The 53,336-nt window shown below is 41.1% G+C and overlaps 2 protein-coding genes across 2 annotated transcripts; one reads left to right on the top strand and one right to left on the bottom strand.

Moving 5' to 3' along the window:
• The first annotated feature begins 667 nt into the window (after nt 1-667).
• Nucleotides 668-13,145, top strand: GSG1L2 (GSG1 like 2). Its single transcript, XM_075169737.1, has 5 exons — nt 668-1,007; nt 2,591-2,638; nt 5,066-5,218; nt 7,857-7,968; nt 12,890-13,145. The coding sequence occupies exons 1-5, from the start codon at nt 698-700 to the stop codon at nt 13,143-13,145; spliced, it is 879 nt and encodes a 292-aa protein (XP_075025838.1). The 5' UTR covers nt 668-697.
• Nucleotides 13,146-20,531: 7,386 nt separating this feature from the next.
• DHRS7C (dehydrogenase/reductase 7C) lies at nt 20,532-33,037 on the bottom strand. Its single transcript, XM_075170102.1, has 7 exons — nt 32,899-33,037; nt 32,278-32,433; nt 28,172-28,284; nt 26,101-26,311; nt 25,450-25,542; nt 23,489-23,644; nt 20,532-22,974 (listed from the first exon to the last, which is right to left on the bottom strand). Exons 2-7 carry the CDS (start codon nt 32,429-32,431, stop codon nt 22,766-22,768), a joined length of 936 nt encoding a protein of 311 aa, XP_075026203.1. The 5' UTR covers nt 32,432-32,433; nt 32,899-33,037; the 3' UTR covers nt 20,532-22,765.
• Between the last annotated feature and the right edge of the window lie 20,299 nt (nt 33,038-53,336).

Raw genomic sequence — 53,336 nt, 5'->3', positions numbered from 1 at the left:
TCTATTATGTGTTCATGGAGGCAGACTGGACAGTGCCCAGAAGCCCATCAATAGCAGTGTCATATAACTTATGACTTTCATTTGTCACTGGTGGAACTTCAAACAGGTGCAATCACCTTCCCAGTGGTCTCGGGAAGTGCTGTAATGCTGTGAAATGCTCTAACTTAGCAACTGATTTTATCTCCTTAAGAATTTCTTTATAGTAAGATTCACAACTGTATTCAATTTAATCAGTGTTCAGTATAACAGGAGCATTCAGAACCGCAAGATTTTATTTATTTCTTAGCTGAGAAATGGAGAAGTTCCATCAGTCTGACTCTGCCTACTCAAGGTAAATATGCATATTTTGTTTGTATAAATAAAACTTTTTTGATCGCATACTGGTGTACTTCCAATGCTTCTGTGTTCTGTGTATCTTTACTCATGGGGCAAACTATAATTTATTGTCCCACCTCCTCATATTTTTTTCACAAGACATTACTGCCAAACAACACTGTCTTATATCCTTAATCTCTCCTACCACATGATTTCTGGTCATGTCCATATCCCTGCTTTCTGTCTTAACTACTAAGCTGGTACAATTTTCTGAGAGGAATGAAGAATGATGGTGAATACAGGCAGGTATTTCACCAGGCGGATATATACATAGCTTTGTAAAAGGTTGTTTCTAGAAGAATTGATAGTGCAATCCTGAAGGATGCCAGTTTCAGTCCCAGTTGAAGACAGACGGCAGAGAGCCTCAGCAGCATTTTCTCTTAGTTTTCTCTCTTTAGTCTTCTCTATTACAGCGTTCAGTAGCAGTTACTGGTGTGAAGGAATGAGAAAAGTTGCCAAACCTTTCTGTACAGGACAGAGCAAAGGGGATCACTGCATCCGCTTTAATAGCCCTGATGCCAACAACAGCAATGCTGTGCAGTATATTTGGGAGACAGGAGATGACAAGTTCATTGACCGAAAGTTTCATGCTGGGATTTGGTATTCCTGTGAAGAAATTGTAAGTGAAGAAGGTGAGTAAACCCATGTAAATTTACTTAAGAAAATAATCAGAGTTCTTCCTACTTATTTGGTGTCACCTTCCTCTTTGCTGCAATATTATGTATGTATTTTAAAGGAAAAAATGTCCTTAAAATGTTGCTCTTCTCTGGGAAGGGGAATCTTAGAGGATACTATCTAGTTGATTCCTTAAAAAATTCCTAATAAATTCTGCAAAGAACTTTAGAGTGACAGGTTGTAGTACAGATGAAGTTTTTTTTTTTTTTATTCTTCTAACCAGAGTAGCAAGTTAAGTTACTTTAACAGGAAAGTGTTTTAATTTTCTGATGTTTTTAGTCCCTTAGGCAAAAAGGAACATATTTGCCTTAAATGATTGCCTATGATCCCCTATGGCAACGTAAAAAGCACAATGTGATTTTTTTTGTTTTAAAAATCATTTGAGCAATTAAATCTGTGAGACCTAACTTACTTCATGGATTTCCTCTTAAGCACAGGTATTTCTATTTTCTTACTGTGATCTCACCTTTCATAAATCAAAGCAGAATAAGATTATTTTCACCCTGCTAAAACATAATTTGGAGACTTACTAGTCATGAGTAGTGGCATTTAATTAAGTTTCACTCTGCGTATGTAAATGTCAGTAGAATGAAATTAGCTTGCGATTAAAGAAAGCTTCTAGTTAATTTTGCATCTTAGTATAAGGGAATTGCTTAGCTGGTATAGGGCATTTATTGTAAATACAAATCAACACTAAGTTTTTCCCGTTATTGTCCTGATCAATGACAACTAGAACAAAACTTCAGAGAAATCAAACCAGCTGTCATCTGTGCTATAAAATGCAAGTATTTTCACAGTCACCTGTTCTGAAAGCCTAGTTCTACCAGAAGGTCTTATAAGTTATGCAATTTTAAGAGAGTAAATGTTGAAAATCAGAGCAAAATTCATCTCCAAAAGACATCTTTCAGGTGGTGATAGCTATGGATACTAGGGTTGTTTAATTTGTGCATCTGCTAAGGCAGTTCTTGTTTTCCAACTTGGTGCAGTTAGTAGCTGAAAAAAAAAACACCCTGTATTTTCAGAGCAGAGCAGAATTAATTCCAAAAGCTTTGTTTACAGCATCTGTGTGGGGGTCAGGAGGTCACATGAGTTTGAAAATCAAAGCTTACAGAAAGAAATTGGAATCAAGCTTAGAAGAAATCTGCGTGAGCAGCAGCCTTGTTGCTGTAAGGAGAGCGGGTCTTCCTTCACAGGGAAGATGATATACAGTCTTTCAAAGGAATTGATCATTTTCCCATTCTGGCTTTCACAGCTACAACCTTTTGGAAATCAATTCATAGCCTTTCTCTAAGTCTCCCAGACTCCGGTTCTGCCTTGAAAAAGTCTGGAAAGATTCTCTAGCTAAGTCCCAGGAGTGGGTCGATATACCAGGGACTCTGTGTGTACAAACATACATCAGAAATAGTTTCTCCTGATCATCTCAGTTTGTACTTTTATGATAGATTTTGCATTTTCTGCTTTCTATTAATCTATTTCTTTAGATCATTACAGAATACAAAATAATCCTGAATTTTATTTTAAAATAAATTTTTTTTTTTAGGTGAGAAATGTAGAAGCTTCATCAGCCTGACTCCAGCTGCTGATCGAGGTAGATATGCATGTTTTGTCTGTGTAAATAAAACTTTCCTGATCGCATTTACCAATACAAATATTCTGTACTTTGACATAAAAAATGCTTGCTTTAACCCCACACAGTTTTTTGTCTTTTATTTACTTTTTCAACTTCAAAATGAAGTCCATATGACTTAAAATATGAATCTATGTCTTTTGAAAACATTCCATTTGAATAAAATTTTTTTTTAAAATTACTTTGATGTGGGTACTGGAAGTCAAGTTTTATAAGTTTTTGTCCCCTCTCTCCTCATACCTCCATATTCACAGAGTCAGGAATTTTGTGGCTTGCACCATACGGCCTGGGAGGGACCTGCAGAGGGACAGGCAGTGTGTGAACAAGGACAGGCAGTATGCTAAGGGGACTTGGGGGAGTCGTGTTGTGGACCAAACCAACCTTGATGACAGTCTGAATCCCCTCCCTGTACCTTACACAGAGCTATAAGGAGGCATTTCCATTCTCCTGAAAGCAGAGAGTTTCCCTCTTTCTTCCAAAGAATGGTTCATGTTCCTATAAAACATGCCTGCAGATGCTGTTAAGCACTCCCCCTCCAATGTAAACCCTATTACTGATGTGGTTAGACCAATCACTTTGCAAGTGACTGATCCAGAAAAAAGAGTCTTCCTTCTTCCCCAGGGGGTTGAAGTTGCATATCCAGGATACCTGGACTGGAGTACTTTCAGCCCTCCGGGGAAGAAGACAGACTCAGTATCTGAAGGCTACTCCTCTTTCCCTCTATTGCAGCTTGTCACTGTGCACAAATACAGGATTTTTATAGCATGAGAAAAAAATATAAATGAGATGTGTTCTTAGTCACACAGACGTGGTCCTCAGAAAGAAGAGGTGGATTATGGGCCCTGCCCTGAGAGCTCCTCACACCTGAAACCACTGGTGGACATAGTGCTGAAACTAACTCTGTGAACAGCATCGGCAAAAGCCACAGGCATCTGCAGGTTAGATCAAGACACATAAGACAGCATCTAGGTACCTGATAATTACTGAGAAGCTATCCCAGGGTAGTGAAATCCTGTGTGGAAACAGACTGTTGTCCTGCTGAGGAGAAGAGCAAGTTTGTGTTCTGCCCATGCATATGGCTGCTGCATGCACAAAACTCAGGATGCATCAGGCTCACCCTGCTGAATTTATCATCCCTAGGCATCATACACAGGGATTATCACAGTTGTGCAGTGCATATGTAATGATGGCTCACTTATCAGAAATGTTAAGATGCAAGCTCTCGTAGCTGGAGCAGCCAATACTGTTGGGCAACATAACATCTGAAGTTCCTGAACAAAATCAGAATTTCTTACTGAGACAAAGATTTGTTGGAGAAATAAACCTTGCCCAGGAACACCTACACATAGCCTGGCCCAAGAATTTAATGTCTAAATGGCCTTTGAATCAGAGAAGTCCCACAGACACTGTCAAAGCCTGCAGTAGGGGATATTTACCACACAAACATTGTTTACTGCTATATGTAGTGTTTAGTAATCAATTACATGTCTTAGCAATGTTTCTGGTTTTAAGTTATGATTGTTAGTATATACCTTCACATGAAATCACTATTTGAATCTACAACCAGGTGTCTCAGGACATACTTATTTGTTTTTAACAAGGTTTGGGAAGGTTGTTGGCCAGTTCTTGCTATGATCTGGACACAAGAAGACCTCCTGCTCCTGACTGTGGGACATCAGCATGCTAATAGTAAAACAGCAGGCTGAGAAACTTTAATGGGAAGATTAACTTCTTGCATAAGATGTAATTAACAGATATCCACAAAGAGATGAATTAGCAGATAACAAGAGAAACGAATCTCAGTGAAACCTGGAGCGTGTCTGGGCTCATCAAGGCTTCTCTGTCCAAAAAATCAAGATCCTGTTTGTGAAAAACTAAGCCCACAGGGAAGGTTTTATTTAATGACTAGACCTTCAGGCGGTGAGGCTGTGTCTGTGGCCTTGCAGTTTATTAGCTGGGTAACATAGTCTTCTGTTTTGGTACACTTCTTTCTGGACTCAGCAACTGTGATGTCAACAACTAGAAAATTGGATAGTAATTCTTCTTTTTATATTAACTTTGGTTCATGGTAATTTTAGGGTGGCTACTGAGTATATAACCATACTGTTCCACCTTGTACTCTAAGCTTCTTAAGTGTATAGCAGGAATGTGCAAGTGGTCTTCCACTAAATGGCCAAATCAGTAGAGGGAATTATAATTTAGGGTGTCCATTGACCTTGAAGTCCTCCTATAGATGTTATAATAGCATCCTCACAGCCTTTGAACTTTTGTTTAATGTTGAAGAAGAAGAAATGGTGACAGAAAGAAGAAGAAGAAAGAAGAAGAAAGTAGTGGTGAAAATACTAAATGACTGCTTATAATATCAGTGCTATTGATTTGATTTTCCAGGGGTTTTATGGCTGTCTATTGTAGCAGAGCTTCTACACATCATTTTGCTTCTGACCGGAGCCATTCTTATGTCAGTAGAAATGTGCTACTACAGTACTGTCATTGATGGGCTAAAGATCAACGCCTTTTCTGCAGTAGTCACCGTATTAGCAGGTACAGTTAAGGATTTTGATTTATTACATCCAGAAAATGAAACATTGATAGACTTCCAGCTGAAAATTAATAACAGTGTTCAAGTTTCAAAACTATTACAATACCTATTTAAGTATATGCAATATCATTTATTATGAGTAATATGATTATTTTTATATTTTATATTTATAGTTTTCACTATTTTTTACTTCATTATTTTAATTTTATAATTTTTAATTTCATTGTCAGGTTGGTTGTCAAAGATAAAAAAGTAACATACTCTTCCAAGTCACTTGTTTTTTTTTTTTCCAACATGCTAAGTATAAAATTAGCACTAGCCAAATTAAAAGAGAACTTTTAAGAGGGAATAAAATGTAATTGGATAACTGTTAGTAGAGAATCGTCATCAAAATTGTCTTTCATTTTCTGCATATTACTTCTTAATCCAGTGCTATTTAATCATAGGATCCTAGGCAAATTCAGTTTGGAAGAAACTTCAGAGGGTCCCTAGTCCAATCTGAGGAATCTGGTCTTAATTCAGCGTTGACTGTGTGTTGAGCAGGAGGTTGGACCAGGAGACTTCTGAAGGTGTCTTACAGCCTGAAGTACTCTGTGATTCTGTCTATATTATAGAATTATTACTGAATAATGTTGCAGTAAAAACAACAATTATGGGTAACATGAACAATGTTTCATAGAGTTATTAATTTTAGAGCCAGAAGCAATTGTACTGTTTATTTACTATAAATTCTTGTGGAACACATGCCGCTGTGCTTCGTATGGTCAGGATTGTTTAGAGTCCAAAGTGATTTATACTTGGTGAAAGCTTATCTTTCAGAATGGCACCTAATTGCAAGTCAAATGCAAATTAAAATTCAGCTACTGGAAACAGTGTGAAAACACACAATTAAAAAAAACCCGTTACAGTATTTAACCATTGAAAAAAAACCACATTAAAGCTAGTGTTTGATTTCTCAGTTCCTTCAGTCTTTAGCTTAGACTGAATAAAATCCTAAAATGTATGTCCTAACTTGTGCAGAACATGGTGACTTAAAAGAAGAATCACAGTGTGAAATTTTCTGACTATAGGTATGTAGGTTTATAATGTCCCACATGCAACTTGACTCTACAGAAATTATTATTCTAATTTGTGAGTGTATTCTCTTAAATACATGTGCACTGCTATGAAACACACATTCTTGATACCACTGTCCTGTTGCCCTCAGTGGCCTTTGATGAAAATGAACATTGGCAGGCATTCATATGACTATGCTTGCCTTTTATATCTATATTAGTTAAATTTTCACCATTTCTCCGGCACCAAACTGCCCTGATGCCACTGCTGAAATGTTGAGCCTGACTCAGAATTTAATCCTTGTACAAGAGCTAAGAGGAGAACTCCAGCATAGGAACTCATGTCCACACTCCAGTTATATGCGTTTCTGTGCAGCCAGACTGAAGGATTCAGGACGGACATTCATGCAACTCAGAAATGGCTATGACATACCACCTCTCTGGTGAGAGATAGGCAATTGGTCTCCATTCTCTAATAGCCACATCAACAGTCAAACAACTTTCTCCAAACAGTTTATTAAGGAATATGCTATCAGGGTGCCAGCTAACTATAAAGCCTCTTGGCTCTGTGCTACATAAAAGGGCTTTCCTAATTGCCTATTGATGGTGTTTCAGGCAATACCAGTATTTCAGGGAAGACCATTTCCCAGTGATTACTGAAGCCAGGTCATTGTCATCCCTGACTTGTTATGCCCAAGGATGTGTGTCCTAGAGATACTGTGTGCTAGCTAACAGTTTTGTAAGAATTCATGAAACAGACCTATTTTAGGAACAACTAACAAATTGGGTCTTGTGAGTTTGGTGGGGGACTGTCTGCTCTGAGAAGCTAATGCATTTTACACAGTGGGATAGTTGATACTGCAAGGGTATTTATGGATTTGTAAATGAAGCTGGAAACAAAAAAAAAAGATGTTCACAGGGAAGTTCACTACTGGAAGATAAAATATTATGGGAAAACAAATACCCTTAGGATTAGGCAGCAGCCTAGTAGCAATTTTGAAAATTAAATTATTATATATAAACCCCTTTCATAATCTAAACTTTCAGTGCTTTTTAAGGGCCATTAAGTGTTTGTTCACTTTTTCATTCACCTACATAATGTTGATAAATCTGGCCGCATTTGAGGCACTGGAAAAGGGCATATGACTGCATGCCTTTGAAAAATCTTTCCACTGAATGATAGGAATGAACACGTCCTGTGCAATGCAATTGAGCGATACTTTGTTATAATGGCTGATCCCTGCTCAGGGTTAAATTGCTAAGAAGTTTTCAGAGGATGAGAGCCAATCAACTTGTTGCCTTTTAAGATCTATGGGCTGCGTGTCCCTCTCTGGAGGGGACATGCTCTCCTAGATTCCTCTAGCATACAATAGGTGTCAAGGAACTGTATTAGTGATTGTATTGGCAAATATGTGACACATAAATACACTTAGATTATAACGTCCAGTATTTTTGAGTAATTTATAGAATTTAGATACTTCATAAAATATTCTTCAGGAGCTCAGGGGACAACTGCAAAAAGTTGACAAAGAAGAATGTCCTCAATTTGCATTTTCTAATGTTCTTATGATATTATATTTTTTAGGTCTTCTGGGCATGGTTGCTCACATGATGTATACAACTGTATTTCAAATGACTGTAAATCTCGGTCCTGAAGACTGGAGACCTCACACATGGGATTATGGCTGGTCCTATTGGTACCTATTGGTTTATATTTGGTTCTTCCATTATATTTCAGTCACTTCACCCTATGTTCAAGGAATGTAGACCTAATTTATAAGGAATGGGTTTACCTTATTTCACTCCTGGGGATGCAGTTCAGTAACCAGCTGTTTTTCTCTAAATTCAGTTGTCTTAGATTATTGCATAGAATGTATAAGCTTGTCAGTTTTGCATTTGTCATCCTTTAGATGGTACAGAGACCTCCAACTGCTCTGCATGAAGCAGAGATTCTTCTCCATGCACATCAGACCCAGATTTAGTACCCTCATCTCCCAGGACAACTGCCTTGCATAAGTTGTTTAAAACTCTTCCAGCTTTAGCCATTTAGGATTAATTTTTCCTGATATGCTCCACATTGTTGTATCTGGAACATTTCAGACAAAGTGGTTCAAATTTTTGAAAACAGGGTTAGGTAAAAACACATTATCTTGGCCCTATGTATAATTGCAACATATCCTCTGAGGAGATCTAGTGAATTTATTAAGAAAGAGAATTTTTGCTATAGGGATGTGTCTTTGAAAATCCATAAAATCGGATCAATAGCAAGCATTTGAATGTTCAGGTGCTGGAAACTGCTGCTATTTCTCCAACTGTGACTAAGAAAAAGGATAGGAACATCTGTATTGGGTTAAATCAAAAGTCAATCAGGACCAATATTTTGGGTCAGCAGAGCAGAGCTCAGGCTGATTGTCTCCTTCATATGTGCTCTGACAGCTGAGATCACAGCTCATTGTCACTCATTCTTGTTGCTCTTCCCATTTTTATTGTACCGTTATTGAACAAAAGCTTATAGCTGCATGCAGTTTTTACAATGCAGACTCGCTAGGGATTTTTGCAGTGAAATAGGGGTTTCTTTTGTCTTTTGTTCTGTTACTTTTCACCTTCTTAATAACTCAAATATAATTTGAAGGTCACTGTACATTTGCTCTGCATCTTTCCAGGAGTCTGTTTCCCAAGCAGCAGCAGTTTGTTTGAAGCTATTGTTATGTGTATAAATGGAGATGTTTCTCTGGTGCTTTCAGAGCACTGAAGATGGGCCTGGTCAGTACTCCCAAGCTGGAGACAAATGGTGTATCTTATCCTGTTTGTCCAGCAGATGAGGTGGCCCAGCACCCATATGTCACTCACTTGCTCAAAGTGGAAAGGGTGTTCCCCCTTCTGTCAGGAAGAACAGGTCTGAGAAGGTCCAATACCAAGTATCCAGACAACACCCTGGACAATGTCGAGGGGCTACTTGGATACCCTCAATGGGTATCATAGGAGCTGTACAGGATCCTCAAATAGTGTTTTCTTCTCTCCTTTCAGACTTAGATACTTTTTGCTTTTTTGATTCTCACTGCTTCCATTCATTCATGGTTTTGTTCTTGCAATAATAATTTGGTTTCCCTGGCTTGGGGCTCTGATCTCTTTTCTGGGAGGTCTTTCCATTTCTTTCATGAATGGGATTAGGTCTAGTTTTACTCTAAAATCAGTAAGAAGAGTGGTTAGTGGAAAAAAAGGGGAGTGCTCCTTCATTACTTCCCCTTTCCTGTGGGAATGGAAACAGAAAACTGCAGACTGGTACTGAGGAGCTTGTTCCCTCCTTTCTATCCCACTGGGAGGAGAAGAAAAATACCCAAATCACTGTCACTATTGCTGTTACTGACACAACTGCATTGAGGCCATTATCGCCAGCATCATCATATTCATCACTGATGTTATCGCTGCTGCCACTACAGCCAGCCATCTCCTGAGCACCTGGACTAATGACCTGCACCATGTGGCATGCACTCAGGAATTGAGGATTTCATGGCTGCCCTCTAATGATTCAGCCTGGGCCACTGAATGCCCAAATAAATGCTTCTACCAACACAAGACTTTCCAAGCCATCTGTACCTGCATACAGGAAGACATTGAGGAGGATGGTCTGCCTTTTTTCTAATCAATTGTATGCTCCATTTTTCTATCAAGATTCACTTTCTTCTTTCCTTTTCTCACCCTAAATGGCAGCTACATTAGCAATCTAAAAATAAAGCTAGCCGTACATACAGGTGCCTCACTCCCTCCTACCAGCCTCCTCCTGCTTCTCCCTTGGTTTCTTTCCTCTTATCTCCTTTCATATGTAATGTTGTCTCTCTTCTGATAATCTACATTTGTACCTCTCTTCCTGTTGTATGAACCCTCATCTTCGGCCTCCCTTAGCTGCTCTCCCATTGACTGCATGGGAGAATCTCATCTGATGGTAAGAGAGGAAGGATGCTGAAGCTATTTGTCTTTTCCAAGAGGAAAGAGAACAGATGCCAAAACAAGGAGCATTAATGATTATGTCTCCCTGACACTCCCTTCCTAATTACCTCAGCACCCACCTGTGGCCAACAATGTCACCAAGACCATGACAGGGGCATGGGCAGGCAGAGGCACAGGCAAAGACTTTGCTACTTTTTCATTGGGACTTACAATCATCTCCTAGTAGCCAAAGAAAACAAAGAATTGGGCCCATGGCAGCAGCTTTTCATCCCAATCACCAGACCTAGTAGAGCAGCTAATCATGCAAGAACTACTGAGCCTGTGTCATGGATCTTCTACCTGCCACAGTTCCCCCTCTGTCCTCACATCCAGTTGTTGTGGGCAGGGTTTTTCTTCCACCTGGCCCAAGAAGCATGAAGACCTTTCTTCTTCTTTTACAGTGCTGGAATTGCTAATGATGGGTAGACTCACTCTGTGGTATCCCTGAACGTCTCTTCAAGAAATCCCTCCATGTTTTTCTTTTCTCTTCTTCAGCAGCTTTCCTGGAGGTTGAAAGATGTTTCTATTATTGGTGAATCTCTCACTCTCCTTGTGTTTCTCAGATTGAGGCATCCTCACATCAAGAGACAACATTTTCTCTCTAAAGAGCTGCCCTGTGCTAAATTGCCATAACACACCTCATATGGGATACTTCATGCAGTAAAGGGAAAACCCATAATCCAACTGAGCTTCTGTCTGCATTTCTCTTATGCAGATGAATGACTGGTTGCTTTAGTTTGCTTCCTTGTTGAGTCAACCTGTTTGATTTCCCCTTTTGTCATTTGTCTCTGGGCAGAATTCAAATTGAATGCTCTCCTTGAAGCTAAATTTCCACTGCAGCCAAACTGCCCTTTATTCTCTGGCTCTCTCAGTGACAAGACTTTGCTCACTTCCTTCCTCAGTTCTCTCTAGTCAGATAGGGGACTCCCTGTTTTTTCCAAATTTTTAATGGAAAAGCAAAATTTCTGCAAAAACTTTGAGGAATCACACTGACAACCTTCTTGTATTGTCAAAGGAAACCATTTATTTCTGTCTTTTGTTTTTTCTCTTTTAACACAGTATTGGTCTACAAGAGAACCTGTTCATAAGAGATTAATTTCTTTAAGCCTTTGCTAAGAGGCCTTTATAGAAGCTTTCTTGAAATAATTTTCTTACCCTTATGTCACTGAGTCCTTCAAAGGGCTTCAACAGATGGATTAGGAAAAACATTTTTAACAAAAGAATAATATAATAATTTCATAATATCAGTTTCATAATATCAGTTGTATCAATTTGTCTACTAATGCTACTATGCTTCAATTATTCAGCCAAAAATGCCTACTACATAAGTCAGGACTACTGCAGACCTGCCACTTTTATCTCATTCCAGAGGTTGAATCTTCAATTCTTCTCTACCATGGTTAGTTTAGTCCACAGGTTACATACCACCATAGGTAGGCCTGTTGTCCCATTCTTGCTCCATTCGCATGGGGAAGTAAATCTATCTGCTTCTGGTGATTTTCCCCTATTTTTGCTATCTCTTTGTCTCTATCTCTTGCCTCTCTTCTGCAGCTCCCCACATCTGAGAGTTAGTCAGAGTGTAGTTTGACTGACTTTAGGAGCAAAAATAGCTTAAGCTGCTCCCCTTCTTCCTGCTTCTAGGAGCCCTTCACATCTACGTGCCATAGTCCACCACCCTCAAATTGTGCCAACACATCCAGTTGTCTGATCACTCTGGAAACCAATCCCAGCTAAAAATAACGCAGAAAAAAAAAGAAAAAAAAAAAGGGAAAAAAAAAAGAGGAGTTATTTAAAAACCTAAATGAGTTTGTTGAACTACGGCAAGGATGCGGGAACAAACAGTTCTGAGGGAGAGGAGAGATAAGCAGAAGTTTCTTAAACTAATTTCTCCACCAAAGCACAAGTTTCGTTAGATAATCATGACCTTGCCATGTTAAGGAAGGCTCCGATGAGTAAGTTCCTTCACTGTGAACTCCAATTCATTCCACTGTAGCCATATTTTTACATGCTACTTTTACACTTCCAGCATGCATTGCCCACTCAGTAGTCTGCAAGTTTCACACATTTTTAGCAAATTGTACCTCAACATCATTTTTTAGTTGTCTTCTTACAGTTTTACTTTTAACATTTCAGAGTTGATGTCCTTTTCTTTCTATTTAGTCATGACCTGTGTTTTCTCAGAAAAGCATTTCAGTGCTCTGAGCCTGATTTAGTCAGCTATTTAATTGCCTTTTCTTTTCTCTTTAACCTATTTAGATAATTGGCACACATTTTTCTTAGTGTCACTTGTGAGATTTGTAGTCTCAATAACTGCATCTTTTGATTTTTTATGCATACTCATTTTTTTATAGTTCCTCTTTCTGATATTAAGCTCCAAGTAGAGAAATTGGAGGTAAGTTTCATTAAACAAGAATGTTAAATGTGAATATTATAACCAATAAGTAGAGGTCAACTACGTAAATCAGGTATGTGGATGGTCATTAATCAAGAATCTTCTTCCTCCCCACCATGCTCCTTTTTCCCTAACACACACCAATACAATCACATGTATGCAGTATTTTCAAAAATAAAATTGAAGGACTTGGATATGAAAGTGTTCTGCTAATTTCTGATAAACCTTTTTGTTTATAGCCTCGCATGGGCTTCCTTCGCTTGCTGTATGGCTGCAGCTGTCACCACTATTAACAAATATACAAAAACTATTTTGGAATTCAAGCACAAAAGAAAAACGCTGGAAAGGAGTTTAAAGGTTAAATACAAGTTTCCTGATCATACAGCTCCAGAGAAAGCTTGCAATCTGTATGTGAACTCTTTTCACAACAGTACAGAGGACCCTGCACACCCAATAAAAGGCTTGCATCACCTGGCCACTATTTCAGTTCTGTAAATTTGAACTGTATCTCAAGGCATCTTGTAAATCATAATACTATATCAGAATGAAACAGTATTAATTAATAAAAATGTATATTTGTGTAGCATTAGTTATTTTTCTTAATAAAGAAATGATATTTCCACGGATGTTTCAAGGAAGTCTTAGTATTGGAAAAGCAGATTCAGGTGTCTCAGGTTGTCAGTTCACAAAAAGACAGTGACACAGGTCCTCCACCGCTTTGATTTTCAAGCAGTCTCTAATGGTAATATAAAGTGTGTGAGTTTGTTAGAATTTCAGAGCATTATGGATTTCCACCCTAATTCTTTATTGAAAAGACTGTAAAAAATCCCATCCCAAACCCAAAACTCTCAAAGAGCAGGGCAGCAAATAAGGCAGCCCACATGCATGGCTTGAATAATTTGTTTGTTATTAAAGGTACAATCTCTCCAGGAAAATTTGTGTATTACAGCTTATGATTCAAGAGTTTCACCATATGCATAGTGGTAGGATTTGCTGTGAAAGAAAGGCTAATAAAGGGAAGAGGCTTTCAATGTAAATACTACTCATTTAAAATGGCTAGGAAGGCAATTAGAAATCTGGAAGATACATGGTTGTAGACAGCACACAACTTACCGATTAAATTCTCTAGGTATCATTCTGACAACAGTGTCAGAAAGAATCAAAATTTGATTTGTGATTATTATACATGAAGAATAATCTACAATCTCATTAAAGATGGGAAAGTAGAAATTGTTATGATACTCATAGATCAGGAATATGCAGCTGCTCCACTCTGAGGATCAGTGTGGAACTTCCCTATGGAACTGAACCATGTGTGCCTACTCTGTTGGACATCAGTTTTTCTTCATTGTTTTATGAATCCTCCTGCTAATGAGCCCACTAGGAAACGCACTTGTGAACGCTGGGTGGCAGAGGCCTTACACAGTCTACCGAGCAGCTCTGGGCTTTAGAAAAATTGCTATACATTTTTTTCAGGCAAAACAATCCTAACATAAATATAGTCTGAGCTTGTTTTACCAGCAGGATCCATAGTAGGTCAGTTTATGGCCAGTGATAAGGTGGAGCTGATAATAGAGTAGCACAATTAAAAACAACTATCTCAGAAGGAAACCATGAGCCAGTAGTGGCAAGAGAGGAAAATTGAGAGACAATAAGGTGAGATAACAAAGCAACACGTAAGTCTCCTCAGAACTGAGGTGGTAGATGGTGGGAAACCCACCAAGGGGTGGCAAGCACATGTGCCCAGCCTCCATCTGCTGTCTAACTGGCCCTTGGGAGTGCTGTGACCTCAGGCTGGATGCAGGCAGGGGCCTCAGACACTGCTTGGACTGTTGCTGGCTGCTGGTGCTTGCAGTTTGTGCAACAGCTGGGGGCTCTGCTTCTAGTTCTTCTGGGAGAAAGTTCAAGGCTCCTCAGATCCAGGTTACAGGTGGGAAAAGCTGACTCCCGATCAGGGATTTTCAAGCACTCATGCAGCTAGTGCTAGAGAGAGAGCTATGTGACTGCTGGACTGCAAGCCTAGGACCCAGAGCATCGTTCTTCAAAGCAGCAGAAACTCTGCTGAAGGCAATATGTCAGCACTCAGCATTGGTGGTGACATGTCAGTGGGCATTGCCCCAAGCACCAACTGGAGCAACCGTCCCAGGCACAGCAGAGGTCTTGGCCCAGACTGGGCTCCCAAGGAAGGATGCAACTCTCTCCATCTGGGGCTGCAGGGAGTGCCTGGGGCCACTTGCTGAAGTTGGAGCAGGTGAAGGCAGCATCCTCATCTGTAGAAGGTGTGCTGTGACTGAGAGGCTCTACTAAAGTTAAGGAGCTGTGGGAGAAGGTGAGAAGGCTGCATAGCACAAGGGATGATGAAAAAGAGATTGACAAAATCTTCACAGAGACCTGAACCCCCATAATGCACAGAAGGAAAAGCAGCCAGAGTCTATGCTCACTGGAGACTCCCAGGACCAGGAACACTGGATGTTGTGGCTTCTGGCAAGAGGAGGACGACTGTTTCTCCATTGGCAGCTCTTGCAACTGCAGAACAGTTTTGGTCTCTGTCAGCAGGCAAGAGGCTACAAGCTCTGTCTGGGGAGCATTCAGAGCCAGCAGAGCCTGAAACATGCAGCAGAACCAGGGGAGCATGGCAACTGACAGTAGTGGGAGACTCTGTCCTTCAGGGGTTGGAGGCCACTATCTGGTGACCTCACTTCCTATCCAGGGATGTTTGCTGATTGTTGGTGACTTAGATCTGAGGTGTTTCAGTCTGTCCAGCCCTCAGACTATGATTCCATGCTGATTATCCATGTGGACACCAATGATACTATCAGGGAGACCTTGAACATGTCAAGAGTGACTATATGACTCTGGGGGTGAAGGTGTAGGACATGAGGGCCCAGGTGGCGTTCTCATTGATCCTGCAAGGACAAGGCTTGGGAGTAGGGCATGGATCCTGTGGGCCAACACTTGATTGTGCACAGCTGGTCCTGGTGACAGGGGTTTGGTTTTGACAACTGTAGGTGTCTCTAAGAGAATGAGGAACTGCTGCGGAGAAACAGGGTCCATTTGGCAAAGCTGGACAAAAGCATCTTTGTGATCGGGCTGGCCAACCTGTTGAGAAATACTTTAAACTAGGAATAATGGAGGACAGAGATTTTGTCATAAGGTATATATAACAGTGATGGAAAGCAAAAGGTACAAGGTGACAGGACAAAATGAGACCTCAGGAATGATAAAACAGGGTGAAGAAAAACCCACCTCAAGTGTACATATACAAATGCAAACAGCCTGGGAAACAAGTGGGAGGAACTAGATCTCCACATGCAGTTGACGAGCTGCAATATTATTGGAATAAGAGATGTGGTTGCACAATTGGACTGTTGTGATTGCTGAAGATTAACTCTGTGGATAAGGACTTGGGGATCTTGTGGAACTGAGACCACAGCAAGCTGAAAATATGCCTGGCAGAAAGAAAGCCAACAGCATCTTGGGCTGTATTAACAGGAGCATACCCAGTAGATCCAGGAAGGGATTATTCCTCACCACTTAGCATTCATTAGATGACATATAGAATACTGTATCCAGTTTTGGGCTTCACAACACAGGAAACACAGGAACAAAGTGGATTAAGTTCAGCAGTTGGCCACCAAGATGGTAAGGGGGCTGGAGCACATGTGATATGAGAAGAGGCTGACACTTTTTCTGCCTGCAGAGGAGACTTCAGAGGGACCTGAAGCCCTCCAATATCTACAAAGTCTAGCAGTCTTCTAGTTTCTACAAGAAGATTATTTATCACATGGAGCCAGGCTTTTCACACTGGTGTGTGGTAGGAGAATGAGAGACTCTGGCCATAGGTTCAGATAGGAGAAGCTTGGACTGGATATAAGGAGAAACTTTCCCATCGTTAGGACTGTCAAGCAGTGAAACAGGCTGCCCAGAACAGGCTGCACAGTCTTCCTACTTGGAGGTTTTCAAGACCTGACTAGGTAAAGCCCTGAGCAACCTGGTCTTACCTCATAGCTGATAGGAGGGTAGACCAAAGACCTCCTGAGGTACCTTCCCACCTGAGATATTCTACAATCCTTCCCCTGCTGCCTCCCAAAAATTGAATCTCATATTTGGAAATATTTGAAATCTCTTTTTTCTGTTCCCTTTAGTACTGATTGCTTCTTTCTGTATACTTCAAATACTGAATGAACCTTTATTTTCAAGGTTCAAGTTTTGCCCCTCTACCCAATAGCGGAAATTCCTTTTCATCAGCCTGTATTTTCCTGCAATTAACTGTGGGGTCCTGTCCTATAACAGCATCATAATTTCTTCATGCTTTTCACATCCTGTGGAGATAAGATAAATTATATGCAGTCTGCTAGCTTTATATTTTATTAATTTATGGTCATTGTGCACCATCACTTCATTCACACGAACTTTAGAAAGAACAATTGCCATAGTATTCTCCTTATTAGTTTGGCATTTAACCTATTCCCAGCTTCTAAACACTCATGAACACCTGAAAAACAAACAAACAAACAAATAAATAAATGTAAAGTGGCATCTCTGAATAGTGACTGGGGTAGACTGTGTCCTGTCAGCTGACACCTTATTGCATAGAGCACTGTGGAACTCACTAAAGGATGTCAGTCAGGCATTTATACCCAAAGTCATCTCCCGGTACCTTCAGCGGGGTTTGTTTGATTATATGTTTCACTCTGCCTAACTTGCCTGCAGTTTCATTAATTTTCAGCATTTTCAGCATTTGGTATTCACCCAAATTTTCCCATCCAGTGGGAAAACTGACAGAATCACATTCTCTGGCTGGGGGAATATCAAAAATATCTTGGCTGGAGACCAACTGCAAGACTCACCTATACCTATAGACTCACACAGAATTATAGAGTAATTTAAGTTAGAAGGTACCTCTGGAGATTTCTGGTCCAACTTCCCCTCTCAAAGCCAGACCTATTAGATGATGTTGCTCAGAGCCTTAAGCAGTTGAGTTTTGAATATATTCAAGAAGTGACATTTCCTGACCTCATTGGCAACCTGTCCCAATGCTTGACTACTGTAATTGTGGAAAAAATAGTTCCTAATATCTATTCAGAATTTCATGTGTTCCGATTTGTGTCGATTACCTTTTTTTCTTCCACTGTGCACGTCTGCGAAGAGTTTGGTTCCATCTTCTCTATACCATCCCACTAAGTAGCTGTAGACAGCAATAAGATTTCCCCTTTCATCTTTAGAAAAGTCTGTCTTTATTCATTACAGTATACCCAGTATTCTGAAACTGTCACCTTCTGTTCTGCAGATGAAGAAAGCAGTTGCTAGAAAGTTTGGTATCCACTCCAGTAAAAGTAGTCTCAATCCCTTGATCAGAACACAAGATCTTGATTCCTTCCACTTGTTTCACATATTTCTTTGTGATAGAGATGTTTCAAACATCTTTACTTATAGAGGAATTATTCCTGATTCCATCTGATTTTCTGGTTTTCTTCCTTTATAGTAACTGGGGTCTCTTTGCGATAGATTTTTACCCATATCATGTTGTTCCTGGGTGTCACTGATGAATTTCCACCTCATTCAGGAACATACTTGGTTGGTGCCTACAAGGTCTTTAAAAGATCGAATTTAAGCGCCTCAACTTTTTTTCCTAGCCTGCAGTTTATAAAGACAGACTGGTAGTCTCTACCGTATGCTCTTTCCTCAGGATTGTTTCTCACAGTGGTTTGCACTCATGTAAAGTACTGTATGTGGACAAGAGCTTTTAAATAACTGTGCAATAGGACCCCCATCCTGATCAATTCTTAAATCTCAGATGGTCTGTTTTTTTCACATGCTAACCATTCAAGAAGATATGTCTTCTGCTAGATGTCTGGTAAACAAATTCACCTGATGAAATGCAAGACGACTTATCCCTATTTGCAACCTATGATTTCACATTCTGGCCCTTATTTTAACTTTTGACTCCCAGTTTGTAGACATTGATAATGCTGGGGTAAGTCCTGGAACCACATTATTTGAAAGCAAGCAAAAAAAAAAAAAAAAAAAAAGCTTATCAAATACTGTGGCATTTTTATTCCCATTCATTTGATCCAATCAATCTTGATGAACATGGCATCTCAGTAAACTTCAGATGGCTATGGCACAGATACACAGATCTGCAGTTTTGCTGGTTACCTAGAGTCCAGTGAAAGTTAATGAGAGATATAGGCACTTCTAGGATGCAATTCATGTTATCCTAAGCTGTATGTCAGATAAATCACAGGTTACAGGCACCTGTTTCTTTCCACTGCTTAAGATGGGGATCTGGGAGGTTAGCTGTGGGTAGGCTAGGACAGATGTCTAAAATTAGACAAGAGTCTCCTCACTTCTAAGAGTTTCCAGTCTTAGCATTCTTTTAAATTCTTCCTTACTTCAAAGGCCCTTGTGTCCAGCAATGGCCATTTTCTTGGCCAACACCAAGAAACAGTTGATTTCAGAACAAAAAATGTAAATTTAAAACAGTGCAACTGCAGCTCACATTAAAAGAAATTATGTGCCCTTTAGGCATGTGAGATGCTTAAAAAAATTAAAGGAGCTATAGTTGAATATCTTTCTCCTATGAATTTTACAACCAAATCTGCAGGCCTAGTTTTGTCCTCATTTATAAAAGTTAGTATTATTAAGGAATCCACATAGATTAAAATACAGCTGACTGAGGCTCACAGAAAATATCTCTTAATGAACTTATCTCATAATATTTATTTTTATTATCATAATTTTTTTTATATGCAATGTATATCCACAGGTATTTAGACAGTGAGGCAGAGATGGACAAATGAAATAGAAAACTTCACATTAAATAATAGATTTCCCCAGAGGAAATAATATTACTTCAGAAATACCAGTGGAGAAACCTTGTTCGCAATATGAGAAAAAAACACAGAATTATAGAAAAGTGTGACCCATTTAAAAGGTCACCTAATCCTTCTTTTCTTCCAGGCAGGATAAACTAAAGCTACATTGCTTTTTTACAGATGTTTCATTAATCTCTTCTTTAAAGCTTCCAAAGACAGGCATTCTAAAATTTCTGTGGCCATTTATTCTTTGTGCTTAACTGTTCTTAGCAGAAAATTCTTTCCCTGTAAATCTCCTTTGCAGTAATTTTAGCACATTGTCCTACTACAGCAGAAATGGAGAACAGTTTAGTTCTATCCTTTTGGTAGTACATTTTAGGTATTTGAAAACTGTTTAGATATAACTTTCTTCTACTTTCTAGATTAAAATACATCTGTTCTTTAAAAATTTCTTGATAGATCACAGGTGTTATTTTACCTTTGTCACTCTCACTGCTTTTCACTGCGGTTTCTTGAAGAGTTCCTTATTTAAAAAGTGAAATATTCAAAACCAATGAAGAATTTCTGCTGATATCTAGAATCATAGAATAGAATCATAGAATCATAGAATCATACAGGTTGGAAAAGACCTCTAAGATCATCGTGTCCAACCGTCAACCCAACACACCATGCCCACTACACCATGTCCCTAAGGGCCTCATCTACACGTCTTTTAAATACCTCCAGGGATGGTGACTCCACCACTTCCCTGGGCAGCCTGTTCCAAGGCCTGACCACTCTTTCAGTAAAGAAATTTTTCCTAATGTTCAATCTAAACCTCCCTTGGCGCAACTTGAGGCCATTTCCTCTTGTCCTATCGCTAGTTACTTGGGAGAAGAGACCGACCCCCACCTCGCTACAACCTCCTTTCAGGTAGTTGTAGAGTGCGATGAGGTCTCCCCTCAGCCTCCTCTTCTCCAGGCTAAACAACCCCAGTTCCCTCAGCCGCTCCTCATCAGACTTGTGCTCCAGGCCCTTCACCAGCTTCGTTGCCCTCCTCTGGACACACACGAAAGTGCAAAATGGAGCAGAAGGATCATTCAGTTTATTTTAACATGCAATCCACTTGTTTTTACAACAAAGCAAGACAGTGTTGATTCATGTTTAGCTGTGATGTCCTATGATTCTCTGATCCCTTTCTGATGAAATTACCCAGTTATTCCGTACCTTGGTTTTGGGCAGCTGTGAAGGGTTTGGCTGTTGCTGAAGTACAGACACAAGTATAACTGAGACCACAGCAAAAGCCCAGTTGTTTGAGGGAGTAGAGTTCTGGTGAGGAGCAAGAAAATTTTCACAAAGTTGATGTTTGACTTCACAGTTAAGGTATAGTCATTCAAACAACAATAAAAGCCCAATGCTACAACAGAAAATAGATGGAGCTCCAGCAGGTACTGCAGAAACTGGCTACTTCTCACTAGTTGTGAACTGCTTCCCTGCGTGAGGTAGATGCATGCATGTTTCTTGAAACCAGAGCAATTGAATTAGAGATACAAGAAAAGGTTAATGTCCCTGCAAGATGATAAGCATGTATTTCCTTGCACTGAGAATTCCTTTCATGTTTGGCGATTCTTACTGATAGAAAGAGGTGGATAAGCACAGCTGGTGTTGAAAGTTATATGAGCAATGGGACTTGTAGCAGCAAGTGCAGTTTGGTTGCATGCTTTCTGTGTAGGTATTTCCTTTGTAGGTATTCTGCAAATGCATTTTGACAGTGTCTGCAAAAAAGCAGGTGGTCATGATCTCTGTGAGTACTGATGACACAAGAAAGGCCAGGTGAGGGTTTGGGAGACAGAATTTAAGCTCTTAGATGTAAAACTGAAGATCAGGACACCCTTGCATTAACTTTATTTATATTCTGGTTCAGCTTACAGGATGAGACAAAAAGGGGGTAAGTCGTCAGCATGAACTGGGAAAATGTGATAGGAAAGAGAAGCCTAGAATGACTAGGAGTGAGAGAACTTTGGGAATATATGGAATTTACACAATTGACATGAGTAATGGCCACGCTTATGTTGGACATGATGATTAATTACCACAAGTAGCAGAGGGGACAAGGGAACTCAATGCTCAGTAGCAGTCAGAAAAATATCTCAAAACCAGGAATTTGTATAAAAGACATGCAAAAGAAGAAAAGAAGTGAAAAACACAGGAAGCATCTGTATGCCTGTTTGTGAATCCAGATTTTTTATCTATCTTGAATACAGCATGCAGCTGTGGCCTGTCCATCTTAAAAAAAAAAAAAAAAAAAGGTAAGGTAAACCAAGAAAAGGTATAAAGAAAAACAAGAAGAATAATCTGGACTTCTCACAAAGAGAGAGCGAATAGATACCAGGGCTCTCCAACTTGGAAAACAGGTAACTGCATGGAAATTATGATGGGCATGGATGACTGGGACTGAATGAATTGAGTATCATTATTTTTTGTCTCTCACAGTAAAAGAAATAGGAGATATAAGAGAACATTATCTGACACCAGGTTTAAAGTAAACATAAGCAAGTCTTTTTTTATGTATGATTAGTTCCTTTCCTCATGGAGGGAGTGTTTCAAATAGGAATTTGAAAAAATTGTGTGAAAAATTGATAGTTCAACAAGATGCAGAGACAGATTCTGTTTCAAACTGTGTAGCAGATTACCAGAACCTGGGAGACTATAATACAGGGAATCTCTCCATATTATTGTCCCATTCTTTTAATGATCTTTTAAGCATGTACCCCAGGGTCCTGTCGCAGATGAGATATTGAACTAGGTAAGCCCTTATTTGGGCTCACTATTTGCACATCCTGCAAGTACTTCCAAAAAGCACATCTGAGGAACACTCTGATCCAAGCTCTAACCCCATTTTCCACTGACTTTTACTCTTCTGTCTCCCACATCTCCCTACTTACCCATCCCTTTGTTCCTATAGATTCCTATAAGTTTTAGAACTGACAGACTACTCTGATAAGTTGCTGCAGGTATTATCCTACTTATTTAGATTGGGAATCACTCTATTAAAAAAGTGATAGAGCTCCTAGCAGAGTTTTTCCCATACTGTTATAATGCAAAAAATGAAACTTGTCTCATTCACTAAATCCAGAAGAGTAGAAGTCCAACGGACAAATGTATGTCAAGGTAGTGAATCACTAAGTGAGGCATTGGCTGGTTCATGTTTCGTAAAGCTTCCTGCTTTATTCTACCCATAGTAAGAAGCAGAAATCATCGACATTTGAAACATAAACTTTTTTTCAGGTCAAAAGCAAGGAAAAGAACCAAACAAAATCAATTTTCCTCTTCTGTCTTCAGCTTTTCCTTAATCCCTGAGGCAACAATGGCAAAAAACAGCTCAGGGAAGAAGGTGCGAATGTAAACTGCTGCTCTGGGGATAGGGTTGGCCATAAGTACCTCCTGCTTCTTACTGCCCACTGTGCACAAGACTTCCTCTGCCACCTCCACTGGGTGCACACCATACGCCACCTTTCTGAAAAAAACTGTAAATCAAACAGAGAGGAGTGAGAGCTACAGACAGATAGACAGACAGACATATCTGAGGGAATGGTGGTGAAAAGATACACAGTTAGTGCATCAGTCAAATTAGTTAAATTCCTATGCACTTTCAATCTCTTACCCCTTCCCTTCCCCTCATTAGTATGTCCCTAAGATCTTTTTACAATTTTGAAGTAAAATCCTCACAGTCCCTAAGAGAAGGAGCAACTTGAGTGCAGTGGAACTCTCCCTTGGGACCTTTCATGCTCTGCTCTACCTCCATTCCCCATGCCCTGGTGTATTTATTTTCTCACATAATGCTGTCTCTTTCCATGTTCCTTCTCTTTTCACCAGGCTCATCTGATCTGTCCAATCTCTCTTTTCTTTTGCTCCCCTAACCTGTTCATTCTTTCTGCCATTTCCATTCTTTTCCCTATGCTCCATTCTTCTCCTTGGGAAACACCTCCATACTGCTATATGGGCTTCATCTACCGTCTCTCTTGATGTATCGAACCTTACATTTCCAAATAGATGCCTCCCAGTTGCCAGGTGCTGATTGGCGATGGTATGAACAGATGAAGGTTGGATTCACAGTGCTGACAGAAATATCAAATTCTTCCATTTCAGCTCTAAGACAATCAAAAAAGCCTACAGCAGCGTGCTTAGAAGCAGCATCTAAAAGAAGGAAAAAACCCCACATATGCATGTTTGGATATATGAATGCATGGATATAGATGTATCACAGAGCTCCATAAAACATGAATGTTTGGAAAATTGGGTATGGAATGATTAGCCAAAAGGCAAAAGAACAGTGAATTATTTCACTCAGTGAAATTATCATATGATATATTTAAAACAAGCAAAAGAAAATTATTTATACAGGACAATTAGGCATGAGATATGTAGTCAGTCTCCCTATACATGTCAAAGATCATGTGTCTGGATTTCCCAATCAGAAATATTAAGTCCTGGTTAAGGAATAATATTTCTATTATCTCTACAGTTTAAAAATTTCTTTGGTGGATGGACAGCTGTCTCTGAGATGAGTCTCCACACTCACTGCAGTTTGTGACATGTCACTAAGATGCAGTGAAATACATGTCCATTTCTGGAACACAGGAGTACTAATGTTTTGTAAACCAATTAGGCCTTTGCCCTGCAGCAGCAATCCAAGATGCTTTTGATATCAAAGTTAATTTTAAAGTAACTGAATGTTAAGAATTTTTTTAGCTGCTCTTAGTGCCTTTTTATTGAAAATTATATTAAAGAAGGATGATAGTATGTGAACCTTGACCAAAAACCAGAACTATGTGTTAAGTGCAGCAGAGCTGCAAAGCACTCATCCACCTTGTATTTGACTTGGTTTGCAGTAAAAATCAACCTGTGCATAACATAATCTAAAAAATACAGGTGGGCTCCAGGAATGGAAAGAAGCTTCTCCATTCCTTTGTTTTGAAATTCCTTCTTCCGGCAACTTCATTTCATGCAACATAGATATTGATAGAGACATTGTAAAAACTGTCTCTGTCAGCTCTTCTGCTACTCGTGATTTTCTACACATACAATGTATCTTGACACAATCAGCTGTTTCCTAGATGGAAATGATTCCAGATGTCCTATCAATGTGTTGTTTCTTTTCTGAGCCTTTTTTGTAGTTCTTATACTTCTTTTGAGATGGGGACCAGAATTGCATACAATATTCAAGATGTGGGCACTGCATAGATTTATACAAAGGCATGAAGACAGGATTTTTTTTTTTTCTCTACTGCTTTCCTTACAGTTTCTGTCACTGTACTTTGCTTTCATGGTTCAGTCACAATCCTGAGGTCTTGCAGACCTTTTAATTCAGAGCCCATCATCCACTCTGACCTCCTGTCACAGTTAAAAATGTCTGTTTACATCTATCCTATATTTTCTGTCCACTAACTTTGCATTTTATTAATGCAAAGACCTTGCATCATAATTCAGGACAGCTTAGTTTCATTAGGAGCTTTGGATGTAAGACCTTCTTGAAAACTTTCTGGAAACCCAAGTAGACTACATCTCCTTTTAAACTCCCACACATAAATCCATTAAGTGCATGAGTCTCCCTTTACAAAGCAGTAGCTAGTATCTACCAGTATGCTATATTTATACACTACTTCATTATTCATTATGGTTTCTACTAATATGCCCAGTACAGATGTTAGACCTACAAGTTTGCTGTTTTCTGAATGTCTCCTAAGATCATAAAAAAAACTTGCTGTCACATTTGATACCTGCTTGTCCTCAAGTACCTTAGGCAGTAGTTATACTTCAAAGATAGTATTTTAACTATTTCTTCTTGAGTTCCACTTCTTTGAAAACTTTTCAGACAAACAATATATTAATAGTTTACTGAATTATAATGCAAATTAGCATTTTTAATAACCTATTATCAGTGCCATGGAATACTCACAACTTATGTTTTAGAATGTACATTTTTGCTATGTATAACTTACAAGCTGCACGAAATGGGATTCCTATTTTTCCTTGGATACTATTAATTAGAACAATTTGGCCAGTTCTTCTTGAGATCATGTTGGGAAGAATGGCTGAAAAAAAAGAAATACAAGAAAGAGCCACATAAGTAACAGAGCTCAATGTATTTAGTGAAAATAAGTGACAGCTGAAGTGTAGATAGCACAACTTTGACAAAGATTGTCTCAATACTGCAATCAAAAGTATCACAAAATCCAGTAGCTGGAAATTGAGTGTCTTCTAGACATCACTTGCATTCTGCATGCAGATTTGGGTGCAGTATTATCACATTTAATTGTCAGCCTGTCTGTATCCTTGCAAGGGATTTGAAAACAATTGTCTTTGTAACAAAGGCAGCAAGCACGTAAATAAAGGAGTCACCATATGCAAAAGACAATAAGCAGACATTTTTAAAAATGTCTGTCTTTCAAACACCTGCTTATATATTTCCAAACCCAGGCACTCTGATTTTGATCTTCTTCACGTCAATTTCAGTCCATTGATTTTCACAGAATTGTTTTTGATTATAGTGAAGAAGGCAAAAATCAGTGCAAATGAAACACTGTAATGCCAATGACTTGGATGTCAAGCTTTAAGTGGCAACAGCAAAACAGGAAAAAAAATTTAAATACCTTTGGTTAATGTTATAGGTCCAAAATAGTTGGCATCCATTATCTTTTTATCAAGTTCCAATGAAATGCTCTGCACTGCTCCTTTCACCTTCATACTTGCATTGTTGATCAGTATATCCACACAGCCATAGCAATTCAGTATTTCCTTAGCTACATCTTGAATGCAGTTTATGTCTGAGATATCTAGAAGTATGAGCTTTGGTGCATATGTCTAATAAAGAAAAGACGTATTTCAAGGACACCTGTTATATAAAAATGTATTTCTATTTACTTGTCTTGTAAATTAATTTACATTGATATCTGAAGAAAGTGCTTTTATCATTTTCACAAAAAATTTGAGTTGTTTTTTTAAACCACTCTAGAAAGAAGGTACTTCAACAATGGGTATTCATAGACTCTGAAATTCAGATGAAGCAGAATGCCATAGGAAGGGTAAGCTGGAGTAGCTCTACCCTATGGAGTTTTGTCTCTGTTGTAATCAGTGGAGACAGATAATAGACACAGGGAGTGACTCCTACCACTCCAAGTTACGGTCTTTCTGTAAGCAGCCTTCTGGAGAACTTTGGTGACCACAAAGTCTAGGATATAGTGATTTGATAGATAATTTACATAAACATGGGGGGCAGTTGAAAGGTAGGAATGGTTTGTTCAGCTATAGGTTATCCAAATAGGGTTTACATTTGTACAATTTCTGCAAAGATGTAGATTTCATCCGCTATGGGACAGAGAAAGGAACTCTGAGTATCTTCTCTTACTATATTACTATGACAATGTAATGCAGATCCCTTAGTCATACTTAATATATTTTTCCTAGCTGAGTCTTGTCCTAGTTCTGGCTGGGACAGGGTTAACTTTCTTCCCAGTAGCTTGAGGGGTGTGCTGTGTTTTGGGTTTAGTGTGAAAGGAACGTTGATGGGGTGGTGGACCCAGCTGGCCAATGGGGTATTCTATATCATGTGACATCATGCTCAGTATAAAAACCAGGTGTGTGGGGGGGGCTCGCCCCCGTTCGTGACATGCGGTCGGCGGTCGGTGAGCGGTTGCGTTGTGCATTGCCTGTTTTGTGTATTCTGTTATTGTTGTTGTTCTCATTGTTATTCTTACTGTTCTACTTAGTTTTATTTCAATGATTAAACTGTTTTTATCTCAACCCGGGAGCTTTCCTACTTGTGCCCTCCCGATTCTCTCTCCCATCCCACTGGGGGGGGGGGTGATCGAGCGGCTGTGTGGACTTTATTTTTGCTGGTTGGGATTAAACCACGACAAGTCTGCACAGACTAACATGAACATACTACTTTTATGGTTATTTATGCAGATGAATGAAGCTCACTGCAAAAAAAATGGTCAAACACAAATATTTGTTGGTCTGGTAAGCAGTGGCTGTAGAATTTGTGTGAGGCCTTCAGGAACACCTATGCCCTGATGTGAGTCAGCTATCTGTTGGTCACAGAAGGAAAGCTTTCCCATAAGCATCAAAGAAACATCTTCCAAAGAACTGGCCGCAAGGGCAGCCTTGCATGTCTACTTGCACGGTGACCCAGTCAGTGGTAACGAGGAAAGGGCACTCTTATTCATATGTCACCACGCCCTTCTAGCTGGGACTTCTCCCAAAGTAGTGGAGAAACTCAAAATTAACTCAATCTTTAGACCCATCTCCCACTCCTTGAGCACTCTGTGTGAAAAATTGATGATAGTTCCTGTGATTAAATGAAGCACTTTGGATCCCTTCCATCCAAATTAACAAATTCCTCTGCCCAGCATTTCTAGTTGGGTGGCTTGTTTAAAATGCAGGACCACTCAGTTGCTTTACAGTAATTGCCTTGAATTATCTCAAGAGAGTTGGATTTCTGACTTATACTTTTGACATCATGCTCTAAAGACCTTCAGAGGTGTTTCTCTCTCTCTTTCTCTGGATTGTATTTGGTGTGTTACCTGGGTGACCAACATCACCGTCAACAGTTAATCATGTTTCATGTACTTTGTTTTACTGGATTTAAAAGCACTTTATGTATCTGAACAAGGTGTTTAAGTCAAGCTATGAATTTTCAAAGCAGAGTGAGGAAATACTTACCATACTGGGGTCTGCCACGCTAATTAAAGCTTCATACAAGGCTTCTAACTTTTCCCATGTCCTGCCACACAACACAAGCCTTGCTCCTCCTGTGTGAAACACCCGAGAACATTCTAGGAGAGAAATATGTTCAAAAGAAATAATAATAATAATAACAATTTGATTTTGTTTATTTTGCTTGAAATGGGATGCTGTTTTTGCTAGTGATGTTGAAACTATGTTTTAAAATTCATTGATTTTAAAAGAATAAATATATATGAGAAAAAAGAAAGCACTAAACAGCAATAATATATATGTGTGTAATAAAATAAAATTTAATGTAATGGTATAATGCACAATTAATGGTACAGCACAACGGTACTCTTCAGTCATGGGATTTAATAAAAATTTAATTAAGAAAAGAACAATATGCCAGTTAATGGATGATGGGTTTGAGTTAGAAAAATTGTTCTGATTATCTTTCTTCCTTAAGTCTCTCCACCTACAGACACACTTCCTTATATAAAGAAAATTATATACAAAAACACATGCTTAACGCTGTTACGATACAAACTGCATCTTTTGCAAACCTTCATGTCTGCTGCAGTATAAAGAAGAAACCAATCAACTCCAGTAAATAGTAAAACGAGCTCTGTATGTTATCTTCATGAAACTCTTGGCAACATGAAACTCATCTACAACTTTGAGGAAGAGCAATACAGAGAAACTTACTACCCACTGGCCCACAGATGGAGCACCAATGAGAGAGGCCTTTCTTCTACAGACCCTTCCCTCCATATGTAATCCATCCCAAGACCTATATCTCCTGAGTATTAGACCTTCCCAGTAGTCAGCAGAGGCATCAGGGACCAGCTTCAGCTACCTCTTGTTCAGCTACGTTCCCTGAAGCTTTCCTAAGAAGGCCACTGAGACCTTTCTGAGTATGATGGGTTGGCACTGCTTTTTCTCCATATATGCAGGGATATTCTGAGCTAGGTGTTCACCCCAGTTTAAGACAGGATTCTGCTCCCTTTCTTATGCAAGTGAACTATGATTATGCTTTTCTGAAAGTGGGGACTCACATAACAGGACGAACTGGCAGTCAATGTTACCCATCATCCCACCTCAGCACTGGCTGCAAGGCTGCAACCAACTCATTAGTTTAGGTCTTCATGGGAGTATGTGATCAACTCAATCCAGATTATGAAATACCAGGCTGGAGTATCTTGACAGTGTGTATCTGGTCTATTTTCTTCTCTAGGTCACTGTCCTGTCAGTTTGACCAAAGAAAGACATTTAAAAACATGGAGCATAGATATCTCATGGGCACCTTTTAGGAATTCATTGTCAGTTGTATCCCTCTGGCTTTTATAGGCTGCTACAATGTGTATGTTGTAGCTCAGCTGAACTGAAACTGTGGTTCTCAGTCCAGGAATCTGTCAAGGTTGTCCTCCTGACCAGGAAAAGTATACAACTGCCTGCCTCTTGGAATAGATAATGTCTTGCAGATAGGCCTGAGGATGCGACTGATGATGTGCCCACTCTCTCTGCCCGAAACCAGAGATCTGGTTTGGTTGCAGCAGACAATTAGCTGATAGTGGGTTATGTGTGCTGGTAGGATTGGAAATCAAGAGATTTTTTTCCTCTCGTGTTTTTTTCCTGATTGGGTCTTCCAAAAATCTCTCAGCCTTGGACCCCTCATATTTGGTCCCTAAATCAAATCTGTATGACAGTTACATATTCAGCATGGGAAGAGCAGGAATATGGTCTTACAATTACTCTTATGCCTTTCCAGCCCGTTTGATTTGTCTTAGCTCCTATGGCCTTTGTTGAATGGGCAACAATACAACTCTAGTGCTATAGCTGTCTGTCCTCCAAAAAGCATTTTCTTCAGATTTCAATACCCACAGTCAAATCCAGTTATGCTAATATGCCCATCTTAGATTTCTTAAATGCCCATGTTAGACTCTTAATATCTGCATGGAAGCACTTCTGGATCCACTCTTCTATTTTTGTAAACTTGTGCAGCTGGAGACTTTTATTTATGTAATTTTTTTCATTATTCACGACAGTAATTTTATGAATGTCTTCAATTTTCTTTTATCTAGCATAGAAAGATTTTTTATTTAAAGCTGAAAAGATTATTTGCCTGTACTAAGACAACTACACCAGTATTTTTCCTATAAACATAACAGTTGGGGCAACCTTGTGAATAAAATGTGAGTACTGTGTGAACAGCAATAAAGGAGAAAAAGGGAAACCAATTATGTTCTCCTCTAGAACTATCCTGGACTTTTCTGAGTTATAGCAGTGAGAAGAAACAGGAATCAGGGTTAAATAACAACCATAAACCATTGCAAACATCTTCAATCATCATAGTTTTTGTTCCTCTTTTTTAACTTTGATGAATGTCATCTTTAGTCCGGAAATTAAGGCATGTGGGAAAAGGAATTTGGCTGTTGCCTAAGAGCTCAAATATGCAGCAGCTGGGCAGACAGCTGGTATTTTAAAAATCTGGATGAATGGCCATTGTATATGCATGAGTGGACTGCACAGTAAATTCTGCATGATAAATCATTCAAGCCTGCAGGTAACTTCTCAGTATCACCCTATGGGATACTGACAATAGATATGTTTGGGATAATAAAATAAAATTGCTTTGAGTTACCTCCTTTTTCATCTATGTGAAAAAGGGTGTGGGGTGGGGGGGAGGGAGGGAGCAGGGAGGTGATTGCCTTTGTAGCCTCAAGAGACAGGCAGCAGCTAGTCACAAAAAATCCCAAAAGATGAAGAAAGGTTAATAAGGAAATTGAACTTAAGAATATCTTCCCCAGGGGTCATGCAGTGCTGGAGCAAGATACCTGGAGAAATGTTGAATAAATGTTCTTTATCCTTGGAGGTTTCCAAGATTTGGCTTGAAGCCACACACAAGCAGATCTAGCACTGGTGATGTTCCTGCTCCAAGCAGGACTTCTGTCTAGAAACTTCCAGGCATCCTATGATTCTACAAGACACCCAGTCTCAGCTGGAGAACTCTGAATCATGTGTCTCCAAACAAAAACACTGAAATATAACCAATCAGAGAAAACACATGCTAATATTGTCTTCAATTGAAACTGAAGTGTGTCAGGGAAAGGGAAAGACCAGATGGGATGTGGAGGTCAGAATTATTTCATACCTTGTCCTAACAGGCTCTGATGAAGAGCACTCCTTGCCAGCGTAGTGTGTATTTCTGTTGCAGCTCTGTTCTGCTAAGGAATAATTCTGCAAGAGCATTCCCTTTCCCCATCTATTTTCTGTTTGAGAGTGCAAGGTTTCCAATATACAGAAGTCTTCATTGAAAACGCCAAAATGTAGCCTCAAGCTATGTTTGCCTTATCAGGCACTTGGCGTCTACTGCCCCTCGAGTGATGCCTAGAGCAGGATTGTACATAAGCAATATACGACCCAGTACTTTTAATCTGGCAGTACTGTGTAGGCATGAAATATGAGCCAAGAAGAAGTATACGCTAAGTGGCTGACCACTCAGGCAATCAGCGTATATAAATAGAGAAATTATCACATACCCTTTCCTTCTGTCCACTGAACGCACCATTACACATAGCCAGACAGCCCAGTTGGAGGTACTGGAGGATGTCAAGGGAAGAGGAGTAACATGGGTGATAGAGGGGGCAGAGATATGAACAGGGACAGAGGGGTGAGCACTGTTGTTTACAGGGAGCAGGAAATGTTGAAGTCTTTAAGGACTGAAAAGGAACATGTAAAGAGTAAGGTGACACCTGTTTATCCTGATTTGCCACTACCCTGCAATGACAGCCTATGTAATAAGATCTCATAGTAGCAACATGTTAAAAATAGCATTCTTAATGTGCTTACAAAACCTCTCATTCTATTGAGTTAAATAAATACAAAGCTCTGCAGTTCCTAAAAGTTTACCAGCAGTTCCTGTGGCTGAGACTAAAAATGTACACTTAAAAATCATAGGATTTGCTTAAAAATATATTTCTTCTGCTTCATCTAGGCAGTTATGAATATATACAAGGTAATGTATGCACATTTTATCACCTAGAGGGTGGTTCTCTGGCTGTTTCTGTTCTCTGACATTGAGAAAAAAGGAGACAACTCACCCTTGCCCAGTCCAGAGATGGCATCCGTGATCACCACCACCTTGTTTTGCACAGCTGACTTGGACAATAGCCACCTGACTGACTGGTAAATATAAATAGTTCCACTGATTCCTAACAGAAGCAATGGTAGAGCAAGTACAGCAAGAATACCCATCTCTGCGGGAAACAAAAGACCGTATTAGAGTAACAGTAATCATAATATGCATTCATTATTTTTCAAACTATTCTTATCTAAAAAAGCAATGTTTTCATAGATAGAAAATCCAGTAATCAGCATGGCAAGGCTTGAAGCAGTGGGAAGCTTGTTTTCCAATCAATGGCTTAATATTATTATTTATTAAACAGGATAATATTGTTTGTTTATCTGTTTTCCTCATCATTGCATAGTTTAACCAAATCTGGATTCCTTTTATTTAAAATAACTCTATGTTGGCAAAAAATAATAGAATTTTAGTACAAATATTGCCTTGAGGCAAAAGATAGGCTAAAATATAACACTGAATTTTTAATTATGTTGCTATTATAGGAAAACGGATAAAAAGCTTTTAATCCTAATCTCAGATAAAACACATAATAGAAGTGTTTTCTGTTCTAAAAGATAGAGAAAATAGAATCACTTACCATGGCTATGAAGACTCCAGGTGCAGATAAAACATTCTTTTGTATTTTTGTAAATTTTTGTATTACAGGTTTAGTAAAAGTCCTTTAGCAATTTCATAGAGCATTGCGTTTGTTGAGGCTGCTTGCCCTGAATGAGAATGGCTATGTATAGCCATGTAACAGAGATACTTTGAAAGTAAATATAGCATCTACAGTGTGAATTGCATGCCTGACTTATCTAGTCCAACAGGCTGGACAGTCATGTAAAAGCTCTTAGTACAGTATCAGTTCAACTGTACAAAGAAACTTCTATCTTTCTGTCTTGCCTTTGATTGCGGTTGTTCATAGGACTGTCTCAATTTCTTGTCATTGGCCTTCAATTAACCTTATACACAAAAACATTTGTATAAACTCCATGATAACCATAGGTCTTCAAAACCAAGCAAAAGGTACCACAAAGAAGTTGCCACTTGAAATAATGACTGTTCAGCAATATGAATGATGTATATATGTGTCAGGAAAAGGTCTTTGAGCAAGCTGGCTTTGGAGCCAGTGCATCACACAGTGCTGCTGTGGGCAGCTGAGTGCTGGAACACAGACCAGGCTGGCATACTGCACTTCGACGAAAGCAGATTGCTTTCCACTCTTGGTATCTGCAAGGCAGATGTTCCTCTTTCCCAGCAATTTCAGGACCATATCAACCTTACGTAGGTGATCTAACTTTTACATTTCCTGCAGAAAGACATTATCTGTTAACCTGACAATCACAGTTATGGGTTGCCCTTTGGGGTTCTAGGGAAAAGAATGGTTTACCATAAATCACTCCTGTTTTGCTGTTTCAAAAAATTGTATCACAGTTTTAAAATTGTAAGTTTTGACAACCAGATTCAGCACTCCTGTTCATGCTGTGTAACTGGTCATCTACATTCTATGTTTTAATTTTCATCTCCAGTGAGAGAATGACAAGTCTACAAATGATAGAGAGTGATTGATATTGGAGTGTTGTAACAAGGAACAAAGACTTCATGGTTAGGTCTGCAGGTACCAGGACAGTGTTAGCTTTCAATGAGTGGGAAAGGGTAGAAGGTTATTCAAGAAGGTGTAACAGGGGACTTCTAGACATAGAAGTGAAAGAGTGGTCAGGCCTTGGAACAGGCTGCCCAGGGAAGTGGTGGAGTCACCATCCCTGGAAGTATTTAAAAGATGTGTAGATGAGGCCCTTAGGGACATGGTGTAGTGGGCATGGTGTGTTGGGTTGACAGTTGGACACGATGATTTTAGAGGTCTTTTCCAACCTGTATGATTCTATGATTCTATATGATTCTATAGTTTGTAAACCTAACTTGCTCTGGAAGCTAATGACATTGGCAATCAAGATGCGTATTCCTGCCTGTGAAAGCTGAAGTTGCCTGCCAAAGAACCCATGACTTAAGATTTCCAAACCACAGAATTGTATAATGTGCCAATCAATGTTTGAAACATTGTGTGCACTTCTAGCTAAAAAGGCTGAATGACAGATATGAATAAATACCTGTTTTCCAATGAAAAATGGTCACGGTGTCCTGAAATTTATATCAGTTTCCACAGGAGAATGTAAAAACTTTAAGTCAAATGAGCTGAGAAGTCATGCCAAGCCACCTGAAGAAGCAGAGAGGAAATTTGATTATCCATCACCCCTAAAGTCCCATCTATCTTCGCTTACTTTCAAAGCATCAGCTTTATAGAAACAGATATGCACTTCCCTATCAGTAAGTAAGCTGGTTTGTTCCTTTTATGGAACATGATGTGTTGTTCATTTAATTTATTCAGGGTTCTGGAAATATTTTTCTGTAAAGGTAAAACATCAAAAAAAAGCACACACTAAAGAGAGGGGATTTATAAGAGTTCCAAGTGATTTGTTTGCTTTGTTCTCAAATGAACCAGAGCAACGGTACAAGTAATGTAAGAGCAAGAATAGGAAAAATTCAACTGAAAGAACTAGACAACCAACAATGTGTAAGATTGTAACGATAAAATGCTAACATGTCTATTAATAATAATGAACAATTGTAAAGGAAGACTGCCTGAGTCATCTCGAAAAATACAGACATACAATGACTGCAATAACCAAAACACCCAAATCTTTCCAAACACACAAATCTCTCAATCAGGTGAAGTACCAGAGAAATGTATTCTGCACTGCCACCTACAGAGCACCGCTGGAAACACCAGAGAAACAAGAATAATTCTAAATTTTTTCAGAGGGTAGATCCCATAAAAAGGGTAAGTCATCTACAGGGAAACTTGAACAAAAGTGAGGCCCTCACTCTCCCTCAGCTAGCTCTGAAACTCTCTACATCCCCAAACCCTTTGTCCAGCGCTGAGCTCCAGGAACTGTCCCAGATAATACCTGAGCTGAACAATGTGTCTCCAAACCTGAAGCTTGATGGAGATCCTAGGGCTTAATTCCCTGAAGTCCTCGACCCAGGAGGCTGTCTGAGAGCATGAACATGCACTTACATACATTTACATTACTTACATTTCACATTGTTCAGAAATGCTGGACATAGCGTTGGGTGGGTGGGTGGGTGTTCTTCGATGTTTTGTTTGGGTTTGTTTGTTTCTTGGAGAAAACAAGAGTTTAACACACTATAGAGAAAGCAATGATTAGGGGCACTGGTGGTTAAAGCATTCATCCAGGAAGAAGAAACCATGCCTGCCCCAAAAAGATGATCCTAGCTTTACAGTTACCGTTTCCGGGGGTTGTGAATTCCCTAAGAATGGACATATTCTCATCCACAGCATAGCTCTTTATTTTAACCAGTGGCTGCCTAACATCTAAGAATGCAATTCTCCCTTTGAGCAGAAATGGAAAGGCATATGGATTTTCAAATACTTTGACAGGACATGTGTTCTAGCATTCAAAGCCAGAGACATTTTTTGATACTAGCAGTAGTCAGGTGAAGTGCTTTAGTTCTGTGCTTCTTGTGCTCCTGATAAAGGAACATGCAGGCTGTAGTGAGTCCTGTGTTCCCCATTTGTCTTAGCCACGTGGCATTGTACGGCATTTGCTGTGACTGCAATATTGTCCTGGTTCCGGCTGGGACAGAGTTAACTTTCTTCCCAGTAGCTTGGGGGGTGTGCTGTGTTTTGCCTTTGGTGTGAAAGGAGTTGATGGCCCATTGATGCTTTGGCTGTTGCTGGGTGATGCTTGCACCGGGGAGGGGGAGCACAGCTGGGGTGGTGGACCCAGCTGGCCAATGGGGTATTCTATACCATGTGACATCATGCTCAGTATAAAAACCAGGTGTGAGGGGGGGTCTCGCCCCCCATTCGTGACACGCGTTCAGCGGTCAGTGAGCGGTTGCATTGTGCATCGTCTGTTTTGTGTATTCTGTTATTGCTGCTGTTCTCATTGTTCTTATTACTGTTCTACTTCATTTTATTTCAATGATTAAACTGTTTTTAACTCAAGCCGGGAGTTTTCCTACTTGTGCCCTCCCAATTCTCGCCCCCATTCCACCGGAGGCAGGGGTAAGCGAGCGGCTGTGTGGGGTTTATTTACTTGGCTGGGGTTAAACCACGACAATTATTTTCACAGTTAGATTAATTTTACCTTTTTTTCTTCAGCCATTGTTTCTGTGTCCTTCCATTCTTATTTTATTGATTTTCTTGTATTTTCTTTTGATAGCTTTGAGATCACGGAGCATACTGACAGTACAGTTTTTGCTTAAAGATACTTTTGGCATTTGCTAGAATTCCTATGTTTATACCTATGTCATAACCAACAGTGCATGGTCCCCACTATTCATAGACCTGTTGTTGACTTGCATGATTAGCCCATCATGTATTTGTAATACTACTATGGATATTTTCAAGCCTTGGAAAGCACAGAAATTCTTGCTTGAAAAAGGACTATGTATGGTCCTGGGAGCAGCAGATACATACAGTATTTCCATTCTTAATGTAAAAAAAATTAATATTAACAATTTCAGCTAAAAACCTGCTCTTTGGAAAGTCCTGTGATCACAATGCAAGAACCAGAAACCTTTGAATCAAAAACACAGTGTCAACAAAAGAACATCTAGTTCAAGTCAAAGACACTGCCTGCTCAAGGTCAAAAACACTCCTCAGTTCATGCAATTATTTATCTGATGTTCTCTTCCTACACATCCACAGCAGTGGTGTGCCACAGTATGTAGATATGGTTCCTCCTACATACTCTGAACGGTAAGCATCCTGATAAAAAACTACAAGGAAAGTTGGTGTGCATAGAGAGGTACAAGCATATATTCAATCTGCCCTCCTTTCTCCTGAAGGACTCTATTGGGTTGGCCAACGGGTTTCTCTCCGGTTTCCTGGTGGGCTTGGATCTGCAGTCAGCTTCATTACCATCTGTAGGCATCTGCACTCCTACTGTTGGAAGGTCTCATCTTTTCTCTTTACCCAATTTCATACATTATTCTCCATTTTTTTCTACTTCTGAATCCACCTTTTTGTACCCATTCTATCTCCCTTTCTCTTCTCAAACTCCTTCCAAAGAAACAATCCACTTTTTGCTCATTGGTCCCAGTTCTGCGACATCCATATCCAAATTATGTAATTCTGATCTGGTTACGTAATCTCAGCCTGATAAGGTGTTACTGATATGATTAGTGAGTGCCCTACCAAGACTCTGCACCTCCAAATTACCCTACAATTATCCCATTTATAACAGTTGCATATCAGTTATTTCATATGCTCCTTGAAAATAATCATTGTACTTTAGCCTTCATTCCTTTTTCTACTTTCAGCTGAGGAGTTTTGTATCCTATCTGCAGTCTGCACACTAGAGCAAGAGAATATGTTTTTCACACTCTGATGTGACCAGACAGCATCCTTGCCCTGGTCATCTAGTCCAACCCTCCTGCTGTGGGCAGGGACATCTTCAACTAGATCAGGTTGCTCAGAGCCCCGTCCAATCTGACCTTGAATGTTTCCAGGGATGGGACATCTACCACCTCTCTGGGCAACCTGTGCCAGTGCTTCATCACCCTCATTGTAAAAAATTTCTTCTTTATATCTAGTCTGAATCTACCCTCTTTTTGTTTAAAACCATTCCCTCTTGTCCTGTCGTAACAGGCCCTGTAAAAAGTTTGCCACCACCTTTCTTATAAGCCCCCTTTAAATACTGAAAGGCTGCAATAAGGTCTCCCCGAAGCCTTCTCTTCTCCAGGCTGAATAACCCCAGCTCTCTCAGCCTTTCTTCACAAGACAGGCATTTTCCATCCCCCTGACCATTTTTGTGGCCCTCCTCTGGACCCATTCCAACAGGTCTATGTCTTTCTTGTACTGAGGGTTCCAGAGCTGGATGCAGTATTCCAGTTGGGGTCTCACAAGAGCAGAGTCCGAGGGGCAGAATCTCCCTCAACCTGCTGGCCACCCTTCTTTTGATCCAGCCCAGGATACGGTTGGCCTTCTGGGCTGCAAGTGCACATTATCAGCTCATGTCCAGCTTTTCATCCACCAGTACCCCCAAGTCCTTCTCGGCAGTGCTGGTCTCAATCCCTTCATCCCCCAGCCTGTATTGATACTGGGGGTTGCCCCAACCCAGGTGCAGGACCTTGCACTTGACCTTGTTGAACCTTATGAAGTTCACACGGGCCCACTTGTTGAGCTTGTCCAGGTCCTTCTGGATGGCATCCCATCCCTCAGGTGTGTCAGCCGCACCACTCAGCTTGATGTCGTCTGCAAACTTGCTGCGGGTGCACTCGATCCCACTGTCTACGTCATTGATGAAGATACTAAACAGTACTGGTCCCAATAGGGACTCCTGCAGGACATCACTTGTCACCGATCTCCATCCGAACATTGAGCCGTTGACCACTACCCTCTGGATGCCACCATCCAACCAATTCCTCATCCACCAGACGGTCAACTCATCAAATTCATATGTCTCCAGTTTAGAGAGAAGGATGTTGTGGGGGACCGTGTCAAAGGCCTTACAGAGGTCCAGATAGATGACATCTGTAGCCCTTCCCATGTCCACTGATGTAGTCACTCCATCATAGAAGGCCACTAGGTTGTTCAGGCAGGTTGCCCTTGGTGAAGCCATGCTGGCTATCTCGAATCACCTCCCTGTCCTCCATGTGCCTTAGCATAGCTTCCAGGATGATCTGTTCCATGATCTTCCCAGGCACAGAGGTGAGACTTCTGGTCTCCTTTTTTCCCTTTTTATAAATGGGGATTATCTTTCCCCTTTTCCAGTCAGTGTGAACTTCACCGGACTGCCACGACTTCTCAAATATGATAGATAGTGGCTTAGCAACTTCATCTGCCAGTTCCCTCAGGACCTTCAGATGCATCTCGCCAGGTCCCATGGACTTGTGCACATTCAGGTTCCTTAGATGGTCTCGAACCTGATCTTCTACAGTGGGCAGCTCTTCATTCTCCCAGTCCCTGCCTTTGCCTTCTGTGGCTTGGTCGGTGAGGCTTAAGCACCTGCCAGTGAAGATTGAAGCAAAAAAGTCATTGAGTACCTCCACCTTCTCCATATCCTGGGTAACCAGGTCTCCCGTTTCATTCCAGAGAGGGCCCACATTTTCCTTAGTCTTCCTTTTATCCCTGACATACCTATAGAAGCTTTTCTTGTTGCCCTTGATATCCCTGGCCAGATTTAATTCTATCAGGGCTTTAGCTTTCCTAACCTGATCCCTGGCTGCTCTGAAAATTTCTCTGTATTCCTCCGAGGCTACCTGTCCTTGCTTCCACTCTCTGTAGGCTTCCTTTTTATGTTTGAGTTTGTCAGGAGCTCCTTGTTCATCCGTTCAGGCCTCCTGGCGTTTTTGCCTAACTTCCTCTTTGTTGGGGTGCATCACTCCTGAGCTTGGAGGCGGTGATCCTTGAATATTAACCAGCTTTCTCGAGGCCTTCTTCCTTCCAAAGCTTTATCCTATGCCATTCTACCAAGCAGATTCATGAAGAGACCAAACTCTGCTCTCCTGAAGTCCAGGGTAGTGAGCTTGCTGTGTGCCCTCCTCAGTGCCCTAAGGATCTTGAACTCTACCATTTTATGGTCACTGCAGCCAAGGCTGTCCTTGAGCTTCATATTCCCCACCAGGCCGTCCTTGTTGGTGAGAACAAGGTCCAGCATAGCACCTCTCCTCGTTGGCTCCTCTACCACTTCGAGAAGGAAGTTATCATTGACACATTCCAGGAATCTCCCAATCAGCAAAACAGGGAGGACATGGTGTTTTGGAAAAGACCTTAAAGGTTTTCCTGTTCTTAGGTCAAATTAAAAATCCTTAGTTAGGAATAAAAATGTTTTTCCATCCAAAAATATTTTTGTGACAGTTAACTTCAATTAATTAAAGCAACTGTTTTAACCCAAGAACAGGTCTCTAAGTTAGATCAGATAACAAGCCCCTTGGAGTTGCCTTTCTCTCCACTGACTAGAAGAGGAACGGAGAATCACTAGCTCAGGTTTAGACCTCTGCATTTGGGTTTAAGGCCCTGGTTACTTTCACTTATCCTGGCCCTGTGCTTCTCCTTAAGACAACAGTTAAGAAAACAATGAAACGAAGCTTGTATTATATTTCTCATGTGGTTTTGAGTTGTTTTTTCAAATCTGCCCAATGCAAATGTAATACCCAGAGAGTTCCTATAAAACACATATATCTTTTAAACAGCACTGTGGCATTTTTTGCAGGTCTCAGTACATGCCAAAAAAGACTTGAATGTTTTCTTCATTTCCTGGTTCTGTAAAGGCCTCATCCAGCTATGGAAAGGATTTCAAATACAGAATAATGGGAAGGGATACTGAGATTGAGACTCATATCCATGAATTATCTAGGAATGCACTGAAGAACTCAATATGAGCTAAAATACTCAGCATATACAAATATTCTGTAGGGAAAAAACATCATTAGACAAGTATGCTTTTGTCCATGTGTAGAACTATTTCCAATTCCATCAGGCTGATAGGAAGAGAAAAACTCACCAGAAACCCAGAAGATATAAACAGTGTGGAAATGAATCAGCAAAAGCAAGTATGCCCTGCAATATGTGTGGTTATTAGCATTTTTGAGGAATGAAGATGAAAACTCACACAAAATACATCTATGGTGTGCTATTGAACAGATGTTGAAAGGAGTCAGCAACAGGCCTGATCTTCATAATTCCGTGGGAGTGAAGAAAAAACATACGGGAAGTTACTACAGTATTTGACATATAAAAGTCACAGGAAAAAATCAGGTAGCTATAAATAAGTTCTCAAGGAAGATTTGAGAAATTTGCCTTGAACTTCAAGATACTTCCTTGCACAGGACTCTGGGTGCCTACGATTGTGTTATTACTAGCCAAGTACATGTCATAATTAGTCCAAGATCCCTTTGGCTGGGAAAAAGAACTCTTCATAACTTCGAAAGTTTCAGCACAGTTATCAGAAATATGGCCATATTCAAGCTGGTAAACAAACTTGTTTGTAATTCAAGCCTTGAAATATAAAGAATTGTTTAGAATTGAAAAAATTATTTTAAGTTTGGTTAATAGGAATGATGGAATTAATGCGTTGCAGGGAAAGATGACTTATTCGTAGGGTATTCTTCAGGATAATAGAAATATACCAGTAACAGGGAAATAGATCTTGAAATTGCCCAAAATAATGATAAGAACTCACCATGAGTGAAAATGTTCTGTGTATGTAGCCTACACAAAATCAGCAAACTACAGAAAAGTTTTCTTTTTCTCAGAAAAGTTAAAATTATCACTAGTTTCCCAAAAAGATGGGAAGATGTTACCATGAACTTCAAATTATTGTATTGCTTGACATACAGAAAATGAGTGAAAAGAATTAAGCTCAAGAATTAATTAAGTCGCATAAAGCTTAGAGTTAAGCAGAGTTATCCCCATCTTACAGAAAGAATTCACTGTAACAATAAATACTCCGTAATAGCTATCCATCATAATAAATGAACATAGGACTAAATCATTAAAATGTGGCTGTATCTTACATTGTGCTGAATTCCCACAAAATATTAATAGATACACACCATAACCTAACAATTATCATGCTAGCTTTTGCCAGGGATTACTGGAATACACTAGAAAAAGGGCAAATATTTAGAACTGCCCAGAATTCTTCATGACTGATGGAAAAATGTCCTTGTAAATTCAATAGTTTCCCAGTATCTGAACATATGGAAAAAATTGTGAGAATAAATCTGTATTAAGCAAAATACCCCTGAATTAGTGACATTACTGAGATACCCTGGCACGTGCAGCACATGACATATTGAGGGAAAGGGAAAAAGGACAGAAAAAATTGTGGCTAATGTTAAAGAAAATCAGCTACAGCTCTCTAGGAATTACTGAAAGCCATTGTATTTTGTGATTATTTGCTTCATACTATTAGAAAGATTGCCAGATATTGCCTGGGTGCCTGGGTATCACAGACTTTAAGAATCTCAGAACGGTTGAGGTTGGAAGAGACCTCTGGAGGTCACCTGGTCCAACCCCTCTGCTCAAGCAGAGCCACGTAGAGCCAGTTGCCCAGGACCATGTCCAGATGGCTTTTGAATATCTCCAAGGATGGAGACTCCACAACCTCTCCAGGCAACCTGTGCCAGTGCTCAGTCACCCTCACAGTGAAAAAACTCTTCCTGATATTCAGAGGAAACCTCCAGTTTCTGTTTGTGCCTCTGGTCCTGTCACTGGGCAGCACTGAAAAGAGCCTGGCTCCATCCTCTTTGCACCCTCCCTTCAGGTATTTATATTGATAAGATTCCCCCTGATCCTTCTCTTCTCCAGATTGAACAGTCCCAGGTCCCTCAGCCTTTCCTCATAAGAGAGATGCTGCAGTCCATTAGTCGTTTTAGTGGCCCTTTACTGAAGTCTCTCCAGTATGACCATGTCTCTCTTGTACTGGGGAACCCAGAACTGAACAAGTAGTCTGGGTATGACCTCATCAGTGCTGAGCAGAAGGGAAGGATCACCTCCCTTGACCTGCTGGCAACACTTTTAGTGTAGCCCAGGACACCGTTAGCCTAAGGTAGAGCTAAAAGCTTTGCAAAATCTGACAAAGTGCTGTCATACTGAACTAGCAAAACATAAATATGTTTTTAAATGAATACAACTGCATACAACTACTCTAAGAAAAGGAAAAGTATTCACAAAAGCTTCAGAAGCTTTTAAATGTTTTGCATATATATCAAGTGGCCTGGGAAAAATTGAGAGAGAAGATATGCCTCAGAAGATGCAGCATTCTTTAAGAATGATGAGCAGAACTCAGCTGAAAATGAAAAGATATAGAGGTTTTCATAACAGAGAATTAGAATAAATCAAGCATATACTTTTTCTTTTTATTTTTCAGAATTACCCAGAACTATACATGAATGATCAACATGGCTTTCTGTAAATCTGGAATTTTTAAAGATTGTTGGGCTAACTCAATAAGTATTCTTGGAGTAAGCAGAGTTATTTACAGTTCTATAAAAGTAGTAAAATTTAGAAGTATTCAGACCAAGCTGCTACCTGGTACATTACAGGAATTATTATAATAAATTAGAAAAAAAAAGTTACTCATAGTTTACCATAAAATTTTAGCAGCTAAATTGTGTGAAGTATTATTGCAATAAACCTCCAAAGGCTGAATATCTTTCATTTTAATTTATAATAATCAGAATTACACTGGATGTATAGGAAGAACTCACAAATGTAAGACACTTTTGATGCCCCATTTGTGTATCTGTATAGACAGATGTGAAACTCTAATGGCATTAGGCAATGTCTTTCACTCAGGAAAAATGAGGAGAGCACTTGTTAAAGAAAGGCACAATCTGTCAGGCTTGGGGAAAAAATACTTGTTTTTTTAATGTCTTTGCTTAGAGTGGAGTGGATAAAATCCTATTCTTTTTTGTTGAAAAGCTGTTGTTCACCAACAAACAGGAGGCTGCCTGGTTGTCTTCTCCTGGCTGTGCTTGGCGGTTTGAACCACCCCTGTAGAGGGAGAGGAGTTCATTGATTTCCCCAAAATAGCTTGGCAGGCACATCACGGGAGTGAAGGGGCAGGACTGGGCAGACAGTAGTTAAGGGGAGAGAGGCAGGAGAGCTGCAGAGTGATTGCAACTGGGAGACTGTAGGGAGAGCAAGGGGCTTATCTGAAGCAGAGGGCAGATTTGCAGCCAAACCACAAGTGAAAGAGAAGGTTCCTAGTGATGACTGAATAAAATTTACTCAGGCATGCAAGTTTCCTGCATTGGCTCCAAGACAAATGCCAGAGAAATAATGATTTTCAGACATTTTTATTTTAATCTGTCTGCCTCAGATCTGTGTTTTATCCATTTACAGTGTTGTTCTGTTCTAGTTTGTCTTTATAAAAATGTACCTTTGAAGAGCAAAGACCCTTCAGCATCTTTTTGTGTACTCTTTTTTAACAAAAGGCAGTTCCCGCTCAGGTGTCTAACAATTGGAGCCCTAATGTGATATGATAGGAACAACATGATGGCCAGGCAGCTACTCTGTCTGACAACTAATAAACGGTGCATGGCTTTGAATCCCATCTTTGCTAAAGATACTTTTCTGTCTCAAAACACACCTAGAAATCTTTAGAAGTGATAATCTCTACATGTATGCTCTCTCCTCTAGGTGACTATTCTCAGGCTTTTCACCATCTCAGTCACACAGATGAGACTGAACATGTGCAATGTGGCACAGGAATAATGCCTCAGCAGTCAGGGCCTGGATGCCATACCATGCCATTGCTTCCAGAAGTGGGATCTAAGCACCAAGACCGAGGCCAACTGCAGTTCTAGCTATCCCTTAGAAAATCATGTGAGTCCTCTATAATGGTTTTATTGCTTCTCTCCTCAATCCCAACTCCATATTCCTTTGAAGCCTCTGTAGAGACAGACAGATCCTGGAGAGGGACAGGCCAGCAAGTGCCCTTGCTGAGAGCCCTGCCCCTGCAGGCTGCCCCTCTGGCTGGTGCACAGCTGGTTCCAGACTGCAGCCAGCAGCTACGGGGCTCCTTTACCCAAGAAACTTGTCACAGAGAAGTGAGAAGGGAGAGCAGGAAGAAGTACCCCCTAAAAGTTAGTGGGATCCCCATGTGATGAAGGTATAAAAACTCAAAGTCCCGTGATCACACTGGGCTCCAGTGAGGGGTCATGGTAATGCTGGCACTGTTGACCTCAAGACTAAGAGGAACAGAGGAGGAATGAACACAGCTGCAGAGAATGGATACCAGGGAGCATGTGAAAACAAATTCAGACCTATCTTAAGACTTCTGTTTTGCAGTCTTGTGAAGGAAAGACTAAAGCAGCATCACCACTGAATTTTCTAGCTTTTTAAAAACTGTAAAAAAGTTTACAATGAATGCCCAGGATTGCTCATGGGATGAAGTGAGATAAAAGATTCATGGGATAAAAGCCATGTTCAGCTAAACAAGAAAAATCCTCTGCATTAAAAGGATGGTAAACAGAACTCACATTTTTTAAAGCTCTGAGCTTTAGTTAGGCAAGTATTCGGAGGGACTCTTTAGCAGAAGTGATACCAGCATAGAGGCTAATGTAACTACTGGTATCAATGGAGCTACAGCTACACAGCATTGACAGCACAGTAACCAGCAGACTGTAGCTGTTTTTTTGTTTTGTTTTGTTTTCAGTGATTATTTACTGTCCATTTTTCATATTGTTTCTGTCGTGGTTTAATCTGGCAGGCAGCCAAATACCATGCAGCCGCTCATTCACCCACCCCCCCCACCCCCACCCCCCCTGTGGGACAGGGAGAGAATCGGAAGGGTAGGAGTGAGAGAAACTCATGGGTTGAGATAAAGACAGTTTAATAGAACAGAAAAGGGAAAATAATAATAATAATAATGATAAAATATACAAAATGAGTGATGCACAGTGCAATTGCTTACCACCGGCGCTGACGGATAACCAAGTAGCAATTGGTACTTCCCGGATCACGCCTACCGTTCATATACTGAGCATGACGTCACATGGTATGGAATACCCCATTAGCCAGCTGGGCTGGCTGTCCTGATTATGTTCCCTCCCATCTTGTGTACCTAGCTCAGTCAGTAGGCACGGGAGCTGTCCTTGGACTAGGAGGGCACTTAGCAACAACTGAAAACATCAGTGTGTTATCAACATTCTCCTCATACTAAATCCAAAACACAGCACTAGGAAGAAATTTAACCCTATCTGTCCCGATCCGATGTCAGGAATGTCCCGATCCGAAGTCGGGGGAGGTTTCGATATGATCCCAAGAGCGAGATTAAGACACAAAACGAGATCAAATGCCGTATACCCAAAACAGCAACTTTTAATATCAAAAGTAGAAAATTAGTAGCGATAGGATAGAATAGAGTAAAAAGACAGAAGTCAAGCAGGTATTCAGGATAGATTTGCAAGAATAGTCCCCACCATGGATCCGTGGCGTCCCGGGGGTCCAAGTCTCTCGGTGTTCCGGCGGTGGGCGGTCGCTCCGGGGTCCGCGGTGTTTCGGCGGGGTCGGCAATCGCACTGGGGTCCTCTTGGCAGTCCCTTTTATTCTCGTTCGAGGGCTGCAGTTTCCATGGCAACGACATGTCTCCGCATTCCTGAGTCTTGACTGTCCAAGCATGTGCCAGCCGGAGATCTTTCACACCTTACTAGCCGGAGATCTGTGGCCTTGCAGCCATTCTTATCATATTCAGCAGCCAAAGGAATCCTCGCCCAGATCTTTCACACCTTGCAGCTGATCTTATCATATTCAGCAGCCAAAGGAACCCTCGCCCAGATAAGCAGTCTTTGAGACAAAAGTTCTATAATTCAGTCTTTCACACCACCCCGTGGCTCAAAGATTGCTTCAGGACCCATGGCGGTTTTGAGAAAGATAGTTATGTAGAAAAGGCTAGAAAAGAGCAATTCATACAATCCGCACTGCTGATGGCATGGTTCGACGCACAGCGCGTATTTGTTTAACGCCATCAGGTGAAATGGTGGTTACAAATTGCATATTGGTTACAACACGTTGAATTAACTGTATAAAACATGGAATAATGCATGGCAAGAACAATAACATGGCAAAACTACATAACAAATAAAATAAAACTCGCTTAACCCATGGGCCGCCTGGGAGCCAGGAAAACAAGTCAACATCCCAGCCTTTCCATGTCTGGACAGGAACATGGGCCAATTTTCGTATTCCTGCGGTAATTTGTTTAACAATTTTACCACTGTCATCAATTTTTAAGCAACAGTTGGAATCATTCAGTTTACCACAGACACCCCCTTCTTCGGCTAGCAGGTAATCGAGAACCATGCGGTGTTGGAATATCGCTGTTCGCAATTGCGTAGCCTGGTCTGCTAATAGATCCAGGGCACGGGCCGTCTCGTTAGTAATAATTTCTAGGACAGCTTGTAGCCGGATGATGCGGTTTAAATTATAGATAGGTTCTCGAGCACCGCTAATCCACTCGTTGGGGTTCCAGGTGGCAGGTCCATAATGCTGGATTATACGCTGAGGGGTCCACTCATCTTTACCCCAGGTTTGACCACTTCCACCTGTTATAGAGGTATCAATGGACCGCCGATATCGATTGAGATCATCATATAACTTAACACCCAAACCGTCACCTTCATCCTCTGGGAGCAAAAAGAACAAGGGGCGAATTAGCCCCACATAACACACCCCAGTCCAATTTTTGGGCAATTGCTTGTATGCATGCTGTCCACAGATCCAATAATGACCTTTCATTGCCCAGGCACCATTTTCAAACAGACCTGTGGGGGTTCGTGGTAATTGGAAATATGTGGTATTGTCTGCTCCGAGTGGATGGTTTAACAGTATGGGTATGTTGTTGCCAGGTATCTTGTAAATGGAACAGGACCAAGCACCGGTATCATTACGCCAGGAACATTTTTCAGCAACACCGGTAATACTTTTTGTGCGATTGATCGGAGACCAATAGGAAGGAAACATTTTCCGGTGTCCGGTCTCATTCACCCAGGCCCATCCCAGCTCGCGAGGTACAAAAGGCTCATTATTGTAGTTAAGCGTTGTCTTACAGCCCTCAATGAAGCAATGGTTTCCATATGTATAGGTCCAATTACATTTGCTATTTCCTACAAAAACACCACCCTCCTGTGTTCGATTTAGACAATATTCACCTCGGGTCGGGTATTGTATCGTCCAAGGTTGCGTATCCTCGCTCCAATAGGAATCATTTTTGATCTCACTGTAATTACTCACTAACCATTTAGGAGAAAGAGGGATGGAAGTCCAGGGCCAACTTTCTAAACCCAAGGGTCCTCCACATACCCAACAATTGGTAAGGTTAAAGGTATCAGCTACCTGTTGACCTAAAACAATAAATTCATTTTGCCATGACACGTCGAAAAGGGGGGCACAGAAGCCTCCCCAAACACCAAACACAGTAAAAATAATTAACCAAAACATTATTTTCAATGATATAACAAAACCATTCAGGTGATCCTTGGCTTCAGTTATTTCTTCTGGTTGGCTTCAGAGTCTCCACCTGAAAAAGAAAAGAAAGCAGACTCGGTTCGTTTTAAGGAACCGGACAGATCGTTATTAGAAAGATGGAACAATCCACCTCGTGTTAATCTTGTGTTCTTTCCCACGAGCATCTTTTGCCTTCCAGGCATGCTTATTTACTGGGGTTTCCAGTACCAGGGGTACAGCTCCTACAGTAGGGAGTTCAACCAAAACTGGTTGGCCGGGAAAATGTGATGGGTTTTTAAGATGATCAGGGCCGTATGGGGCTGGTATAATGGTTGGGGCCTTCGGACAAAATGCAGTAATTTTCGGGCACCCATTTATGCCCCAACGACTGTTGACACTAGTCACTGCGTCCCACAGCCGTTCGGCCCAGCCTGGCTTGTGTGGTTTAAGGAAGCGCTTCAGCAAGCCATTTGTTCTTTCCACAATCCCATTTGCCTGTGGGTAATACGGAGTATGAAATACCCATGAAATTCCCTCCTGAATTGCCCAGTCTTGGACTACTCTGGCAATAAAGTGGGAGCCATTATCTGATTGAATTGATTGCGGTTTGGGGAAGGTACCAAACCACTCCTTCAGAGCTTTTACCGTGTTTTCCCCCGTTGCTCTAGCAAATGCTTTGGTCTGGACTAGCCCTGACACTATCTCTACTCCAACCAACACATAATTCTTACCTTCTGATTTCCGGAAAGGGCCGATGTAGTCCACCTGCCAGGCCTCCCATAGGCCTTTCCCCTCCCTCAAGTGGAGGGGGTCATCCTCCAGGGGATGTCTTTCTAAGCGGGTACGACATTGTTCGCAAGCGGACACACAAGTCTTACATTCTTCCCTGGTAACTGGCCAACCTCGGGCTTGGGCCTCGCAATAGAGGTCCTTAACCCCTGAGTGTTTCCTTTTTACATGTAGCCATTCTAGCAACCGTTCCCAATCTTCAGTTATTTGGGTGTTCTGCAGGGGAGCCAATCGGGCTAGTTCATCAGCTTTGCCATTCCACTGGCTTGCAGGAGTATCATCTTGTTGGTGGGAAGCCACCCAGCCTACTGCAAATTTTCCTTGCCTAGCAATAGTTAGAATGTCTTGCCATTTCTCCTTCTGCCACACAGGTATCCTATTGACTTCCCACTCGTTCTGTTCCCAAAACGGAAGCCATTCAGTACAGCCTTTAAATACAGCGTAGGAATCAGTATAAATATAGGCAGGAGAAGCAGATTGGGCCTGATGTTGAAAAACACTCCATACTGCAACTAGTTCCCCTACTTGAGCACTATCTTCCCCTTCAGTAATTATTTGTTCATTAATGTCTACACGGAGTGCCACGGCTCGATATTTCCAGGTTTTTCCTTCCCGCTTGGAAGATGCATCAGTAAACCAAACATTCTGTAACTGCCCGGAAAATGGAGGGGCCACTTGTATTACGGGAGGGAACTCACTCATTTCCCTATCCGGGCCCATCTCCTCCTGAATGGTTAACATCTTTGTGGCTTCCTCAGATACCGTGAAGATGTTGCAGTAATGTTCTATCTGGGCATACCATTTTCGAACAGAAGCTCTCTGGGCCACCCCGTCAGGGGGTGGAGTTCCTGCCAAAACTGTTTTAATCACTTTAAATGGGCCTCTGAGCACTATTGGTTGTTGTCGGATAGTTCGTTCAGCCTCTCTCAAGGCTAAACTGACCACAAACAAACCCTTTTCCCAAGCTGTATATCTTTTTTCAGCATCTTTAAAACTGCGAGAATAGAATCCAATAGGTCGAGTGGGTCCTTTGGGGCCCTTTTGCCACAAATGTATCGATAGCCCAGTTTTGGCAAATCCCCATTCGATATGGACTGGGTCTGTAGGGTGAATAGGACCCAGAGCTTGATGGGCAGTTGCTTCAAACACCAACAACTGCAATGCCTCTTCATGAGGCTCAGTCCATTCCCACTGTGCCCCTTTTCGCAATAAGTCATGCAGGGGTCTTGCAATAATTGAAAAATCAGGAATGTGTTTTCTCCAAAACACAAGCAGCCCCAGCACATGCTGTAAGTCCTTTTTTGACTCTGGCATCTTAATCTGATCTAGCGAGGAGAGGGTGTCAGGTGGGATACATGTCATTCCTCCCTTCCACCAGATCCCTAAAAACTTTACTTCACTCGAGGGTGTTTGTGTTTTCTCAGGCGGAATCTTCAGTCCCAAACTTTCCAGATGGGAAATTATATTATCTTGGGTTGTCTGAACCCTTTCTACCTTATCCCCTCCCACAAGTATATCATCGATATATTGGTAAACACTGACCTCCTCCTCTACCTGGATTTTTTCCAGCTCCTGCGCCAATGCATGGTGGGCTAATGTTGGGGAATGCTTGTATCCCTGTGGGAGTCGGGTGAAAGTGAATTGCTGACCTTCCCAAGTAAAAGCAAAACGGTCTTGGTCCTCAGATTGTAGGGGGACCATGAAAAACATGTCCTTAACATCCACCATCGCCATGATCGGGTGGGCTTGTTCCTGGATTGTAGCTATAAGCTCAGCAATATTCGGTACTGTGGCTGTCAATGGACCGGTGTTTGCATTAAGTCTACGATAATCCACAGTTAGTCTCCACTTGCCATTGGGTTTTCGTACTGGCCACACTGGGGAGTTAAAAGGGGAGTGGGTCGGAACCACGATGCCCTGTCCCTTTAAGTCCTCTAACACAGGTGTTATTCCCTCTCTGGCCCCCAAGGGTATCGGGTAAGGTTTAACATTCGTAAGCTTCGAAGGGGGAAGTGGCGGCGCAGCTTGTAGCAGTCGAATGTCTATTGTTGGAGAGCCAAACGACCACTGTCTCCCTTTATTATCAATCCAGGTCCTCCCTTTCAGGACATCAAGTCCCAGGAGGTTGAGTGGAAAATCTCCCACAACCATTGTTACCGTGGTAGCAATATCTTCTCCCGGCAATCGTAGGCTGACCATTGCTAACGCCTGTGGTTGAACATTGCCAAATGCATCTGCTACAAACAGTCTCTGTTTAGAAAATTTAACCCCACAGCTAGTAGCATCTTTTGTTTTAATAGCCGAAATTTGAGCCCCAGTATCTACCAAAAACGTGACCGGGACTTGTTTTGGACCCACAACACCTGTAATTAGTAAATCACCCTGGCCGTTCTCGGTGAGCTGTCTGATGTACATCCAGCCTTCGCCCCCCCGCTCACCATCAGAGGACGAAGCATCTAGTTTCCCGCCGAATATCGGGGGACATTTGTTTCTGATAAGTCAATTAAAGAGGGTGCACTCGGGGTTATATTTTTAGAACCCGTGTCTTTATCTGCCGATTTATCGGGCCATTCAGACACCAGTTTTTCTAACTTGTCAGTCGGCAATCCATCCATTAAGTCACGTGGGATCCCCTTTTGCCATCCCTTTGCCCACAGACTGCTGCGCTTATTTGGGATGTCCCTCCCTCCAGGTGGTTTAGAGAGGGGTGTTTTTCCATCGCCCTTAGGGCGTGGAACCATTTTTACTTCAGTTCGCCTCAGGCCTCTAGAGTCTGTTTTAGTGGCTGGAAGGTTTACAGGGCCATACTTGCGCCCATAATTGATCAATTCTTGGGCGACCTCCCCCCAAGTCCACATCTTCCTATCCGGGGACCGGCAGTGCCGGTCAGGTGTAAGTCCTTCTAAAGCAGCTGCAACTCTTTCGCCCTGAGGTATTGCTTGTATTTTCCCCTGTAACTGTATACCAATCGGCTTTAAGGAATCGGGAAGTCCCCTTATAAGGGGAGTCATTCGCTCAGGATCTACAGGCATCATCATCGGGGACTCCTGCCTAGGCTCCAACTTCCGATCATACATCATCTGCAAGCAAGCTGCCTTATGCACACTTTCCACCAACTGATCAACAGTCCCCGTGATTGCAAGGGGATCCCCCCTCTCCAAGGGGTTCAATCCCCCCGCCCAATAGGCTGCCCGCTGGGTTAAAGACCAAGGGGCATGGTAATTCCCGGTAGTTAAAAATACTCCCGGTCCCCAATACCCCTCCGCCTCCTTTTCACTTAACAAAATCTGATCCCCCCCAGATAACGACACTCTCCACACATACTCCGTCTCCGACTCCCTAGGGGTTCGGCCAAAATCCTTTTTTAGCTTCGCCAATTCAGTGGCAGTATAGGGGACCTCCTTGGTTGTAACCTGGGGGAACTGATCCTCCTCATCATAAATATACTCGGTCTTAACCAAGGGTCGCAGCGAGAGCGGTTCCAATTTCTCTACTTTTTCTCTTGCTGCCTGCAAGTCGTTAAAAGGATAACCAGTTTCCGATCTTGGGGGTATTTCCTCATGGGCAGTGCCCGCAAGGAGTTGCTCCTTAAGAGCAATCTGCAGATATTTCACCTGGTCTCTCTCTCCTTCAAGCTGTTCCTTTAATTCCGCCACTTGCCCCTGAAGGGACCGAACGAGGTTTTGGAGGGATTCAACAATTAGGGATTCCTCAACGCGACAACATTCTCTTGCCTCTACAGCAGCGGCTAAACTGGCACCAAGAACAGCACAAACAATCGCTTTTCCTCTTCCAGATCTCACTCTCGCATCCTTTTGCAAAGCACTCGTCCGATCAACCACACTCTGCAAATTATACCAATTTCCCTGAGCCCAATCCATTCCGGGTACAGAGGGTCGTGCATTATGTTTCTCCAAAAACTCAAACAAAACTTCTCTCCCCGAAGGGACAGTTTTAGTATCACTCATCTTTATACAAAGCGGGGAAGCGGTCATCTCAGGAAGGCAGCGCGCAAGTTTCAAACACAAACCCGCCCCCCTTCACTCTCCTGAGAGGTTTCACGTATTTGCAAAACAAAGCAGGGAAGCAGTCTTCTCAGGAAGGCAGCACGTAAGTTACAAACACAGCCCTGCACCCCTTCACTCTCCCGAGAGGTCTCACGTATTTAGAAAACAAAACAGCACGTAAGTTTTAAACACAGACAAAGCGGGGAAGCGGTCGTCTCAGGAAGGCAGCACGTAAATTTCAAACACAGCAAACAC

The sequence above is a fragment of the Calonectris borealis genome, chromosome 20 (genome assembly GCF_964195595.1).
Source record: "Calonectris borealis chromosome 20, bCalBor7.hap1.2, whole genome shotgun sequence".
In the NCBI taxonomy this organism is placed as follows: Eukaryota; Metazoa; Chordata; class Aves; order Procellariiformes; family Procellariidae; genus Calonectris; species Calonectris borealis.
The sequence above is the reverse complement of the archived record's forward strand: the minus strand, read 5'-3'. Positions and strand labels throughout refer to the sequence as shown.

What these genes read in the sequence shown, in the direction of transcription:
- GSG1L2 (XM_075169737.1), top strand. Translation starts at nt 698, where the DNA reads ATGCCAGTTTCAGTCCCAGTTGAAGACAGACGGCAGAGAGCCTCAGCA. An exon ending in AGAAATTGTAAGTGAAGAAG is followed by an intron (nt 1,008 to 2,590) that starts GTGAGTAAACCC and finishes TTTTTTTTTTAG; the next exon opens with GTGAGAAATGTAGAAGCTTC. An exon ending in GATTATGGCTGGTCCTATTG is followed by an intron (nt 7,969 to 12,889) that starts GTACCTATTGGT and finishes TTTTGTTTATAG; the next exon opens with CCTCGCATGGGCTTCCTTCG.
- DHRS7C (XM_075170102.1), bottom strand. Translation starts at nt 32,431, where the DNA reads ATGGGTATTCTTGCTGTACTTGCTCTACCATTGCTTCTGTTAGGAATC. An exon ending in CATCTCTGGACTGGGCAAGG is followed by an intron (nt 28,285 to 32,277) that starts GTGAGTTGTCTC and finishes TTTCTCTCCTAG; the next exon opens with AATGTTCTCGGGTGTTTCAC. An exon ending in ACCTATAACATTAACCAAAG is followed by an intron (nt 25,543 to 26,100) that starts GTATTTAAATTT and finishes CTTTTTTTTCAG; the next exon opens with CCATTCTTCCCAACATGATC.